Raw genomic sequence first — 62,703 nt, 5'->3', positions numbered from 1 at the left:
ATACCTGGGGCCTTTCCCCTCTAGGGGGCATTGGCTGAGATCCGGCCCTGGGCTAGGGGATTGGCTGGCTCGGGGTGGGTGGGGAACGGGACCAGGGGCCTTTCCCCCTACGGGGCGCTGGCTGTGATCCGGCCCTGGGCTAGGGGATTGGCTGGCTCGCGGGGGGTGGGGAACGGGACCTGGAGCCTTTCCCCTCTAGGGGGTGCCGGCTGTGATCGGGCCCTGGGCTAGGGGATTGGCTGGCTCAGGGGGGTGGGGAATGCCTGGGGCCTTTCCCCTCTAGGGGATGCTGGCTCCGATCTGGTCCTGGGCTAGGAGATTGGCTGGCTCAAGGGGATGGGGAATGCCTGGAGCCTTTCCCCTCTAGGGGGCGCTGGCTGTGATCCGGCTCTGGGCTAGGGGATTGGCTGGCTCGGGGGGGTGGGGAACGGGACCTGGGGCCTTTCCCCCTACGGGGCGCTGGCTGTGATCCGGCCCTGGGCTAGGGGATTGGCTGGCTCGCGGGGGGTGGGGAACGGGACCTGGAGCCTTTCCCCTCTAGGGGATGCTGGCTCCGATCTGGTCCTGGGCTAGGGGATTGGCTGGCTCAGGGGGGTGGGGAATACCTGGGGCCTTTCCCCTCTAGGGGGCATTGGCTGAGATCCGGCCCTGGGCTAGGGGATTGGCTGGCTCGGGGTGGGTGGGGAACGGGACCAGGGGCCTTTCCCCCTACGGGGCGCTGGCTGTGATCCGGCCCTGGGCTAGGGGATTGGCTGGCTCGCGGGGGGTGGGGAACGGGACCTGGAGCCTTTCCCCTCTAGGGGATGCTGGCTCCGATCTGGTCCTGGGCTAGGGGATTGGCTGGCTCAAGGGGGTGGGGAATGCCTGGAGCCTTTCCCCTCTAGGGGGCGCTGGCTGTGATCCGGCTCTGGGCTAGGGGATTGGCTGGCTCGGGGGGGTGGGGAACGGGACCTGGAGCCTTTCCCCTCTAGGGGGTGCCGGCTGTGATCGGGCCCTGGGCTAGGGGATTGGCTGGCTCAGGGGGGTGGGGAATGCCTGGGGCCTTTCCCCTCTAGGGGATGCTGGCTCCGATCTGGTCCTGGGCTAGGAGATTGGCTGGCTCAAGGGGATGGGGAATGCCTGGAGCCTTTCCCCTCTAGGGGGCGCTGGCTGTGATCCGGCTCTGGGCTAGGGGATTGGCTGGCTCGGGGGGGTGGGGAACGGGACCTGGGGCCTTTCCCCCTACGGGGCGCTGGCTGTGATCCGGCCCTGGGCTAGGGGATTGGCTGGCTCGCGGGGGGTGGGGAACGGGACCTGGAGCCTTTCCCCTCTAGGGGATGCTGGCTCCGATCTGGTCCTGGGCTAGGGGATTGGCTGGCTCAAGGGGGTGGGGAATGCCTGGAGCCTTTCCCCTCTAGGGGGCGCTGGCTGTGATCCGGCTCTGGGCTAGGGGATTGGCTGGCTCGGGGGGGTGGGGAACGGGACCTGGGGCCTTTCCCCTCTAGGGGGCGCCAGCTCCGGCACACAAAAGCAAACACTGGCTGGAGTTTCCCATTCATTTATTTGTCTATTACTTCCCCTCCACACTCTTCCCAGCCTGAGTTTCATGGGGGGGACCTGGTGGGAGGCTGGGCTGGGGGGTCGGTGAGGGGTTGGGGGCTATGCTGTCCCCCTCCCATTTCCACCCTCTTCCTGTGGTCGCAGCACTGGGTTTGGGTGGGAGGGGAGCCCCCAGGGAATACCTTGGGGGTGGGGGAAGTGGTGTACACAAGCCGCTCATTGACAGCTGAGGTGCACAGTGCCGAGGGTGGGGGGGACGATGGCATAGGGCAGAGGGGACCCCACCAAGGGAGAGGCCACATTGGACAGAGGGTGCAGTGGGGGCGGGAGAGGGGGCTACAGGAACGGGGGAAGGGAAAGAGGGTTTATTTGGCGGCAGTGGGGGGCCGAGGTGCCATGGGTTCCCCGTGGCAGAGGCAGAAGCTGCCGTGGGTTCCCTGCGGTGGGGCTCAGAGCCGGGGGGGGCTCCGCATGGCAGAGGCGGGGGTGCGGGCAGCGGCTCAGGCGTAATAGCCCCACAGGAAGAGGGCGACGGCCATCATGGCGATGGCGTTGAGGTTGACCACCCGGCTCCAGGTCGGCTGCTCCGTGATGTCCGGCAGTGTCTCCTCGGCCTCCTTGTCCGCACCCGGCTCCGGCGCCCGCTGCGCCGCGCCCCCCAGGCTGCAGAGCCAGGCCACGCAGCGCCCCACGCAGCCCTGGGGCTGACCTGCCAGGGGGCCTGGCGGAAGAAAGAGTGTGAACAGCCCCCCCTGCTGAGCCCCCCTCCCCTCCCCTGCAGCCCAGCACCCCCTGCTGAGCCCCCTGTCCGCCCCCTGCAGCCCGGCGCCCCCTGCTGAGCCCCCCTCCCCTCCCCTGCAGCCCAGCACCCCCTGCTGAGCCCCCTGTCCGCCCCCTGCAGCACAGCGCCCCCTGCTGAGCCCCCCTCCCCTCCCCTGCAGCCCAGCACCCCCTGCTGAGCCCTTGCCTGCTCCCTGCAGCCCGGCGCCCCCTGCTGAGCCCCCCGCCCGTCCCCTGCAGCCCGGCGCCCCCTGCTGAGCCCCCTGCCCGTCCCCTGCAGCCCGGCGCCCCCTGCTGAGCCCCCACCCGCCCCCCTGCAGCCCGGCGCCCCCTGCTGAGCCCCCTGCCTGTCCCCTGCAGGCCGGCGCCCCCTGCTGAGCCCCCCGCCCGCCCCCTGCAGCCCGACGCCCCCTGCTGAGTCCCCTGCCCGTCCCCTGCAGCCCAACGCCCCCTGCTGAGTCCCCTGCCCGTCCCCTGCAGGCCGGCGCCCCCTGCTGAGCCCCCGCCCGCTCCTGCAGCACAGCGCCCCCTGCTGAGCCCCCCGCCCGCCCCCTGCAGGCCGGCGCCCCCTGCTGAGCCCCCGCCCGCTCCTGCAGCACAGCGCCCCCTGCTGAGCCCCCCGCCCGCCCCCTGCAGCCCGGCGCCCCCTGCTGAGTCCCCGCCTGCCCCCTGCAGCATGACGCCCCCTGCTGAGCCCCCCGCCCGCCCCTTCAGCCCAGAGTCCTCTAGAGCCCCACCTTCCACCTCCAGCACGTGCTCCACAGCCCCGTTCGCGGCCACTCCCTGCTGCCGCCTCATTTCTTGCCTCCTCCTCCTCTCCTCCTCCTCCTCCTCCTCCACGTCCAGGTCCACGCGCTCCTCCTTGCTGTGCCGCAGGCTGAACACCAGCCGGTGTAGCTGGGGACGGGGGGTTGCAGGGTGAGCACTCTGCACTGGGGTGCCTGGGTCCCATTCCCCGTCATGCTCCCTCCCCCTAGGGGGGAGGGCCCTGTGCTGCTGTCCCGGACACCTGGGTCCCTTTTCCCCACTTTGTCTCTTCCGCTAGGGGTGAGCACCCTGTGGTCCTGTCCTGGGTTCTTCCCCACCCTGGTCTCTCCCTTCTAGGAGTGAGCACCTTGTGCAGCTGTCCCGGATGCCTGGGTCCCATCCCCCTTCCCCGCTCCCAAGGGTTACTCACGTGCTTGTCAGGGATGGGTGGGGTGCAAAGCGATACCCCCACCACCAGGGCGACGCTGGCCAGAAAGAGGATGATGGCGAAGTAGAGGTAGTGGACCCCGCAGATGAGGCGGGGGCAGGCACTGGGGAAGGTGCAGCTGCCAGTGCCATAGGCCAATTCAGGCAGCAGACGGGCCAGGCCCATCAGCAGCCCCCCGACCAGCCCCCAGAACGCGCCCTGTGTGGAGAAAGTCGGGGGTGGGGGGCGGGGGGGGGTGTCACCTGGGCTTCTGAGTCCTCGCTCCCTCATCCTCCCACGGCCGGGATGCGCATTCCCCACCCCCTCCACCCTCCCCTGGTCTCCCGCTACCCAGATGCCTGGGTCCCCCCCCACTCCCTCCTCTGTGCGCCCTGTGCCCGACACTTGGGTCCCCCACACCCTCCACGCCACTCCTCCCCCATCCTTCCACTGCCCAGACACTGGGTTCCCCCCACTCCTCCCCTCCCTCCCCACTGCCTGGACGCCTGGGTCCCTCTCTCCCTCCCTCCTTCTGCTGCCTGCTGTGGACACCGGCAGAGCAAGTGTCAGCTCGTGCCAAGGCCTCTGGAGCCCAGCTGGACACTGAGGCCCGCACACCTGGGCCCCAGCCCCTCCCCGTGTGTTAGGGTTGTTAAATAAGGTCGGAGGGGTTAGTGTGTAGACTTGCGGGAGCGTTTGTACAGTGCTCCAGGCAGCGATCTCACCTACCGCCTCTGTACCCCTGAGGGGTTGCTCTGTAAGGGCAAATCACCCGCCGGGCAAATCGCGCCCCCGGGTGTGAGATGCCAGTTTGCCACAGGACGAAAGACGGCCCCCGCGGGCTCTGTCTCCACGGCAATTGGCTGCCCACGCTGGCCCAGGCTGTGGGGCTGTTTGACGGCTGTGTAAACGTTCGGGGTCGGGCTGGAGCCCGGGCTCTGGGACCCTCTGACCCCGCAGGCTCCTAGACCCTGGCCCGCGCCCGGCCGTGTACACAGCAACGAAACAGCCCCGCAGCCCAAAGCTGAGTGGGCCAGACTCAGAGACACCAGACAGCCCAATGCGGAGCATCAGGGGGCAAATGATGCCCCCCCCACGAAGAGGAGATGCCCCCCCGCCAGCTTAAACTCTGGGGGAAGGGAATAAAAACCCCTGCCAGGAAGAATGGCCCCTTCTCGCCATCCCCGGTCACCTGGGTCCCTCGGCTCCCCCACCCTTGACCCCTCCTCCCCATCTCCAGATACCTGGGTTCCCCACTCCTCCGGCCCCTTCTCGCCATCCCCGGACACCTGGGTCCCTCCCTCCCCCTCCCCGGTCCATCTCCGGATGCCTGGGTCCCCTGGCACTCACGGGCTCGTTGACCCTCTTGACGAACAGGGCGAGGAAGAAGACGGCGGCGATGGGTGGCGCCAGGTAGCTGGCGATGGACTGGATGTAATCGAAGAGCAGCCCGCTCTGCGCTGCCTGCACCACTGGGATCCAGGCAATGCTGATGGCCACCATGCACAAGATCCACACCCTGCCCAGAGACCAGGGTGAGGGGCAGGGGCATGGCTGGGCCCGCAGCGAGCTCAGAGGCACAGCCGTCCCCGCAACACAGTGCCCCGAGCGCACCCTCACCTGCCCACAATCAGCAGCTCCTTGCTCCTGGCCCGGGGCCGCAGGCGGTTGTAGATGTCCATGGTGAATAGGGTGCTGCTGCTATTGAAGATGGAGGCCAGGGAGCTCATCAGGGCGGCCAGCATCACGGCCAGCATCAACCCCCGCAGACCTGTAGGGGGCGACAGAGAGTCAGACGGCCCCTGCCCTGCAGCCCAGCGCAGCCTGCTCAGCCCCCTCCCCGCCTCCCTGCAGCTAGCGCCCCCTGCTGAGCCCCCAACCCGCTCCCTGCAGCACGGTGCCCCCTGCCGAGCCCCCACCCGCTCCCTGCAGCCCAGCGCCCCCTGCCGAGCCCCCGCCCACTCCCTGCAGCACGGTGCCCCCTGCTCAGCCCCCTGCCCCCTCCCTGCAGCCCAGCGCCCCCTGCTGAGCCCTCTGCCCCCTCCCTGCAGCCCAGCGCCCCCTGCCGAGCCCCCGCCCACTCCCTGCAGCACGGTGCCCCCTGCTCAGCCCCCTGCCCCCTCCCTGCAGCCCAGCGCCCCCTGCCGAGCCCCCGCCCACTCCTGCAGCCCAGCGCCCCCTGCCGAGCCCCCGCCCGCTCCCTGCAGCACGGTGCCCCCTGCCGAGCCCCCGCCCCCTCCCCACAGCCCAGCACCCCCTGCTGAGCCCCCGCCCTCCCCCTGCAGCCCAGCGCCTCCTGCTGAGCTCCCGCCCTCCCCCTGCAGGCCAGCACCCCGTGCCGAGCCCCCTGCCCACTCCCTGTAGCACGGTGCCCCCTGCTGAGCCCCCTGCCCTCTTCCCTGCAGCCCAGCGCCCCCTGCCGAGCCCCCGCCCTCCCCATGCAGCCCAGCGCTCCCTGCCGAGCCCCCTTCTCCCTGCAGCCCAGCGCCCCCTGCTGAGCCCCCGACCGCTCCCTGCAGCACGGTGCCCCCTGCTCAGCCCCCTGCCCTCTTCCCTGCAGCCCAGTGCCCCCTGCCGAGCCCCCGCCCCCCCCTGCAGCCCAGCGCCCCCTGCTGAGCCCCTGCTCACCCCCTGCAGCACGGTGCCCCCTGCTGAGCCCCCCAACCCACTGCAGCACAGCACCCCGTGCTGAGTCCCACGGCCGCTCCCTGCAGAACAGCACCCCCCGAGCAATGCACTAAGGCATTGGGGGCCAGCTCCAACTGCTTACCGGCAGGCATGAGCGTCACCACCAGCTTGGGGTAGGCGATGTTGGAGCAGCCGACTTCAGTGCCACAGATCCGCTTGCAGTCCTCTGGCACCACGCAGGCCACCTCGTCTGGGGGGAAAACGGGGTCAGCAGGGGGGCCAGGCCTGGAGGCAGGGGGCTAAGACATGGGGCAGCTGGGATCCCGCCAGCAGGGGCAGCGGTACCCAACCATCACTATCTCCTGGTGAGGTGAGGAGCACCGTACCTGGGTAGAGGATGCGGCTGATCATGCCTGGCATCACCATGAGGAACATGGGCAACAGCTTCAGGTACCCACAGAGGATGCAGCCGGCTTTGACGTGGGTCAGGCTCCTGCCCGCTAGGCAACGCTGCACAATCACCTGTGAACAGGGAAGGCCCCCGTGGAAGGCCCCACACCCTGAGCCAGCCAGTCCCCCACCCTGGGGCTGGATGGGAACCGGCGCCCCCAGAGGGGAAAGGCCCCAGGCCCCGCTCCCCGCCCCCATACCTGGTCGCTGCACCAGTACCAGGTGGAGATGATGGTGAGGCCGAAGATTAGCGCTGGCCAGGGGAGGTCTCCCGTCAGGGGGTCGCGGAGGAGGTGGAAGGAGTCGGGGCGGGGCTGGTAGCAGGTGGCTGAGATGTTGTACAGGGCCGGGGCTGGAGAGAGGGTCTTGCTGGGAATGGCCTCCAGGTACTTGTCAAAGAGCCCCTGGTAGCCCCCCACCTCGTAAAATGCTGCAAAGCAACCAACAGGGGGCACTGTGACCAAGAGTGACCACGGCAGCCTGCTCCCAACATCTGGGAGAACTCGGGGCTGGAGTCACTGGGAGCCCCCCACAACCAGCACCCCTTCCCTACTCCCTACAGCACCCCCTGCTGGGACTGGAGTCACCGGGAGCCCCCCACAACTGGCCCCCCCTCCCCACTCCCTACAGCACCCCCTGCTGGGTATGGAGGCACCGGGAGCCCCCCACAACCAGCACCCCCTCCCCACTCCCTACAGCGCCCCCTGCTGGGTCTGGAGGCAGCGGCAGCTTCCTTTCAGCTGCAATTCCTGCCCCTGTCCATGGGGGAGCAGCGGGTGGGTCTCACTCACCAAAGCCCATGAGGACGAAGGCTCCCCCAATGATGACGAAGGTTTGCACTGTGTCGGTGTACATCAGGGCTGCCAGCCCCCCTGGGAGAGCAACAAGGGGTGGGGTGAAACGGTGCCCACCTGCGCTCCCCCCCCTCGCTCCCCAGGGCCCAGCTGGAGCAGCCCCTGGGCCCCCACCCCAGATGTGGCCCCATTACCTGTCACAGTGTATATGGTGGTAATTACGAGCAGGGCAATGACAGCGACATAGATATTCCAGCCCAGAGCCTGCTGGATAAAAACAGCCCCCGAGAACATGTCCACCTACGGGGGGCGATACAGGGTGGGGGTCTCAGCATTGGGCCGATGAACACAGCACCCCCTGCTGGGAGAAGCCAGGAACACCACCCACAGCCAGTGCTCCTGCCCACCCCCTGGAAGAGGATTAATTACGTACTGAGATTTTAGTGAAGATGTAGAGAAAGAGGGACAGGATGGACAGATAGATCCGGATTCGCCGGCCCCCAAATCGCTTCTTCAGATACTGGGGCATCGTGATCACCTGCAGGTAAAGGGAGAACAGAACGGAACCCAGGCGTCCTGGCTCCCAGCCCCCACTGCTCTAACCCACCAGACCCCACTGCCCTCCCCTCCCAGAGCTGAGGATAAAACCCCGGAGTCCTGGCTCCCAGACCCCGGCTCTAACCCACCAGGCCCCACTCCTCTCCCAGAGTTGGGATAGAACCCAGGAGTCCTGTCTCCCAGCCACCGTTGCTCTAACCCACCAGACCCCACTGCCTTCCCCTCCTGGAGCTGAGGATAAAACCCAGGAGTCCTGGCTCCCAGCCCCCGGCTCTAACCCACCAGACCCCACTCCTCTCCCAGGATTGGGATAGAACCCAGGAGTCCTGGCTCCCAGCCACTCCAGCCTATACCCAGTGTGATGCTCACCCCGGCAGTGAGGTAGACAGGTACGAAGAGCCATCCCAGGAGGAGAACCACGAAGAGAGCCTGGCAGGGAGAGAGGAGAGGGGTCAGGGAGGGGCAGTGGGGTCAGAGAGGGGGAGATGGGGGGGGAGGGGGTTCTGGGCACTCGAAATCACTTACATTCCACTCGAAGCCGGCCACAGCCAGGCCACTGGCGGCACCGGTGCCAGCCAGCCCCACGAAGTGCCCACTGCCGATGTTACTGGCAAAGAGAGACGCGCCCACCTGCAGCATAGCCGGAGGGAGAGGGCCTGGGCTATGGATAGGTGCACGGAGTACTGCCCCTAACGCCAACCCCCTGCCCCCGGGCACTGCCCCTAACGCCAACCCCCTGCCCCCGGACACTTCCCCTAATGCCAACCCCTGCCCCTGGGCACTGCCCCTAATGCCAACCCCCTGCCTCCGGGTACTGCCCCTAACGCCAAGCCCCTGCCCCCGGACACTTCCCCTAATGCCAACCCCTGGCCCCGGGCACTGCCCCTAACGCCAACCCCCTGCCCCTGGGCACTTCCCCTAATGCCAACCCCTGCCCCCGGGCACTGCCCCTAACGCCAACCCCCTGCCCCTGGGCTCTGCCCCTAACGCCAACCCCCTGCCCCTGGGCACTTCCCCTAACGCCACCCCCTGCCCCCGAGCACTGCCCCTAACGCCAACCCCTGCCCCCGGACACTTCCCCTTATGCCAACCCCCTGCCCCCGGGCACTGCCACTAACGCCAACCCCCTGCCCCCGGGCACTGCCCCTAACGCCAACCCCCTACCCCTGGGCACTGCCCCTAATGCCACCCCCTGCCCCCAGGCACTGCTCCTAATGCCACCCCCTGCCCCTGGGCACTGCACCTAACGCCAGCCCCCTGCCCCCGGGCACTGCCCCTAATGCCACCCCCTGCCCCTGGGCACTGCCCCTAATGCCACCCCCTGCCCCCGGGCACTGCCCCTAACGCCACCCCCTGCCCCTGGGCACTGCCCCTAACGCCAACCCCCTGCCACTCAACCTCATATCTTTGCTATGGGCCCCGTGACATCAATCCCTTGCCCCGCCCCACATTGCCCCATCCTCACCCCAGCTGCTTCTAGGGTCAAGTATTAACCCTCTTCCCTAAATCCATCTCTGAATCCGTTCCTGAGATCGACGGTTAGCCCCATACGCACCCATCTATCTAGCTGTCTGTCTGTCTGTCTATCTCCCCCGCCCCCACTGCAATACTCACCGGCCACCAGACCATGTTCCTACCAGCCAGGAAGTAACCCCCGACGGTGCTGCGGTTGGTGCGGCACATAGACTGCAGGGGCGAGAGCGGGAGGAGGGCGTTTTCCCTGGGCTGGATGCTGGGTTTCTCCACCGGCTCCAGAGATACCCCGCCAGCTCTGTCTCCCTCCACGGGGTGAGTCCCCCCAGCTCTGGCTGGAGATGCCAGGCTCCGAGAAGGGCGATGGGACGGCTCAGCGGGCTGGACCAAATCTCCTCTGGAGAGTGACTGACCTGGGGCTCAGAGATTCTCAGGCCGGCCGGGTCTGACCTCCCGGGTAGCACAGGCCAGGGAACTGCCCCAAATCGTTCCTGGCTGAACTGGGGCACCAACTTCCCAGCGATGGCGAATCAGCCACAGCCCTGGGTGAGCTGTTCCAATGGTTAATTCCCCTCACTCTTAAAAACGTACCCCTTGGTTCCAGGCCTGGAACGTACCCCTTAGTTCCAGGCTGGAATTTGCCTACTTCCAGCCACTGGGTCGTGTCAGACCTTCGTCCGCTAAAGAGCCCCGTATTAATGATTTGTTCCCTATGGAGGTACGTACAGACTGTGATCAGCCCACCCCTTAACCTGCTCTTGGTTACGCTAAGTAGATTGAGCTCCTGGAGTCAATCACAAGGAGGCAGGAAATGCACTTTCACCCGAGGCGTGATTAGCCTTCGGAACTCCCTGCCGCCAGAAGTTGTGGAGGGCCAAGATTCAAAGAGGGACTGGGTATTTCAGTGGCTGAAACTAGCCAGAGTTGGTGACACAGCTTCCTGCTGCGAGGCTTCAGGGGGGTCCCTGTTAGAGACCAGGTTGAGATGTATATTGCGGGGGTGGCGGTGTGTGTGTGTGTGTGTGAGTGACATTTTCCTTTGCTGGAGGCTGAGTTAGATGGGCCTCGGTTGTGAGCCAGCCTGGCACTGAGTGAGGAATCCCACTGCCGTGCACGTGTCTTGCCTGAGTAATTCTGGTGTGTCCCACCATTTTGGGTCTTTGCCATGTACTGCAGCAAGCTGAGGTGTCCGCGGGGAGAGGATCCAGCACTCGGGGCTGTGAGGGGATGGGGCTGGCTAGTTGGAGGGGCCGCAGTGACTTATTAAAGCCATGGGTCAACGGTCGGGGGACTTTGTGTGGTGAGGTGATGCAGGGGGCAGACGCCGTACATTTCTGCTCCCTGACTAATCTGCTAAATTTACAACACCTCATTACAGGCCTCATGAGCATTCCTGGACCATGTACTTCCCAGTAATAATTAACCTCTTCCCCTGTCCCTGCCCAATCTGGAGCTGAGATCAAAGAGCTAAGACTATGAGAAGAGCAAAAAACCAACTGTACAGCCGGGATGAGGCCCCACCAGCCCTTCCACTGTGAGATGGGACCCTCCTGGGGTGGAGTAGAGGGAGCGATAAGCGGGAGAAGGGACAGAAATATCATGGGAGTGGTGGAACAAGGACAGCCCCATCCGAGGTCCCAGTGGTTTGGGTTCTAGGTACATCAATCATGCCAGTGACTTGTGTTCTAGGCGTGTCAATCGCATGAGATTGTTGGGTTCTAAGGCCTGGCTCCACAGAGGGACTTAGGCATCATGGTGCTCGGCCCGGGAACACCTAATGTTTAGGTGCTGGGAAAAATCACTGGACCAACACTGGGATCCAGAAAGCCTGAGCTAGGCGCCAGGCTCCCTATATAATGAATGGGTGCTAGGCGTGCTAGGCAGGGAGCCAGCTGAGCCAGACAATGGGTGATGGGAGGTCCTAAGTCCCGCCCCTCTCATGGAGTTTGCCCCCTTAGTCCAGGCTGCAGAGAGGCGCCTCGCTCTGCCAGCGGCCCAGAGCCGGGAATCCCTCTCCTGGGGTTGGGCAGCTTCGGTATCTCCGTTGTTCCTGGGAGAATGAGTTGGGCGCCTGCCTCACTCCCCACAAACCAGCCACAGGAGGAGGTGCCCAGCTTACGACTTCCAGCCCAGTGCTTAGCGCACTCAGCCTGGGTTGTGGAAGCTCCTGGTTCAATTCCCCCCTCTGCCTGAAGAGAAGCCACGGAGCAATAATGGGAGAGTCGGACGTGCTAGCTCCCTTGGTCTCTCCTGGTGCAGCTTCTTCTCCGTGGTGGCTTTAAAGAACAAGAGTCCCTGGGCCAGAGAGAGAGCAGGCCAGAGCTTGAGAAAAACTCTGTGGGCCGGTGCTTGGGACATCCAGCTGGGAGGTGGGAGACTCCTGGGGCCAGTCCCCTGGCTGTACCCACTCCTTCACTGAGGCACTGTGGAACAGCTGTACCAGGAGGGACTGAGGGGGTCCCACATCAGCATAGCCCAGTGGGTAGCATGAATGCTTGTCCTCCTGGACACCCAGAGGGAGGCAGCAGCTCATGTGCCCCGAGGCAGAAAGTCCGGCGGGTACGAAACTTCGACTACAATGACTTAGGTGTTGGGTGGGAGCCGAATGAGAGTTTTGTGGATCTCAGGGGAGCCTAAAACTAGGACTTGGGCATCTAAGTCCTCTGTGGATGTGGGCCTCAGCCGCAGGCCCTTCTGAGCCCCGCTGTTCTGTGGATGGGCTTCCCGGGCCACAGTTCAGGTTCTGGGGTCAGATTTCCAGGGCCGAGCCCTGGGCTTTGGTTCTGGGATCTGCCAACAACAGAGACATGCTAGGGTTGAGATGGAAATTCAAGTTTCAGAGACTGAGTTCCTGGGTGATGATGCTTGATTCTGGGATGGATGGATGGATGGATGGATAAGTGTGGGGGGGTTCTGGAGACTGATGGATAGAGGGGTGTGTATGGAGATAGGTAGATGTGTGTGTGTATGGGGATAGACAGCTGGCTAGAGGGGTGTGTATGGGGATGGAGAGAGGGGTGAGCAGCGGGATGGATGGGTGGACAGAGGGTTGTGTAGCTGGATAAAGAGCAGGCTCTGCTTAGGGCTGGATGGATAGAAGGTTGGGTATTAGGGTGGATAGATAGGTAGGGAGGTGTGTATGGAGTCTGATAAAGGGATAGAGAGAGAGGTGTGTACGGGGAGGGATGAATGGATAGACAGAGGGGTGTGTATGGGGATGGCTAGAAAGAGGGGTGTGTTTGGGGAATGAAGGATGGATGGGGTGTGTGTATGGGGATGGATAGAGGGATAGAAAGCGAGGGGTGTATGGGAAAGGATGGATGGACAGCTAGAGAGAGGGGTGTATATGGGAACGGCTGGATGGGGCGATAGATAGCAGGGTGCATATGGGGATGGGGGATAGATAGAGAGTGTTTATGGGGATGGGTGGATAGATAGCAAGGTGTCTATGGGGATGGGTGGATAGATAGAGGGGTGTATATGGGGATGGGGGATAGATAGAGGGGTGTATATGGGGATGGGTGGATAGATGGCCGGATAGCAGGGTGTATATGGGGATGTCCTTGACTCAAGTTTTGGGTCTAATTTTGGGGTGGTCAGTTCTCGTTCTCCGCCTGGTGGTTCTGGGTCCCAGAAGAATGGCTCAGGTCTCTACCCTGTGCCATTTCTTCCCCTGGTGCCCAGTGTTGGGGGGGTGGGAGAGAGGGGACTGGGGCAAAGGGCCGTGTCCCAGGTCACCTACCCAGAGCCCTACGCAGATGACCAGGATGAAGTAGCCCACGATGACGCTGATGTCGGCAGGGTTGTTGATGACGGCCCTGGGCTGCGGCACCCCCTCCATACTGTTGCAGTCTCTCTCCCTGCACCGAAATGACACCTCCTGGAAGGGTCCGCAGGGGCCAGCGTGGATGGTTAATAGCAAACTTGGTCATGGGGCTGGATCTGTGATTAACCAACCCAGAGTCTGCGGGGAGGGGGGAAGTAGACTAGAACGAAGGAATCCTGACTCCCAGTCCCGCCCTGAGTTGGGGACAGAACGCAGGAGTCCTGACTTCCAGACCCGTTGTTGGGCCAGGCACTGGCTCTGGGTTGAGTCACCATGTGCCAGTGGCTAGTGTCAGAGCAGGGGTGTCTCTAGAGGGTAATTAGCCTTGTCCCTCCTCCTTCCCTTGCCATCTCTGTCCCACCGTTCCCTGGTAGCTGGGTGGAGCAGAGCCCATGTTCTGAGCCAGCTGAAGTGTTCTCCAAGGAGAAGGAGAGTGAGGCTGGGCTGAGCCAGGCAGAAATGTGCACTGCTGGTGAGTGCCGCCTATTACCCTGCGCTCCCTAGGGGATGGGGAGGGGGCTTCTGCCATGGGAGGGTTGTCACAGGGGAGGGGGCAAAGGGGGAGTCAGGCAAGGAGGGCTGCAGAAGATTGATTTAGCTTTCCTTCCATCCATCCTCATGCTGAGCCACCTACATGTCTATCCATCTCTACACCCTCCTCTAGGTATGTATCTATGCCCCTCATGAACCCAACTATCTGTCCATCCCTCCATCCCTCTACAGAGCCAACTACCCGTCCATCCCTCCACATCGCCAATTACCCATCCCTCCATCAATCTTCAGAGCCAACTACCCCTCCCTCCACCCCTCCATCACCCCATGGAGCCAACTATCCATCCCTCCATCAATCTTCAGAGACAACTACCCATCCCTCCATACCCCTACAGACCCAACTATCCATCCCCCTCTGGATCCAACTACCCATCCCTCCATCACCCGAGAGACCCAATTATCCATCCCTCCATCACCCTTCAGACCCAACTACCCATCCCTCCATCACCCTACAGAGCCAACTACCCATCCCGCTGTGGGACCAACTACCCATCCATGCGTCCCTCCATCCATCCTTCTATGGACCCAGCTATCCCTCCCTCCATTCTCCTGTGGATCCAACAACCTATCCTTCCCTCCCTCCCTCACCATATGGACCCATCTACCTAATTATCCTTTCCTCCACCCCCCATGGACCCAATTACCCATCTTTCCAACATCCTACAGATCAACTACCTAACCCTCCATCCCCCTATGGGCCCAACTACCCATCCCTCCATTTCCCTATGGACTCAATGATCTAACCCTCCATCCCCCTATGGACCCAACTATCTAACCCTCCATCTCCCTATGGACCCAACTACTCAAAAATCCATCCCTCCAAGCCTCTACAAACCCAGCTACCCACCCACCCACCCATCCCTATATCCCCTACCTACTCACCCACACATCCTTCCATCTCTTCATCTCTGTGATGGGGTGTTCACCCCACACCAGAGAAGATGGGGTTAATGGAGGCCTCATGGGCCCTCCTCACCCTGTCCCAGAAAAAAGCAGTGGAGGTGAGTACTCCAAGCAGCCTAGCCAGGCTGTGCAGGGAGCAGCCAATTGGAGGGAGGATGCACAGAGCGAGAGGGAGCTGCTGGCTGACTGCTGGGACTTGCTGGCTGGATACTCTGAGAAGAGGGGGAAGAAGGTGCTGGGGCGGCAGGGAAGTGGCCCAGGAAATAGAAGCAGCATGGAGCAAGGTTAAGGAGATGCTGAAGGAAGCTGTTATCTACAGGGTCCCTGGGTCAGGACCCAGAGTAGTGGGTGGACCCGGGTATCCCCCCACTTGCCACTGGGGAAGGGGCTGGACTATTGAACTGAGCTACTTCACCCCTGGAAGGGGGAAAACACGCTGATGACATGGCTGGAGGGCAAGAAGAGGACACATCCCCCCTATCAGCACCTCTCCCTCCCCCCAGTGCCTCCTGCCTGCTGGCGGGCTCCGCCGATCAGTGCTTCTCCCTCCCACCCTCCCGCCTGCCTCAATCAGCTGTTTTGCGGCGTGCAGGAGGCTGGGGGGGAGGGGGAGGAGCGAGGACGCAGGGCTCGGGGGAGCGGGTAGAACAGGGCAGGAAAAGGTGAGGCGGGGGTGTGAAGAGGTGGGGCTGGGGCGGGGCCTTGAGGGAAGGGGTGGAGCCTGGGGCAGGGCTGGGGGTCGAGCAGCCCCCCAGCACAATGGAAAGTTGGGACCTGTTCACTGCGGTACTTGGACTGAGGCGGGTCTGCAGTCAGAGACAACATCAGGAAAGGCACCACCTGGAGACGGCACACTGGTTGGTGGCGCTAATTCCTGTGGTGGCCAGCAGGAGGCGCTGCTGTGCTGAGTCGACTCTGTCATGCCTAGTTATCCAGACCTTCCAGCCCTCGAGGGGCCTACATAGCCACCCATCCTTCCTTCCATCCCCCTGTGGTCCCAGCTATTTATCTCTGCGTCCACACAGCTATATACCCATCATCCATTTATATCTATATCTATCGATCCATCTCCCTGCGTGTGCCTGTCCATTGGAGCTCGAATGATGCCGGAGTTGGTGTGGAAGGCGCTGTCAGACACTGCTGTGGCATTAGGCAGCTCCCCATCGACAACATCACGCACACGGATGTTCCCCCCCCCAGTGCCTTTGGCCCATCAGCTGGCTCTTGCACTGGGGCCAGGGGGAGGCGGCCTGGCTTGGAGCATCACATTGATGGCAAACACTTCTGTGTGTGTGTGTGTGTGTGTGTGTGCATGGAGAGGCTCAACACTGGCTCCAATGCCCCAGTGCAGCGCTAGGGGGCGCTGTGCTGCAAGGAGAAGGCAGGGCACTCAGCAGGGGGCACTATGCTACAGGGAGTGGGGGGCCCAGCAGGGGGCGCTGTGCTGCACGGAGTGGGTGGGAGCTCAGCAGGGGGCGCTGTGCTGCAGTGAGTGGGGGGCTCAGCAGAGGGCGCTGTGCTGCGGAGGGGCGGGGGGCTCAGCGGGGGGTGCTGTGCTGCAGGGAGCAGGGGGGCTCAGTAGGGGATTCTTTCCCATCTCTCTCTCTCTCTTCCTCCCCCCCCTTTAGCTCCACATCCTGGGGGGGTCTATCCCCAGCTCCGCTCATCTTAGGCTGTCAGCTATGTGGTGCAGGGGCTGAGGGTACGTCTACCTGCCAAGTAGAAACCTGCAGCAGCCAGTCTCCGAGCTGGGCCTGACAGACCCGGCCTTGCGCTCTCGCACTAAAACTCGCCGAGCGGACGGTCGGCCTCAGGCTGGAGTTCGGCTCTGAAACCCACCCCACTCCCCTGGCATCACAGCCCGAGCTCCAGCCCAAACCCATGTGGCTACGTGGCTGTTCTTAGAGCTGGAGCCAAGCCTCATGACCCTGAGTCTGTCAGCCCGGGCTCTGAGACTCACTGCTGCGGGTTTCTGCCACAGTCTCCATCTTCGCCTGCGGGCCCGTTCCTCGCTGAGGCGTCTGGGTCCTACCAGAAATAACAAAACCCCTAATGACTTGGTCAGTGTCTTGAATGAGTCCTCTGTGCTTTGCCGCCGATACTGACCCGACGGGGTCATCGCACGAGGAGGAGCAATAATTGCTCGGAAGAGCTGTGCACCCAGAAAAGTTTGGTGTAAAGATGTCGTCCAACGACAACGGTGACAGCTGGGTCTGTTGAAAAGGAGAAGATCTTCCCACCCAAATCTGAGGATGCACCAGAGTGCGCGGAGCAAGTCAGATGCCTGGGTAGTATGACCCCCCAAGGGACATAGAAATCCGACATAGAATTGGGTTCGGGACTGCGGCTCTTGTGACACTCGGCCGCTTTGAAAAAGCAGAAGTGTAACCGGGAAGTGTCCAATGAAATTGCTGCAGTTTCTGGTCTTCAGCATCTTGCTAGATGCATGTGAGACATAGATGGTAAAGACACGGGACAGCAGGCGACTGGCCCTTCAACCTGAAATGCCATTGCTGTGTGTTAGCTCTACTTCGCACATGACTAAGAGAAAGGTAATTGCCCGGATCTGTGGCATAACCGGAGTGATCCTGGATATCACTGAGGCCATCAGATGAAGAAAACTGGAGTTTGCAGGCTGAGTGGGTCGGAGGAGCGGAGGGAGATTGCTGGAGGAAGTGTAGCAGGGACTGATGCCAAGGGCAGGGGTGAGTGTGGACCGGATGTGGTATGGTGCACTGCTCAAGGCTGTGTACCACGAAACACAGAGGAAGTCTCCTGTGTATTGTGTTTACTGTCCGTGGTGACAGGGATGGGTGGTGCTTTGCACTGCGAGAGAACGGGGGTGTGTGGATGTCTTGGCACCCATCTGCCTGCCAGACCTGGCGCCTCCCGGTGCCATGGTAGCAAACAACACCCCCGCTTGAGCTGGAACCCTGCTTGAAAGGAGAGGGGCTGCTGGTGGGCTGTCCTCTGCGAAGGATCCCAGGATCATTTCAATAGGGTTCCCATATGTCCAGGTTTTCCCAGAAAGCACAGCGGCCAAAACTTTTGTGAGCCTCATCTCTACTAAAACTTGACCACAGAAGTCATAACAATGGAAGCCCTGTTTGCTCAGGCTTCTGTGCTTGCAATCCGGAAGGGATCATTCTATTTTGTTGACTGGCATTTTGGTGGTGGTGCTGTATTTTATTTTAAACTGTGGTAGTGCCTGCAATGTCCTGCCCCCTGTGATGGGTTCAGTTACAGAGACCCCCTTGGGACTGTCACCTGATGTACTGGAATTACCTCTGAGCCCGTTTTCCCTGCCAGCTTGGGACTCCAGAACCCTGCCTTGTTGAGCCAGACATGCTAGCCTGATGTAACACAGACCCAGGGCTGGTCCATGCCTCCAAAACTTCAGACTTTAACTAAAAACAGCTCAGCAGGTTATCTATCTCCAGTACCCAGATACACAAGCTCCCAATGGGATCCAAACCCCAAATAAATCCATTTTACTCTGTATAAAGCTTATACAGGGCAAACTCATAAATTGTCTGCCCTCTCTAACACTGATAGAAAGATATGCACAGCTGTTTGCTCCCCCAGGTTTTAATCACTTACTCTGGGTTCATTAATAAACAAAAGTGATTTTATTAAGTATAAGAAGTAGGATTTAACTGGTTTCAAGTAATAACAGACAGAACAAAGTAAGTCACCAAGCAAAATAAAGCAAAAACATGCAAGTCTAAGCCTAATACATTAAGAAGCTGTTTACAGGTAAAATCTCACCCTCAGAGATGTTCCAAAAAGCTTCTTTCACAGGCTAGACTCCTTCCGAGTCTGGGCCCAATCCTTTCCCCAGTACAGTCCTTGTTAGTTCCAGCAGACATCTTAGGTGGAAACTAGGGGTGTTCTCATGACTGGCAGCCCCCTTTGTTCTGTTCCACCCCCTTATATAGCTTTGGCGGGAATCTTTTGTCTCTCTGGGTCCCCACCCCTCCCTCTAAATGGAAAAGCACCAGGTTTAAGATGGATTCCAGTATCAGGTGACATGTTCACATGTCCTGTGAGACCCCAGTCTCCATTCTTCCAGGGCTGGCCTGCACGTACCCAGGAAGGTTTGCAAGTGAACAGAGCCATTCACTACCAATTGTCCTAGTCAATGGGAGCTGTAGTAAGATGAGGCCCTGAAACATAAACTCTTGCATTAGAGGCCTGGTATGACACCTAAGGCCTGAACTAAAGTAATGGTCAAGACTTTGCTAACATAAAGCAAAGTTAAGCTGTGAGCCAGAGGAAGGCCCTGCTCACAGAATCTGGCAAGAAGAGGGCTGATGTTGCAAAAATACACGTACCTAAAATGGTACTGGACACTAGTTATGGAAACACGTGCCAGGATGGTACCAGAACATGCCGGTACTTGCACATTCCCCAGATAACAGGGACAGGCTGACCTATCCTAAAGACAGGGGCAGGAAGGTAATATGGTAGAGCTGTTTTGTGAGAGGCGGCATCCTCACATGTAGAGGGGATTGCACCTCTGCATGTCAGGAGTGATCTGTAACTTGTTTGAACCTGTGTCTAAGAATGCATCCCTGAGTGGATGTCTGTCTGGCGTAGGGGGCAGTGGTAAATCCCGCCACTGACCGAGCCGGTCCATTGTCAGGGAGCACATATGTACTAGCAGAACTGCAGACATCTGATCCGGGGAGCTAGAGACTGTGTTTCGTTTGGCAATAAACCTGGCCGGGTGCCTTCATACCTTATCAGAGTCTGTGGTCATTGGGGGTTCTCTCGGGGTTGCTGTGTCAGCGATCTGCACAGAGCTGGGGCGGCACACAGAGAGCCCCCGCAACCAATTGTTATCGACATTGAACAGAGCAGAACATCACACCCGTGACTTGTGACGCCAGGAGCCATCAAGATTCTAAACCGCCATTCAGTGGCCCACACTTTGCATAATTACAATAGGACTCAGAGTTATACTTCATATTTCTAGCTTCAGATACAAGAATGATACATGGATACAAATAGGATGACCACACACAGTAGATTATAAGCTTTGTAATGATACCTTACAAGAGACCTTTTGCCTAAAGCATATTGCAGTTACATCATATTCACACTCTTAAGCATATTTCCATAAAACATATGGAGTGCTACGTCACATCCCCACTGGAGGTTTTAATCACTGGCAAAGTGTCTAGAAGCTAGGGTGGAGGCTGGGCTGCAGGGACTGGAAGGATGGGTAAAAATAAATGAAAGGTTTTTGCTCATTTGCTAATGCAAATGGACTTACCAGCATGAAGTTTGCCTCTTTAAACACAGGGATGATTTTGTTGTTTGCATTTCATTTAGGAAGTGAAGGTAGCTTCAGTGTAGGTGGCATTGACACAGTTATTTGCAATTGTGCAAAACACCAGGGATGGCCCCTAATCCTGGCAAAACAAATGGCAATTCAGTGAGCGGTGCCATGCCAGTAGTGAATCAAACAGAAGTTGTCCTGTGTCTTGCTTTAATTCAGCTCCAATTTCACACCACAAAAGGCATATTATCAAGAGTTATTCAAAGCAAATCAGTCTACAAGCGAATTGCCAATGAAGCAAGAAGGAAAACCATGCTTGCTAATGTTTCTAAAGGGAAAAATTTCCAAAAGTAATTTTTGTTGTCGATTAAATCCTGCAAATTGTAACTCCCTTTCTGGGTTATTTATCAATCAAACTGAAGGTATGACTGACCATTTGGAGATTTCCTCCATATATTTTAAAGAATGTTATTGAGCAAAGAAGCCACAGAAGTTATTCCATTATCTAACCCTGCAGCCTCCGCCAAAAAATGCTCTGGATTAGAAAGGTAGATTCATGAAAACTAGAAGAGAGGATGTCTGATGCAGAATGTGTTGAAAAATGCAAAGCCTATAACCTCTGTTCAGATTAATTTTTCCTTGGGTACTTGGGGGATTGCCAATATCCCTTTATAACAGTTACTCAGCTCAATCAGTAAAACATATTCTGAAGTTGTGTTTTAGAAACAATGATATGAATGAGTCAGTGAGTAGGTATTTAACATAGTTTTATACCAGTGTAACAGCATCCACGGAGCTGAACCGTTTTGTAAAACTCTTTTAGTTTCACTAAAATATTCACTTAACTTTCTGAAAACCCCTTTCTCCCAAAGTCTAAGCTGTGGCTTCAAAACCAGTAATAGTTTAGGTCCCAAAAGACTAATTATTAGCTAAAACAACGAGGAGTCCTTGCGGCACCTTAGAGACTAACAAATTTATTTGGGCATAAGCTTTGGTGGACTAGAACCCACTTCATCAGAGGCATATTTATACGTAGTACATGAAAAGATGGGAGTTGCCTTACTAAGTCGGGAGTCAGTCTAACGAGCCAATTCAGTTAACAGTAGAATACCAAGGGAGGAGAAATCACTTTTGTAGTGATAATGAGGGCGGCACATTTCAAACAGTTGACAAGAAGGTGTGAGTAACAGTAGGGGGAAATTAGTATGGTAAAATTAGTTTTTGTAATGACTCATCCACTCCCAGTCTTTATTCAGGCCTAATTTGATGGTGCCCAGTTTGCAAATTAATTCCACTTCTGCAGTTTCAGGTTGGAGTCTGTTTTTGAAGTTTTTTTGTTGAAGAATTGCCACTTTTAAGTCTGTTATTGAGTGTCCAGGGAGACTGAAGTGTTCCTCTACTGGTTTTTGAATGTTGTAATTCCTGATGTGAGATTTGTGTCCATTTATTCTTTTGCGTAGAGACGGTCCGGTTTGGCCAATGTACATGGCAGAGGGGCATTGCTGGCACATGATGGCATATATCACATTGGTAGATGTGCAGGTGAACGAGCCCCTGATGGCTTGGCTGATGTGATTAGGTCCTATGATGGTGTCCCTTGAAAAGATATAGGGACAGAGTTGACACCGGGGTTTGTTCCAGGGTTTGGTTCCTGAGTTAGTGTTTTTGTTGTGTGGTGTGTAGTTGCTGGTGAGTATTTGCTTCAGATTGGGGGGGCTGTCTGCAAGCGAGGACTGGCCTGTCTCCCAAGGTCTGTGAGAGTGATGGGTCATCCTTCAGGATAGGTTGTAGATCCTTGATGATGCGCTGGAGAGGTTTTAGTTGGGGGCTGTAGCTGACAGCTATTGGTGTTCTGTTACTTTCTTTGTTGGGCCTGTCTTGTAGTAGGTGACTTCTGGGTACCCTTCTGGCTCTGTCAATCTGTTTCTTCACTTCCCCAGGTGGGTATTGTAGTTTTAAGAATGCTTGATAGAGATCCTGTAGGTGTTTGTCTCTGTCTGAGGGATTGGAGCAAATGCAGTTGTATCTTAGAGCTTGGCTATAGACAATGGATCGTGTGCATCATCAAGGATCTACAGCCTATCCTGAAGGACAATCCCTTACTCTCATAGACCTTGGGAGACAAGACAGTCACTGAGGCCAAACATCAACAGACTGAGAGAACTGAAGCATTGCCAGGTGTCTGGCAAACACTAAAAACTCTCTGGCAGGCGAAGAATTGTATCAAGTTGTATGACCGTTTTATTATTTCTAAGAAAATCGAAATAAAATATAAATGTTTTCTTTTCTGAATACCATCTTCAGTGGCATTATTGGCCCACTGGGAGGATTTGAGGACTGGCCCTGGTCCCAAGGCAAATTGAGTTTGAGACCCCTGGTTTAAAGCTTATACAGGGTAAACTCATGAATTGTCCGCCCTCTATAACACTGATAGAGAGATATGCACAGCTGTTTGCTCCCCCAGATATTAATCACTTACTCTGGGTTCATTAATAAACAAACGTGATTTTATTAAGTATAAAAAGTAGGATTTAAGTATTTCAAGTAATAGGCAGAACAAAGTAAGGTATCAAGCAAAATAAAGCAAAAACACTCAAGTCTAAGCCTAATACATTAAGAAACTGATTACAGGTAATATCTCACCCTCAGACATGTTTCAATAAGCTTCTTTCACAGGCTAGACTCCTTCCGAGTCTGGGCCCAATCCTTTCCCCTGGTACAGTCCTTATTAGTTCCATCCGACATCTTAGGTTGAAAACAGGGGCTTTCTCATGACTGGCAACCTTAGGTGGTAAACAGGGGTGTTCTCATGCCTGGCCTGCTTTGTCCTGCTCCACCCCCTTTTATAGCTTTGGCAAAATGCGGGAATCTTTTGTCTGTCTGGGTCCCCGCCCCTCCTTCTAAATGGAAAAGTACCAGATTTAAGATGGATTCCAGAATCATGTGACATGGTCACATGTCCTGTAATACCTCATTCTTCATTACCCAGGGGCTGGCCCACACCCACATGTACACAGGAAGGCTTGCAGGTAAATAAACCATCTATAACCAATTGTCCTAGTCAATGGGAGCCATCAAGATTCTAAACCACCATTAATGGCCCACACTTTGCGTAATTACAATAGGAACTCAGAGTTATACTTCATATTTCTAGCTTAGATACAAGAATGATACATGCATACGAATAGGAGGAATATATTCAGTATGTTATAACCTTTGTAATGAAACCTTACAAGAGACCTTTTGCATAAAGCATATTCCAGTTACATTATATTTACATTCATAAGCATACTTTTATAAAGCATATGGAGTGCAACGTCACACCCCCTCTGCCCACTCAGTCCAAACTCCTGGCGGTGGGGGCTTGTAATCCAGTCCTCCTGAGATATGTTGCGAATTATACCTGATAGGTCATGCGCAGTTCGAGTCTAGGCTGAGGCACATGAACAAAGTCCCCAACTGCAGAGTTCCCAAAGATATTAAATTTATTATGCTTGAGCGCGGTGTCCTCCTGCTAGCCAGAAGGGGACCCCGAATGCAGGTTATACAAAGATTATATACCTTTTAGCAAAGCATGTTGCCCTCGTGCATTCGGAAACCTTAGCCAATAGACAAACCCTTTCCTTATCTGCCACCTATCCCTGCTAGGTACATTCCCTGTGCAAAACTATTACTTCAACTATGCAACATGGTCCTAAAGCAATACACCAGTAGCCTTTCTTATTAGGATAGGAGGCCCACATCACAACGCCAGGAGGCAGGGAGTTAGAAATAGACAAAGTACAGAAACCGGGAGTCGAGACAGGCTGGAAACAAGCGGGAGGGTTTTCACAGGAATGCAGTATCTAAGGAACACTCCTCCTGGTGCATGATGTTGTTGCCGGCACCCAGTGCCGAGAGGCTAAACAACAGCTGGAGTTGGTTTGCTACCCGGTGTGCTACACCCAAGAATCACAACGGGGTGGAGAAGCAGAAAAGTTTATTTGCAGCTGCAAAAAGGTACACGGAGAATAAAATCTCAAATCCTGCACACAGAGCAGGAAGTTACACAGGCTTTTATACATCCTTTTTCCCAGCATACCTATCCAATAGCAAGCTGCCCTAAGTATCCATATAGCCAGCCAATCCAGTTCCCAGCTAGTTCCCTTGTTCTCTGTATCATTTCTTAAACCATACATAAAGCTGCTTTATTCAGCATTGTTCTTCCATATCTGCCCTGTTTGGCCTTGCTTAGTTTCAGGCAGTCTGACTCTGCAGCATATTGCTGCAGATCCTCAGCATAACTGCTGCGAGTGCCTCCAGGCGGGAGGGGGGGCCAAGGACACCTGGGCCTAGTGCGAGGGGGCTTCATCGACACTCGTGGTCTTCCATCCCCTCGAGTTACCTAGTGGCCATGCCGCAGTGTCCCCAACAACTCCCTCCTTTGAGAACACTCAACAACCTTGGCTCTGAGTTTTCTCACTTAGGCTACTTAATTCTTTACAATAGGACTTTGCATAAGCACTTTGTGATAGCCCTGAAGAGAATGACTTATTAACTTTTGCAAAAGGGCCCTAACACATGATACTGCACCGCATAATACCAGTAATGCAAGCAATATAGGAAAGAGAAGTTTCAATAGCAGGCTAAATAAACCACCAAGCCAAGACGACAAACCCCAGCCTGAAAACAAGGTTTGCAACCAATCGTTCTCTGGGGCAGTATAGGCAACCTGTGCTCCGGCTCGGGCATGGCCCTCAGCCTGTACCACCTTTTCATAGATCTCATAACTGCTATCATTTACATATACACAACATCGGGACCCGACGAGGGCACAAACCCCTCCTTGGGATGCCAAGAGATAGTCCAAAGCCAGCCTGTTTTGGAGGGAAAACGTCCTGAGCTGCTGTACCTCTTTATTTAATATTTTTACTGCTGATCCTAAATCACTAACCGAGTCCTCTAACTCTAAGGCAACTTTCTCAAGTACCATTTGCAGCCTTACAGTATAGCGGCCTATGCATGCCATGGCTGGCCCGGTAAACAGTGGCGCTATTCCCAGTACAGAGCACCCTACAAGCTTCTCGGTTGTGAGGGAATTCTTCATATTGTCCTCCAATGCCGTAGTCAGTCGCTGCAGGGTCTTTTCTCGTGACTCAACAGAGGTGTCTCGGGCATTTCTAATCTTTCCTTTGGGCAGTGTGGCAGCTATTGACAGATGAGGAACTCCATGAGCTATATAACAGCTACCTGTCCAGTTGGCTGGCAGCACCTTGTAAGCCTTTCGGCCACATACAAAATAGTGACCCTGTAGGGCCCAGTAAGGACTGTTTCTTAAGGGGATTCCTGGGATATTTAAAGCTGCTTTGGCTGCTTTTCCAAACAGTTCATATGCCCCTAAGGGGGCATCCCATCCTCCTGATTGGGTACAAGTGGGGGCGTTTCTAATTGCGCCGTTCAAATTACACTCGCCATAGGGACCACTACAAACCCACCACTGGCTGGCTACGTTGGAGATGTTAACTGGATGGCAAGTTACATTTCCAAACCTTTCTTTTGTGGTAAGATTATTTGTAAGAGTTTCCCTAAAAGGGGAGGAACCATTACACCCACACTGTTGGCCTCCCCTGTTGGTCTTTACCCAATACCCATCAGCCCACTGTGTAATAACACAGGAGCTTTTTCCCACAGGACGCCCATAGTGATCAGATTGGTTTCGGGTAAAACATAACACTCCCTCAGTGAGTACTGCAACTGAATACTCCTGGCCCTGATAGGTGGCCTGCTGTAAAGAGGTCTTATTCCAGAACGGCGAGTCCGTTCTTTCCTGCTCTTTGGTGGCGGCTAATTCTGCTAGGGTCAGGGGCAGCATGTCAAGGGGCATTCCCGTTTTGGGGGACCGTGGAGTCGGAGCACATACCCAGCAATCAGTCTGGTGTGTTAAAGTAGCAACATGGTGCGCAAGCAAAACAAAGGAGTTATGCTCCCGATATGCACAGTTTGGAAATAACAATACAGAGAATAACAATGTTACCCAATTAATTATCACCAGAGTCTTCCCAACCCAGGGTCTCCAGTACCTGGGTGGGCCCATTTTAGCGTTAAAGTGCCCGCTATTTGTGTCTTTTAAACAGTAGCTTTAGCCCGAGATTGTCACTAGATGAGGAGTCAGCAGGTTGGACGGTCCACTGTTCTGCTGACTAGGGGGCGGGTACTGCCTTCAGACGAGAGTGATGGATCCAGTTCTTGTGTCCCTCGATCTTTGCCGCTGTATGGGAGACCAGCAGGACGGTATAGGGTCCTTTCCACTTTTCCTGGAGAGGCTCGTCTTTCCAGGTGCGAACAAGCACAGAGTCACCGGGCTGTAAGGAGTGGACGGGAGAGTCCAAGGGGAGAGGCTGGGAATCCTTGGTATACCTGTGAAGAGACAAAAGAACAGCAGACAGGGAACACATATACTGTGACAAAAAAACATTACCAGCTCCCATTCCCCTGACGGAACCGGGGTGCCATTCATAGGCCATGCCCTTCCAAACATAATTTCAAAGGGACTAAGCCCTAATCTACCCTTAGGGAGAACGCGGATACGGAGTAGGACGAGGGGCAAAGCATCAGGCCATCGCAGTGAGGCTTCTTGGCACACTTTTGAGAGATGCCGTCTAAGGGTCTGATTGGTACGCTCCACTAGACCACTGGCTTGCGGTCTCCAGGGCGTATGGAGTTTCCAGGGGATCTGTAAGGCATGTGAAATGCTTTGAATGATTTTTGATGTGAAATGTGACCCGTTGTCAGATTCCATCCACAGGGGGAGTCCAAAGCGAGGAAGGATCTCCTTAACAAACTTGAGGGCCACTGTTCTGGCAGTGCAATTACGGCATGGGAAGGCTTCTGGCCATCCGCTGAACCGATCCACTATGACAAGGAGATATTTGAACCTTTGGGTCCGGGGAAACTCAGTAAAGTCTATTTGCCACACTCGTCCGGGGCCCGGAGTGGGTTCTAGGGCAGCTGGTGGCACAGGATGTCCCGGTCAGGGGTTATTCTTTTGGCAGACTAAGCAGTCCGCTTGTACCTGGGCAGCCAGGGGTCGGAGTCCGGAAGTGATAAAGTATTTTCCCATTAGCTGGATAAGTGCTTCCCTGCCAGCATGAGTGGTTTGATGTAGTTTCTGCAGCACCGGCTGGATCAGGCCCTTTGGTAAGAGGACCTTCCCTTCGGGGGAATGGAGCCATCCCTCCTTTTCCCGGAGACCGAGTTTCTCAGTTAGCTGTCTCTCCTCCCCAGAGTACTGAGGGGTTGGAAGCTCCCCTACTGATGGGATAAGGGCATGCATATGGGCGTTCTCAGTCTGAGGGGACGGCAGGGTGGCAGCATGCTTAGCCTCTCTATCTGCCCGGGCGTTACCTCTGGCCACATCTTGATCCTCCCTCTGATGGGCTTTACAGTGTACCACCGCCACTTCCGAGGGAAGTTGTACGGCTTCTAGGAGCCGGAGGATTTGGGGCCCGTACTTGACTGGGGAGCCTTGGGCTGTCAGCATTCCCCTTTGCTTCCACAGGCCAGCATGAGCATGCAGCACACCAAAAGCATACTTTGAATCAGTAAAAATGTTGACCCGCTTTCCTTTTGACAGTTCAAGTGCATGGGTCAGGGCTATTAGTTCGGCAAGCTGGGCAGAGGTCCCAGCAGGCAAAACTTCAGCTTCCACAGTGTCATGGAGGGTCACAACAGCATAACCCGCCCTCCTTTGCCCATCTATTACAGTACTGCTACCATCAGTGTACCACTCATAATCTGCATTTGGGAGGGGCACATCCTTTAAATCCGGACGGCTGGAGTACTGGGCATCTATATCTCTAAACAGTCATGTTTCTGTTTCTGGCAAGAGAGTGGCTGGGTTAAGGGAGGGGCAAGGCTGTAAGGTGACTTCAGAGTTCTCTAACAGCTTAGCCTGGTACCGAGCAATCCGAGCCTGGGTGAGCCAAAGCCCTCCCTTTGCATCCAATACGGCTCGGACCATATGGGGAGTATAGATTTGCATAACCCCTCCCAATGTTAGCTTCTCGGCTTCCTCAAGCACTAGGGCAGTAGCTGCCACTGCCCGTAAACATGCCGGCCAACCCTTTGCAACCTGATCCAGTTGCTTAGAAAAATAAGCCACGGGATGTCTCCATGCTCCTAACAGCTGTGTAAGCACTCCTAGGGCCACCCCCCTTCGTTCATGTACATACAACTGAAACGGCTTAGAGAGATCCGGCAGGCCCAGAGCCGGGGCTTTCATCAATTTTCTTTTCAGGATTTTAAATGCCCCGTCAGCCTCTGGGGTCCAATAGAAGGGGTCATGATCTGCTCCTTTTACACAGTCGTACAGGGGTTTAGCCCACAGTCCAAACTCTGGGATCCAGATCCTGCAAAAGCCTGCCATACCCAGAAATGCCCTGAGCCGCTTACGATTACTTGGAGTAGGAACTTGACAGATAGCTTCCTTTCTTTCGCTTGAAAGCTGACGCTCCCCTTGCCGTATGTGAAACCCGAGGTATCGTACCTCTGGGAGGGCGATTTGAGCCTTACTCCGTGCTACCCGATATCCCCGGAGTCCAATAAAATTCAGGAGGCTCACGGTGGCTTTAAGGCGGGGGTTTGGCCCACAGTGGCAATTAACAAATCATCTACATACTGCAGAAGGAGGGTCTCCTCATTATCCCACTCCTCTAGGTCCCTGGCCAGAGCCTGGCCAAAGAGGGTGGGGGAGTTTTTAAATCCCTGGGCCAACACTGTCCAGCAAAGTTGCTTTTTAACCCTTTTTCGGTCCTCCCACTCGAAGGAGAAGATCTCCTGTGACGGGGTGGCAACTGGGATGGTAAAGAAAGCATCTTTCAGATTGAGGACTGAAAAATGGGTATACTGTCCCCCTATAGAAGCCAATAAGGTATACGGGTTAGGGACAAGAGGGTGCAGAGTCTTAACCCATTCATTGACTGCCCTTAGGTCCCGTACCAGCCGATACGTGCCATCAGGCTTCTGTACGGGTAGAATGGGAGTGTTCCAGGCTGACTGACATTCCCGGAGAATACCATACATTAGGAATCGATCTATAGTTTTCTGTAAACCTTCTCTGGCTTCCCTCTTGATTGGATACTGTTTTACTTGCACTGGGCCTTTCCCTGGTATGAGCTGAATAGTAATGGGGGTCTGGTGGGTGGCCTTTCCTGGAATCCCTGATGCCCACACGAGGGGGTACACCTGGTCTTCCCACGGGCCCCATTCTGGGGCTTGCATGGCTGAGGGCTCAACTGCAAGGGTCATGATCCATGCATTCTCAGGGGGTAAGGTAAGGGTTATTTCATCCTCAGTAAAATGCAGGGTGGCACAGAGGCGACAAAGCAGATCCCGTCCCAGCAGAGGTGTTGGACACTCAGGGAGGTATACCAGCTTGTGGGATATAGTCCTGTTTCCCAAAGCGCATTCCGCTGGGGCACGCACTGGGCACTTGGTGTCCCTGCCTGTGGCTCCCACCACAGTAAGGGAATCTGCTACTGGCAACTGAAGGGGTTGATTTACAGCAGTTCGTGCTGCTCCAGAGTCCACTAAAAATTCTATTTCTGAGCTTCCCACCCGCATCTTTACTCAGGGTTCTGGGGGTAGAGTGGTCCGTCTCCCCTGACACCCCTATTCCTGCTCCGCCATCGCCATCACAGAGGCACCCCCCTTTTCTTTCCTCTTTGGGCACTCATTTTTCCAATGTCCCTCTTGTCGACACAAGGGACACTGGTTGCGACCCAGTCGTCTCTCCTGCGGGCCCGGACGTTCATGTCCACGGCCCCTTCCTCCCCAGCCACTTCTCTTAGTGCCGGCCTGTACCGCTGTTACCATCAATCTCACTTGCTCTCTCTCCTTCTCTGTCTCTCTCCGACTATAAGCTCGGTTTGCAGTCTCTAAGATTTGTGCCATGGTCATGCCCATTAAATCCTCTTTTTTTTGTAACTTTCTCTTAATATCAGGGGCTGCTCTGCTCGTAAAAATTCCCTTAATAATTGACTCAGTTGCCTGATCATCGGGGTCTGCATTAGTGTTCTGTCGAATGGTGTCCCGAATACGCTGTAGAAAGGCCCCTGGGCTTTCTTTTAAATCCAGCATTACTTCATATGGCTTTGCCCAATTATTATGTCGGATAGCCGAGTGACAGAGTCCATTCAAAAGCAACTCCTTATAGGAAGTAAGGCGGGTCATATCCCCATGATCATTTGGATCCCACCTGGGGTCTGCTCAGGGGACTTATGCATCCGGGTCAGGGACATTAATACGACCCCGGTCGTACCGTCTCTGGGCCTCCTTCCTTGCCTTGGACACAACCTGTTGTCTTTCAACCTCAGACCATAGGGTTCGCAGGAGGATGTTACAATCATCCCAGTCCGGCTTATGACTGCTGAGGCACCCCTCAAAGACTGAAATAAACTGGCTTGGGTTCATGGAGAATTCCCCAGTCTGTGTTTTAAAAGCTGCTAAGTCTATTGGATTGAATGGCACATGGGTGTAAACTTGCATAGTGGTAGCCTGACGTCCCTCTGCCCCTGGGCAAGCCACAACGGTCTCGGTAAGCAAAGGATAGAGTCCCACCGAGGGGGCAATCTCTGTAACCCGAGGCGTCCTACCCTTATAAGGTGGGGGCATGGGGGCCGAAGGGGACACCGGCTCTGCCATTACAGTGGGGGTGGGGGTCTGGGGACTAACATTAGCTGCTACCGAACCAGTCGGAGTCAAATTACAACTCTGCAGAATTACAGCTCTATTCTATTTCTTAAAGCCATAAACGCTTGTGCATACAAATATTCATTCCATTTACCCATTCACTGACAAAACAAAACTAATTGGAGGATTGTGTTGTAATTAATTGACCCTCCTGGTGGCCACCACTCCTGGTCCTCTAGTTGATATTGAGGCCAGTCAACTGTACAGAATCGTTTTAATTGGCTCTTAGTCATCGGATCCGCACCAAATACCTTCCAGTTTGCTAGAATGCATTCTAGGGGCGTACAGCGTGCCCTAACCCCTGAGCTCTGTCCCTGTCCCATACCTACAGGGTAACTCTGGGAGTCCCCAGGTTGCAACAGAGCATACAATCCGGATTTCAAAAGGTTCCTACCTTATCCAAGGGACCGGTTCTTTACCGTCGTCCACAACTGCTCCTCCCCTATGTCCAAGGGACCGGTTCCTCACCGTCGTCCACAACAACTTCTCCACTATATGAGTGCGTTGCACCATTGTGCCCTCCGGGGTCGATCAAATCGCGTCTCCTCCGAGGCCCCGGTGAACTCACCGGTGTGCACTGGGCTTCGGTTCTTGTCACAATCCTCGACCTGCAGGAGGGGTCCGGGCAAGGCTAAATTGCAGGCTCGTCGCCCACCCAGGGACGCCAAAAGCTGCTGCCAGCACCCAGTGCCGAGAGGCTAAACAACAGCTGGAGTTGGTTTGCTACCCGGTGTGCTACACCCAAGAATCACAACGGGGTGGAGAAGCAGAAAAGTTTATTTGCAGCTGCAAAAAGGTACACGGAGAATAAAATCTCAAATCCTGCACACAGAGCAGGAAGTTACACAGGCTTTTATACATCCTTTTTCCCAGCATACCTATCCAATAGCAAGCTGCCCTAAGTATCCATATAGCCAGCCAACCCAGTTCCCAGCTAGTTCCCTTGTTCTCTGTATCATTTCTTAAACCATACATAAAGCTGCTTTATTCAGCATTGTTCTTCCATATCTGCCCTGTTTGGCCTTGCTTCGTTTCAGGCAGTCTGACTCAGCAGCATATTGTTGCAGATCCTCAGCATAACTGCTGCGAGTGCCTCCAGGCGGGGGGGCCAAGGACACTTGGGCCTAGTACGCAGAGCTGCTGCGAGTGCCTCCAGGCCGGGGGGGCCAAGGACACCTGGGCCTAGTGCGAGGGGGCTTCATCGACACTCGTGGTCTTCCATCCCCTCGAGTTACCTAGTGGCTATGCCCCAGTGTCCCCAACAACTTGCTTGCTTTTAGACAATGGTGGGCCCCAAACCAAAATGGAGTCACATATGCTAACTTTTCCTTAACAGATATATTAGCTGAAGGTTGTGTTCCCACCCAGTCTCCAAGAGGACTGCGATCAATGCTGTCTCCAGGACTGTGGAACAAAACCTATCGCTATTTTATCTATGGGGAACTGAGGCCCAGAGCGGGGATGGTGCTTGATGACGGTCACATAGGGAGTCTGTGGCTGAACCAGGAATGGAACCCAGGAGTCCTGGCTCCCAGCACCCCCTGTATCTGGCTCTGTCCCTTTATAGGTGCCAGGCAATTGCTGCGGTACTGATGAGCAGAGGGATCAAGGCTGCAGGCCGCAGGGTGGAAGAGGAGCTGGGGGCGACTCGGAGGCCCGCCGAGGCCTGCACGTGGCGATTCCCAAGGCTCTGCAGAGGCCGGTAGTTGTTCTGTAGCCGGGGCCCAGCATCTGAGTTTGTGGAGCTGAGGATGGAGGGGAACGCAGCCACCTGGGGAGAGAGAGACAGATTAGTGGGGGGGGGGGTCAAATTGAGGGGGGAGGCAAACTTGGGGTGCCCTACTGAGTGCAGAGGAGGATACCCCATCAATGGAGAGAACTGGGAAGGTTCTGATGGGGACCACTTTGGAGCAGAGAGAGTGGGGGTCTGAACAGCAGAGGGGAGGTGAGCTGGAAAAAGAGCCCAGGAGCCCTGACTCCCAGCCCCCTCTGCTCTAACCCACTAGACCCCACTCCCCTCCCAAAGCTGGGGAGAGAACCCAGGAGTCCTGACTCCCTCCCTTCCCCCCAGCCCCACACTCACCACACCAGGAGGCACCAGGATGAGGTCGGGGAAGACAGTCCAGACCACGACTTCGTCACAGTTGGGGGTGGTGAGGGAGCCCTGGTAGCGGTAATAGCGGGCTAGGTCCACCGAGCCTAGGAGCCCCCGCAGGGAGAAGGAGCCGTCCAGATCCGTTTTCTTCCCTGGAGGGGCAGAGGGAGAGTGAGGGCCCCTCCCAGAGCTGGGGATAGAACCCAGGAGTCCTAGCTCCCAGCCCCCCTGCTCTAACCCACTAGATGCCACTCTCCTCCCAGCTTTAGGGACAGAACCCAGTAGCCCGGACTCCTAGCCCCAACCCCGCTCCTCTCATCCATTAGTCTCTCTCGCCCCCTGGTGGCACAGAGCTGTACTGTCCCCAGCCCCAATGCTCTGCCAGCCGTAATCCACCTCTCACGCACCCCAGTTCAGGGGTTACTCACCCTTCAGAGCCACCTTCTTCAAGTGTTGGGTGAAGGAATCCCAGGAGTGGGAGGGGCGTGTGTGGGCTGTTGCCTGAGGGACAAGACCACATGAGTACAGCAAATAGGGAAACTGAGGCGTGGGGAGGGCTGGGAGTCATAGAGTGACTCAGGGTAAGACTCTGGTCCCTCCTCAAATCGTTAGATACCATTTCCCATCCAGAGAACCCAGGAGTCCTGCTGCCCAGCCCCCACTGGACTCCGCTGCCTGTCCAGAGCTGGGGATAGAACCCAGGAGTCCGGGCTTGTCGCCCTGCACTGCCTCACCTGGAGGAAGAAGGCCAGCACAGCGATTCCCTCGGGATCCTTGAGGGCGTCAGCCACGCTCAGGTTGTTCTTGGTATGAACAATGTGGAGCTAAAGGGGGAGAGAGAGAAAAATTGGAGACTGCCCCATATGGAGCCCCCGCATGCTCCCTGCAGCACAGAGCCCCCTGCGGAGCCCCCGCCGGCTCCCTGCAGCACAGCGCCCCCTGCTGAGCCCCCCACCTGCTCCCTGCAGCACAGCGCCCCCTGTCGAGCCCCCGCCTGCTCCCTGCAGCAGAACGCCCCCTACCGAGCCTCCTGCCTGCTCCTTGCAGCACGGTGCCCCCTGCTCTGCCCCACAGCCCACTCCAGACCGCACAGCATCCCCTAGCTCTGCACTGGGGCACTGGGGCCAGTGCTGCGCCCCCTGCCTCTCTCACCTCCATGGAGAACCCTTGGTAATTGATGAAATGCTCCGAGCCAGGCTGGGCTGCCCCCTGGCCCCAGTGCAGGTGGAAGGATTTGGCTGTGTAGATAGCTGGGAGCCCCTGGGCGCTGAGACGGAGCCCATCCGCTAAAAGCACGTCCACTGTAGGGGGTGGGGAGAGAGACCAACACAGGGAATGGGACCCAGGCGTCCGGAGTGGCAGTGCTGGGCACTCACTCCGGGGCAGGGACCAGGGTGGGGAATGGGACCCAGCAGGGCTGTAACATGGGCAGGGTGAGCAGGGCAGCCACCCAGGTGTGCCCTACTGTTTGGAAACCGTCACCTCCTACCAGGAGCCGGTGGCTCAGAAGCTGGTGGGAGTGACCTGCCCGCTTGGGCCCCTGGGTCTCTGAGCTGTGGGAGCCAGGGTGCTGGCTGGCTGCCAGGCAGCCCTCCCTGCCCTGTGCCCCGAGCCAGGCCACCTCTGCACGGCCAGGTGCTCCCCAGGCAGGGCGGGTGGCACGGCTTCTCTCCCCTTCTGTGCTAAATGGAAGGCAAAATCGGGGGCGGGGGCCCACAGGCCCCCTGCCTGCCCCCCCATGTGTCGCCTCTGGGGGGGCACAGATATGTTTGCTCACCACAGGTACTAAAATGCCTAGTTCTGGCTCTGGGACCCAGGCATCTGGCCTGGCAGTGCAGGGTGCTCGGTTTAGGGGCAGTCTGTACCTACCTGTCGTCCCCTTGTTTTCCATGGAGATAAGCTTCCTGGCATCCCCATAGCCAGCGAGGGACACAACCCCCAGGTGGGGATTGTGGACAGTATCAGGGGTGACGATGTTGATCGGGGACTGCCTGGTGCCGTTACAGTGACCCAGAGCCGCCCATGTCTCTGGACCTGCCAAGAGGGGAGAAGCCAACAGAGAGGGGGAAGGGCCACAGAAGAAAATGGGGGAGGAGTCAGAATGTTAATCAGCTGGTGTCACCCACCCCAGAGGTGGCTGCATGATGCAAATTTTAGTCCAGGAGTCAGGATTCCTGGGTTCTGTCCCTGACTCTGGCAGGGGAGTGGGCTCTGGTGGGATAAAGTGGGGGAGCTGGGAGTCAGAACTCCTGGGTTCTCTCTGCAGCTCTGGCCAGGGAATGCTGTCTAGTGAGTTAGAGCAGGGGAGGCTTCTGGGTTTTACACACGGCTCTGGGAGGGGGCTGGAGTCTTGTGGTTTAGAGCAGAGAGGTGGGGCTGGGAGTGAGGATTCGTTGGTTCTAGCCCTGGCCCTGGAACACTGACCCACCCCTTCTCTGTGCCTCAGTTTTCCCACCCACCCAAAAAGTGAGAAAACAGTAATTAATCCCACTCTGGGTGAGGTCAAAGGCTGGACGTCTGTGTCTCAGGGGATGGATGGGTTCTCTTACCGCATTTTGGGTCTTCGTAGTACCAGGAACCTGCAGGACATAGAGAGATGGGGGAGGGGGTCAGAGCCGGCAGGTGGCCAATAAATAACCACATCCTGCTGCCCCCTCCCTCTCCTGGGCTTGGCCCCAGCAGGTAGGGTCACTGTAGAGCAGGGTCGGGGCGGGATGGGGAGCAGCTTTACCTGTTGTATCGGCACCGGTGAAGCCGGCGCCCAGCAGCGTCCCCAGGACAATGAGGTGCTGGACCCAGGCAGGATTCATGTCTCCGATGTCACCTGCTGACAGCAACCTGGAGAAAGGATTGGAGAGACTGGATTCAACTCCCCTGCCCTGGTCCAGCCAGTGCCCCACCCTGGGGCCAGATTGGAGCCTGCGCCCTAGAGGGGACGGGCCCCATGCCTCATTTCCCACCCCTGGAGCTGGCGCCCCTAGAGAAGACAGGCCCCTAGGGATGCTCAGCAGCAAGCAGCTCTCACCTGCTCTGTGCCTGGTGGGGGAAGGTCACACTGCAGGGGTGAAGGGCTCCTTGCAGCTCCTTATATGCATGGGGTCACCGCCCAGCCCAGCCCAGCCCAGCCCAGCCCAGTGCAGCTGGAGGTGGAATTACAGGGAAGGGATGAGTTACATCCACGGGGTGGGGCAGAGACAGAGAGAGGTTGGGAAGGGAGGGAGAGAGAAAACCAGGGAGTGGGAAGGAAAGAGGGGGACGGTGAGAAAGAGGAGAAAGGGGCGCCAACCTGGGAGGCCGTGGGCACCCCCTGTAGGGGGAGAGCTGGTCTCAGATGCCCACGTCGGCTCTCGCTCTTCTTGGAAGGGATGTGCAGGGGAGATGGCGCAAGAAGGAAGTGACACAGGGCAGCCCGGCGTGGGGCACAGCACGTCCCCCGCTGCTGGAAGGGTACCTCACACCCACCCTGGGGTGAGCAGATGTCCCTGAACCACTGCCCCTTATTGCCCGCCGAGAGCTTGGGATGGAACCCAGGAGTCCTTGTTCCCTGCTCCCCCTGCTCTAACCCACTAGATCCCACACCCCTCTCAGAGCTGAGGGCAGAACCCAGGTGTCCTGGCTCTCAGTCCCCACGTCTAAATTATTAGACTAGATTTTTGCCACCCTCAGTTATTGGCACTCAGAGGATAGAGAGCACCCTCTATTGAGCCCCTCCCACTCCACTCCCGGCAGCACAGCACCCCCTAATGCTGCTCTGGGGCATTGGGCCAGCCCCCTCTCCTGAACTACCAGGTGTGTTCATAGCCCCCTGAGGGCGTTCGGCAGCTGGCGGGTGTACAAGGCGAAGACGCTGATGTCATCTTCTGAAACCCCATGATACCCAGATCTGTTTCCCCATCTGCTGAAACTCAAGCTGGGCGGATGGAGCAACCGTGCTTCCTGGGTTTACAGGTTCTCATTTCCAATTTAACAGGCTGGGACTGACTCACAACAGTGTCGGGCTGGTGTCTTTCATACACCCTGCTCAACATGTGGGGAATACCCACAGGTCTCCAGGAGCCGGAAGACTTCCTTGAACCCCTCAGCTGGGGCTAGAACCCGGAGTCCTCACTCACGACCTCCCATCTCACCTACTAGACCCCACTCCCCTCCCAGAGCTGGGGGGAGAACCAGGTGTCCTGGTCCCAGGATGGGGTGCAAGAAGGGTCAAAGTTGGTCTCAATCCCCCACCCCTGCCCCGACTGGTTCTCTAGCCTGGAGATGTGGAGTTGCTGGGACTCTCTGAAAACATGGCAGGAGGGTGAGGCCAGATAATTTTGGTGACATACCACGGCCCATACAAGGGTTTTAAATTCACGAGGTTGGCTGCTTCCCCACTGTGACCTGTACTGACCATGACAGTCATTAATGGCGGGCAGGGTCTAGTGGGTTAGTGTAGTGAGTGGGATGGGGGAGGGCTGGGAGTCAGAACTCCTGGGTTCTCCTCAGAGCTCTGGGAGGGGAGTGGGGTCCAATGAGTTAAACAAGGGGGGGTCTGGACTCAGGACCAGTTTGGGGTTAGGGGGCTCAGATCCCAAAGGCATGTGGGGACAGGGGACAGAGGACTCTCTCTTTGTCGGTAGCATCTACAAGTCTGACTGGGAACCAGTTTGGATAACTGGGCCAGCTTGTGGGAACTGGTCTGTGTTGTACCCAGAGGGAACTGTCTTCCTCTCCTCGCTGGGAGCCTGTAAACAGGCAGCTGCTGACAGTGTAAACTCTGCTGTGCTTCACCCCAACAACTGATCTCCCCTCAGGCCTGGGGGTTGTGCAGACAGAGGTCATGTCGTCCTTGCTTATAACCTCTGTCTCTCTCCAGGGGCCCAGCGCCCCTGAAGGGTTAGCGCTCTGCACAGCTACAGCGCGGAGAAGAGATGGTAGGGATGGAGTCTATTGTTTTGGAGGGGGCATGGGAGCCGGGACTCCTGGGTTCTATCCCAGTTCTGGCAGGGGAGTGGGGTCTATTGGGCACCTGCAGGGGGTTAGGCCAGATGACTCTTGCAGTCCCTTCTAACCCTATGAATCTATGATCAGGCCCTGGGGCGGTGGGTTCCCATCTTCTCTGCAGTTCCTCCGAACTCCCTGATGCAACGCTAGGTGAACTGGTACCAAACAGGAGCCTAGGGTGCAGCTGCCCCTGCCAACCTGTGGGCCCCCACCCAGTGCGTGTGGTGCTGATGCCTGGCTGGGCTTTCAGCCCTGCCTATGGTAAGTTTGCGCCCCACTGCAGTCGGACATGTTCTCCTGGCGTGGCATGTGGGGAAAGTGAGGCACCCGCTGGGGAAGGGAGTCAGTGAGGCAGTCAATGACAGAACCCAAGAGTCCTGGCTCCCGCGCCCCCTCGAACCCACTCCCCTGCCAGAGCCGGGGACAGGACCCGGGAGTGGGCGCCAGGGTGGGTGACAGCAGCTGTCCAACAGTCTGACCCCGCCCACTGGTTCTCTGTGGCTCCTCCCCCTCCGTGTAGACCCCTCCCCACTCGTCAGCGCCAGGGAGGTGGCAGCCTCCCGGGCAGTGTAACACCCCCGCAGCCACGCCCCCAGCGGAGGTGAGAACCGCAGCCCCCGGCAGGCATTGCTCCCCGCCCGATCAGAGCCCCCCCCGCGCTATGCCTTCTGGGAGCTGTAGTCCTTTCCCCATCAGCTCGGTGGGAGAACTACAGCCCCCACAATGCATCGCGCTCTCCCCGCGCCTCATGGGAGGTGTAGTTCTACTGGCCGCCTTTAGCGCGGACCCTGTCGGGGCCCGAACTACAACTCCCACAAACCCCCGGGGCCCGGACCCCTTTCAAGGGCCCCCCCTTCCCCCGTTGCTCTTGCCCTTGGGCCAGTCCCGCGATGGCCGCCGCAGCCGGGGGGAGCTGCCCCGCCGAGTCGCTGGGCTACTGCCTGGCCCAGCTGCGGGGCGGGGCCGAGCCCGGGCTGGGCCGGGCTCTGTTGGCCCTGCGGACCCGGCACATCAAGCAGCCCGGCGGGATCGAGCGGTTCCGGGCCCGCGGGGGGCTGGGGCCCCTGCTGGGGCTCCTGGCTGGGGCCCTCCGGCCCCGCCGCACCCTCGACCTGGCCCTCAGCATCCTGGGCAACTGCTGCACCGAGGGGGGGAGCCGGGCCCAGGTGCGGGAGCTGGGGGGGATCCCCTCGCTGGGTGAGTGACGCGGCGGGGAATCCCCGACGCGAAATGGTACGGTCCGGGGCCACCTGCCAGGCCTGGGGGTGCAGCCTGGGTGTCGTTCCCCCCCCCCCCCCCCCGAGCCAGAGTGGTACAGTCCAGGGTTACCCTAGTCCTGCCAGGCCTGGGGGTGGAGCCTGGGTACTTCCCCCGCCCCGAGCCAGGGTGGCACAGTCTGGGGTTACCCTGCTCTGGGTCGTCCCCCCCCCCCCCCCCGAGCCAAAATGGTTCTGTCTGTGGTCCCCTTGAGATGTAATGGTATGGTCTGGGGTTACCCTGCAATGGCCAGGCCAAATTGGTACAGCCTGCGGTCTCCTTGCACCTGTTAGCCTGGAGGTGCAGCTTAAATCCCACCGAGCTGAAATGGTACTGTCCAGGGCGCCCCCCAGCCGAAGTGGCATGTTTCTGGATTCTCACGGTCCAGGGTTGCCCTGCACCCACCCGCCCGCCCTGGGAGGTTGCATCTGGGGCCCCTGTGCTCTCACATTGTGGAACTTGGGCTCCCCCATTGGTGCCGCAATAGTGCTGTGCCTTGATTTCTCTCTCTCTTCCCTGGGTACGGTGTGGCTTGGCGTTCCCCCCGTGCAATTTGGGGGGAACGCCAAGCCACAATGGTACAATTTGGGGTCCCCACTGGTGGTACAGGCCTGTGCCCGCTCCATCTCTCCTTGGGGTGGAACTACCTTGTGTCTCATGTCCACCCCAGAGGCGGCTACATCTCCCCACTGGACAAGGGATCCCTGTATAAACAGTCCCCGTGCCCCACCCCGGAGGTGGCTGCACCTCAGCACTGGATGAGAAATCCCTGGATAAACAGCCCCTTTGACCCCCCCAGAGATGGCTGCATCTCAGCTCTGTGCAAGGGATAATGCACTCACCATGGTTCACAGATGATTTCTCTCTCTCTCTCCCCCCAGTGATGATCCTGAAATCGCTTGGAGTCGAAAGTATCCACAACCGGACAGCACGGGCCCTGGGCAACCTGGCCATTGATGTAGAGAACTTGCAGGCTATCCATGATGCTGGTGAGTGGGGTCATGCCCCCCCCCCTTGCCAACCTGCGAATGGAGGATGGGGGAAGACTAGGAACTGGGATTCTTGCCCCATATTGGGGAGCCCCTCGGATCCTGCTAGCCGAAGTGTAGTACTGAGGCTCACCCCATACTGGGCATCCCCTGCTGACCTGGGCTGGGGTAATGGGAATTGTTCCATACAGGGAACCCCTCTCTGCTTGCTTGTGTGGGAGTAATAGGGGGGCTCACCCCCATACCGGGGAGCGCCCTGCTGACCTGGGGGATAATGGGATTCACTCCTATATTGGGGAGCCCGCTCTCTGATCCCTTGTGGGGGTAATATTGGTGTTCACCCCGTACCGGAGAGGAGCCATGTTGGGGTTCACCTGCATACTGAGGAGTCCCCTGCTGACCTGGGAGGGGGTAATTGGGGTTCATTCTCTGGATCTGGGGCTCACTAACCCCCTTTCTCTCTCCGCCCCCTCCCAGGCGCGGTGCCACCCCTGGTTCAAGTCCTTGCCAGCTCCCAGGACAGCGAGTGCCTACAGAGCATCATTCGGGCCCTGCGCAACCTGGGCGCCACCCCAGCGCACCGCCTGGCGCTGGCCCAGCAGGGCGCAGTGCGGGCCATCTCCGAGCGCCTGGCTGCCAGCCCCGACGACCCCGCCCTGGCTGCTGCAGCTGCCCGGGCCCTGCTAGAGCTCACCAAGGGCTGCAGCCGGGACTGCGCTGAGCAGCTGAGCCTGGGGGGCGGGGTGGCCCCCCTGGTGGCATTAGCCGGGCACAGCAAGCGGGCAGTGCGGGAGGCGGCCGTCTCGGCGCTGTCCAATCTCTGCCTGCAAGGGATGCTGCGGCCGGCCGTGGGCAACGCTGGAGGCGTGGCGGTGCTGGTGGGGGAGATCCGGCGCCGGCACGGGGCGGGAGCCGCCGGTGCCGTCCTGCAGCCCCTGGTCAGGGCGCTGTGCCTGCTGTGCCGGGAGGCCATGAACCGCAGCCGGGTCCGGGAGGCTGGCGGGCTGGAGCTGCTGCTGGCGCTGCTGCAGGATGGGCGCCAGCGAGGCTGCCACGCCCGTGTGGTCGTGGCCTTCGTGGCCTTCTTCTACGACCAGGAGGCGCTGGAGGTTCTGCAGGCTGGCGGGCTGGTGGCCCTGCTGGTGGGGCGGCTGGTGGCCCAGGGCCAGTGGGCTGCGCGCTGCGAGGAGGAGGACAAGGAAGAGGAGGGAGAAAGCGAGGATGAGCGGGACGCTGCCTCCTTTGACTTCCCCCCCGAGGGGCGACGGGAGAGCGGGGCACCGGAAGGGGAGTCACCCAGCTTCCAGAGACTCAGGTGAGCGTCTCTCCTGGTGTGCTTGGGGCTCGCTTGAGGGGTTCTCCTCCCCACTCCCTAGTGCTCCCCCCCCCCCCCCCAGCCCTCCTGGTTTCCCCGCCCCCTGCTTGCTCCAGTGCTCCTGACTAACTAGCTTGTCTCCCTTCCCTGTTCCTGCTCGCTTGCTCTGGGCTCCCTTGGTTCCCCCTTCCTCTCTGCACTCGGGGCTTCCTTGACCCCCACCCCAGCTCTCACTCCTTCCCTCTTGCCACAGGTCCTGGCTGCTCTCTGAGGGTTACATTGCCAGTCCCGGCGACCTCTCCCCACAGTGGTCCCCCGACGGCTCCTTCAGCCCCACCCTCGAGCTGCAGGACGACACGCCGGGGCCTGGCCGGCTGCCTGTGGGGCTGGGCTCGCCCACCTGCTTAGCTCCTCCGTCGCTGGAGCCGGCTGCCAGGGTGCAGTGCTTGGCACCCGGGGCAGAGCTGGACTCAACTGTGGTTGATGGGAGCCATCAGGCAGAGACGCCAGGTGCTGAGGCACCGGTCCTGGCACGTTTGGCTACAGCCGGAGCTGCCGGGCACCATCCAGCAGAGTTACTGCCAGCTGCGGCACCGGATTTAGCTGCCAGGCACCATACAGCATTGCCTAATCCAGCCAGGACGGGTGAGCACAGCGCAGCCCCCATGGTGCTGCTGGCTACACCAAAGTCCACTGGGACCAAGAGAGAGAATCTGGCACAGATTGCCCCGGACGCTGCCAGCACCGCCCGGAACCTGCAGGCTCAGTTGCCGCGGTCAGCGACCCCGAATGAGGAGCTCTCGCCAAACTGCGCTCGGACTGACTTGCAAAATCCAGCATGGTTCCCGGATGTGGCAGCCACTGAAGAGTTGTGTCCAGGCACCCTGGTGTCAGCCAGGCCTGGCTGGCACGTCACGGCACCATCAGACGAGCCAGGTCCAGCGCTGGTGTCGCCAATTCCCAACGGGGCCAGCCGGTCCAATCGGGCACCAAGCCCCGTTCCCGAGCGTCTGCGTCCAGCATCGCCAATTCCCACCAGGGCCAGCCGGTCCGATCGGGCACCAAGCCCCGTTCCCGAGCATCTGCGTCCGGTGTCGCCAATTCCCGCTGGGGCCAGCCGGTCCGATCCAGCACCGAGCCCAATTCCCAAGGATATACGTCTGATTTCTCCGATTCCTACCGGGACTGAGCAGCGCCTCCTTGCCGATGACTTCCTGGAGCCCCAGCCCGCTGCTTTCTCCTCGCGGCGCCGTGGCAAATCACGTCCCCATCCAGACGTGGCCCCTTCTACGCCGGCTCTCTTCCATCCCCCAGGCAAGGCCCTGGCCCCACAGTTCTTGTTGTGGGGTGGGGAGGAGGAGCTATCGGCCCCCGAGGCGCCTGCCCTGCTGCTGCTGTCCCGGTTCTCCCAGGCTGAGGACCCCAGCCGCAGCCTGGTGACGGGCCCGGTGCTGCGGGGGCTGCTGACCTATGTCACCGGAGCCCCTGCCCCTTTACCCCGTTGCCTGCGGCTGCTGCATCGGCTCACGTGCAACCCCATCTGCCTGGAGGCCTTTGTGCGCTGCTACGCCCCCTCCCTGCTGCGGGCCTGGCTGGTGCTGGGCGTTCCCCCAGAGGAGGCTGCCGCCGTGGGACATGAGACCCCCAGAAGCCCAGGCAGCAGGCACCAGGCTGGCAGGAGGTTCAAGGAGTTGGGTGAGTCCTCTCCCCCGCTGAGCCCCGGTCCCAGGGCACGGGGATCCCCCCCGCTGTGCCCCAGGGGTAGGTGAGCGCCCCAGTCCTGGGCAATGGGGGTCACCCTGCTGCATTATGGGGCTCCCAGCATCCCAGTGTGAGAGCACTCTGTCCCCGAAGAACTTGGGTCCTCTCTCCAGTAGCCCCCCACTGAGGGAATTGGGGTTTGCTCTAGGTTAATGGGGGTCTCCTGCTCCCCAGCTCAGGGTGAGCCTCCTACTTCCACTGTCAGGTTCACAGTGCCCCGGCGTGGCACTAGGGGGAGCTGTGTGGCAGGGCACGGGGCTGGGCAGGGAATGCTGCGCGGTGGGGGCTGGGCACCCTGCTGGGGCGGGGGGCGGGATTTGGAAGGATGCTGTGTCACAGGAGCTGTCCTGCTGTGGGGCGTTGGGGGCGGGGGGCTCATGCTGCAGGGGCAGGGCAGGGGGATGGGAGATCTGCGCCGTGGGGTGTTGGGGGAGGGGCTCTGACATGCTGCCCCCCTCCCCAGGCGAGGCCCTGCTGTGCAATCTGTGTGTCCAGGCTGAGTCGGCCTTCGGGGCGGGCGTCCTCACCCACATGCTGCTCTCGGGCACCGAGGCCGACCAAGTGGCCTGTGCCGTGGCCCTGCCCCTCATCTGCAGGTGGGTGGCACCGGGGGGGGGAGGCGGTGCATGGGTGGGCAGGGGGCTGGTCATTGAGGGGGCTGGGCCCAGCTGGTGGAAGGAGGCCGTTCTGGGGGAGGTGGTGGGAATGGAGGCTGCGGGGGAGGTTGTGGGGCTGATCCAGGGAGATCCTGGGCCCATCTGGTGGGGGGAGGGGAGGGGGAGGCTGGGGGCCGATCCGGGGACTGATCTATACCCCCTCCCCCCCCCCCCCCCGCCCCACAGGAAGAAGTCCCTCTGCCGGAGGCTGCTCCTGGAGCACTCGGGCCTGCGCCTCCTGCTGGCTGCATTGACAAGTGGCGCCGACCCGCCCTTCACCTTCTATGCCGTGGACTCGCTCTCCCTGCTGCTGGGGGCTGCCGCCCCCCTCCCCGCCCCGCCCGCCCCCAAGCGCTCCCGGCTGGCAGCCTCCCCGCCGTGCCCCTACGAGCGGCTGGTGAGGGCGGGCGGGGCGGACCTGCAGTTCCGGCTGGACTCGGGCGCCCTGGTGCCGGCCTCGCGCCCGGCCGCGTGCGCCGGCTCCGACGTCCTGCGGGCCATGCTGGCGGGCGGGTTTGCTGAGGCCCGCCAGGCCCTGGTGCCCATCCGCGGGGCGGCGCCCGCCCCCTTCCTGGTGCTGACCCACTTCCTGCACGGCTGCCGGGGCGAGCCCTGCCCGGCCCTCGGGGGCCTGTTCCCACCCGGCGAGGGGGAGCTGGCGGAGCAGACGCTGGCGGTGGCCGAGCAGTTCCTGCTGCCCGAGCTGCAGGAGCTGGTGGAGGAGGCGTTGTGCCGGCAGCACCTGCGCCCCGGCGCCGGCCCGGCCCGGCTGTACCGGCTTGCGGAGCGGCTGGGCCGGGGGCAGCTGCTGCGCCGCTGTGCCCGCTACGTCCTGCTGGGGGCGTCGGAGGAGCCCGCCGGCCGGGCGGCCGCGCTGGGGCGGATCCTCCGAGTCACCGGAGACCCCAAGGGCCTGGCCCAGGAGCTGCTGGAGGTTGCCATGGAGACGCCATGGGGAATGGGCACTGATGGGACCTAGGCTAGGGGGCTGGCTGAGAGCACCGCCCATGCCCCTCTGGGTGGGGGGGGGGCTGGGCTTAGGGCACTCTCTGTACCCCTCTGGATGGGGGGCTTTGGGAATAGAGGAGGTTGGGGGTCAGGGAGCTGTGGGGAGGTTGATAGTGGGGGGGAACTGAGGGGGAGAAATGGGGTAATGGCAAGGTGAGGAATGGGGATATGGGACCCATGCAGCGAGAGGTATCGGGGCAGTGGGGACGAGCCGCTGACCCCCAGGAAAATTTGGGATCCCTTCTCTGGAGTGAGTCATCTCCCCTTCCCCCGGGCTATGGCACAGGGTGGGAGCCTGCCTGCAACCTTCCCCGAGGAAGGGATTGTGGCGTGTTTTGGGGGGGCGTGTCCCTACTTTTGCAGCACAGGGCACCCCAATTCCCCACTTGAGGCCACAGCGAGTGGCTGGGGGGAGGGGGGGCCCTTGACTGGAGGCTGGCCCAGGGCAGTGTGTGGGCTTTGTCTGCACAGAGATCTGCCCCCACCTTGTTTCCTACGTCCCGGGTAGGGTAGGCCCGGGGGGCGCTCAGCGGTACCCCCCCCCCATGCTGCAGGGAACGGTGAGGGGCAGCCGGGGTTGCTGCTCTGTGCTGGCGAGGGGATGGGTGTGTACGACGGGAGTGTATTGAATAAGCTACTGTACGTGGAGAAATACAGGGTGGGCTTCGCTACGCACATGTGTCTGTCTCTCTTCATTCTGCTGCGCCCCCTCCCCTCCCCCCCCCCCCAAACTGGGGAGAGAATCCAGGAGTCCTGACTCCCAGCATCATCATCTTCCCCCTCCACCCCCCCGAATGGGGGAGAGAACTGAGGAGTCCTGGCTCCTACTCCCCAGCCTGCTAGACGTGATCCTGGCCCCCTAGAGCTGGAGAGAGAACCCAGGAGTCCTGGCTCCTCGCCCCTGCTACTGTCTATCCCCGTCCACCCCAGCTGAGGCTAATCTCCCATCTCTGCACCTGGCTGGGGTGTGGTGGGGGCAGTGGCAGCGTGGGATCTGCCCCCGGCCTGGGGGGGGCGGTGCCTGAGCCTGGAAGGGGCTGGGGCAGCACCAGTCCGAGGGGGCTGGGGACAAGGATGGGGGTGGTGGATTGGGGGTGGGGGGGAACCAGGCTGTGGACTCCCTGCTTGGTGCTGGCTGCTCTTCCAGCTGGGCCCCCCCTCCTCCCCTCCCTGTGTCACAGGAAAGGCCTGCTGCTCAACTGCTTCCAGATGGGCTGGGGGGGAAGGGAGGGCTGCTTCCTGAGTGCGGGGCCTGGGATGTGTCATCCCCCCCGCCTCTCCTTCCCCCCCCCCCCCAGCCTCTCCTCTGTCCCCTGCCACTGGGAGCCACCGTCAGCCTGCCCTCCATCCTCTGCCACTGGGAGCCCCCCCAGCTTCTCTTCCTGCCCCACCCAGTCTCTCCTCTATCCTCTGCCACTGGGAGCCCCCTAAGCCTGCCCTCCATCCCCCACCACTAGGAGCCCCTCCAGCCTCTCCTCTGTCCTCTGCCACTGGGAGACCCCCCAGACTCTCTTCCTCCCCCTCAGCTTCTCCTCTTCTCCCCCCCCCCCGTCTCTCCTCTGTCCTCTGCCACTGGGAGCCCCCCAGCCTTTCCTCCATCCCCTGCCCCTGGGAGCCCTCCCCCAGCCTGCCCTGCCCCCACTATCACTGCCAGGGGTCCTGCCTGGCTCCCTCTGTTCCCTCCCCCCCCATCACCCACCTCCCTCGCTCCTGGGATCTGCCCTTCGCTCCCCCCTCTGGTTCTCCTGGCTGGGGGACCTCTCTTCCCCCTTTCTTGGCTCCGGCCCCGGCCCCTCTCCCCACATCCTGTGAACAGTCAGCCAATTCTCTCATTTGGTGACAGTTTTTTCCCAACGTCCCAGCCAGAAAAGCCCGAGCCGGAACCCCCCCGGCCCTGCGGCCTCCCCACTTCCCTTAGCGTCAGCAGCAAGAGGGGAATGGCACAAGAGAGAACCCAGGAGTCCGGGCTCCCAGCCCCTGCTCTAACCCACAAGCCGCACTCCCCTCCCAGCGCAGCGCTGGCCCACTGGGGGCCCTCAGCAGGAGTAGTTTTGGGCCCCCCCCCACAAAAGGAAGAGGGCCCCTAAGCAATGGCTTAGCCTGTTTATGCCTAGCTTGGGGGGGGGAGGGAGGGAGGGAAAGAGAAGAGGGGTCCAGGCTCCCAGCCCCACCAGTTGCTGGTCCCAGCTCCCCAACCCATGGGGTGGAACCCAGGAGTCTGGGCTCCCCGCCCCTGCCCCAGCCCGCTAATCGCCACTCCCCTTCCTTGGGGGGTGGAACCCAGGAGTCCGGGCTCCCCATCTAGCCACCACCCACTCGTCCCCGCTCCCCTCCCGTGGGGGACGGAACCCAGGAGTCCGGGCTCCCCATACAGCCACCAGCGTCTCGTCTCCACTCCCGTCCGTTGGGGGATGGAACCCAGGAGTCCGAGCTCCCCATCTAGCCACCACCCACTCGTCTCCACTCCCCTCCCTTGGGGGATGGAACCCAGGAGTCCGGGCTCCCCATACAGTCACCACCCACTCGTCCCCACTCCCCTTCCTTGGGGAATTGAACCCAGGAGTCCGAGCTCCCCATCCAGCCACCACCGTCTCGTCTCCACTCCCCTCCGTTGGGGGATTGAACCCAGGAGTCCGAGCTCCCCATCCAGCCACCACCCACTCGTCTCCACTCCCCTCCCTTGGGGGATGGAACCCAGGAGTCCGGGCTCCCCGTCCCTGTCCTGACCCGCTGGCCCCTGGCCCCTCCCTCAGGGCTGGAACCCAGGAGTCCGGGCTCCCAGCCCCGCGCGCCGAGCGATGCCCCGTTGCCATACATGGTCAGCGCGCAGGGGCCGGAGCCGGGCTCCCTGGCTCTCCGGGAAGACGCGTCACGGGGCGGGAGGGGATCGGGGGGGGGGCTCTGCCTCCATCCGCCGCTGGGGCCGGGCCGCCATGGACGACCTGGGTAAGGGACCCGCTGCCAGGCTGGGACCCGCCGCGCCCAGCCCGGCCCCAGCCCCAGCCCCTCGCCCTGCGCCCGCTGCCCCGCTCACTGTTTCCCCTCCTTCCCTCCCTTCCTTCTCTCCTTCCCTGCCTTCCTTCTCTCTTTCCCTCTTTTTCTCTCCCTTTTCCTCTCTCCTTCTTTCTTTTTTTCTTTCACTCCCTTCCTTTTCTCTCTCCCCCTTTTCCTCATTCGCTCCCTTCTTTTTCTCTCCCCTTCTCTCTTTTTCTCTCCCTTTTCCTCTCTTTCTCTCTCTTCTTTCTCTCTCTCTCTCTTTTCTCTCTCTCATTCACTCCCTTCTTTTTCTCTCTCCTCTTTTCTCTCTCTCATTCGCTCCCTTCTTTTTCTCTCTCCTTCTCTCTTTTTCTCTCCCTTTTCCTCTCTTTCTCTCCTTTCTCTCTCTCCCTCTTTTCTCTCTCTCATTCGCTCCCTTCTTTCCCTCTCTTTCTCTCTCTTCTCTCCTTTTCACTCCTGTCTTTCTCTCTCTCTTTCTCTCCCCCCCAACTTTTCCTCTCTCGCGGGCTGCTTTTTGCTCCCATCCATCCTTCTCCCCCCCCCCCCCGCCATTCCCCAGAGCGGTCAGGGCATGGGGAAGGAGGATTTTTTTGAGGGGGGGTTGCGTCCCCCCTCCCCAGCCTGTCCCCATCTGGAGGAGAAGGAATTTCTCACCACATTCCTGTGGCTTTGTGGGGCCTGGGGTGGGGCCCAACCTGCAGGGGGCGCTAATAACCAGGGACCTCCCCCCCACCCCCCGCCAGCACCCTCCCTGCTGCCCCCCTCAGAAAGTTATACCCATGTGCCGCAGGGTCCCTTCTCTTCAACCCTTAACACGTGTGTGTGTGGGGGGGGCAGTGCTGAGGTGGGAAGAGATGGGGGGCTGTGTCCCGGGAAGGTGTCCCAGGAATAGGGGTGGGGGCAGGCTGTGGGTGGGCTGTGTTATTGGGCGATGGGTGGGTGTTTCACGCTGCGGGGAGGCTGTGTCCTAGGAAGGGTGTTTGGGGGCTGCACTCCAGGAAGGAGCCGGGGGGGGGGGCAGGGCTGTGGGAGGGGGGTCCCAGAATATAGGATCTGGGTTGGGGGGGGTCTGAGTCCTAAGAGCAGGGGCTGGATCCCAGGGGAGGGAGCTAAACTGGGGGGATAGGGTGCTGAGTTGTGGGGTGCCGAGGTTGTCCATCCCCAACCCAGGTAAGAGCCCCAGTGAGTCCTGCCGTGAAGACATGTCTGTGCTGGGGTACGGGTGTGGGGGGTTCACTGAGCCCCCCACCCCAGGATTCACCCCCCCTTGCCAGATTTCCCCAGCACCCCCTCCCAGCAGGAGTGTTGCTGCCCTCTCTTCCTGGCCCCAAACCAGCAGGGTGGGGCGGGCAGCCCACAGCAGGTGTGACCAGGACTGGGGGAACCACTGGGTGAGGAGGGGTTCTGGCTGCGGGGGGAGCCATGGAGGCTGGATGGTCAACCCTCACCCTGGGCTCACTAAACCTGAATCTCACTTTCCCCCTCTGTCCCCTGGTCTGGTTTGTTATTGTAGGGTCTCCTGTGACTGACAGAGGGACTGTATTCATTGTGGTTTGTTGTTGTAGGGTCTCCTGTGAGGGCTGTGACCACAAGCAGTGGTTTGCTAGTGTAGGGTCACTTGGGAGGGCTATCCATGCTGGGTTATTATTGTAGGGTTTCTTCCGGACCTCCAGGGCTGCTGACACTCCTTTGTTATTGTAGGGTTGTCCACAAGGACTCCTTTATTTTTATATGGTTGCTTATGGGCCTTGAGGCTGAACACCTGCAATTGTTTGCTGCAGGGACATTTACGAGATTGCTTTGTTATCGTAGGGTCTCTTGTGAGCACAAGGCTCTATACACTGGGTTGTTATTGTAGGGTGGCTCGTGAGCAGCAGGAGCTGTTTGGTTGGGTGGGGCCTCATGTGAGATATGGGTGGCATGTGCTGTTTTGTTATTGTAGGGTCTCGTATTTACACATGTTGGTTTGTCATTGTAGGGACTTGGATTTACGCGTGATAGTTTGTTGTAGGGAGGTGAATTTACACACAATGGTTTGTTGTTGCAGAGTGCTTGGAAGCACTGGGGTTACAAGCTCTGGTTTATTTTTGTAGGGTCTCCCATAAGCAGTTGCTGAAAATACTGCTTTGTTGTTGTAGGGTGCCCATTATTGTAGGGCCTCCTGTGCATGCTGTGCAGGTTTGTTATGGTAGGGGGATAATGGGCACTCTGTGTTATTGTAGGGTCTCCTGTGAGCACAGCAATGTGTTGTTATGGTCGGAGGGACAGTGGACACTCTGTGTTATCGTAGGGTCTCCTGTGAGCACTGCAATGGGTTGTTATGGAAGGGGGGCAGTGGGCACTCTGTGTTATCGTAGGGTCTCCTGTGAGCACAGCAATGGGTTGTTATGGTCGGAGGTGCAGTGGGCACTCTGTGTTATTGTAGGGTCTCCTGTGAGCACAGCAATGGGTTGTTATGGTTGGAGGGGCAGTGGACACTCTGTGTTATTGTAGGGTCTCCTGTGAGCACAGCAATGGGTTGTTATGGAAGGGGGGCAGTGGGCACTCTGTGTTATCGTAGGGTCTCCTGTGAGCACAGCAATGGGTTGTTATGGTTGGAGGGGCAGTGGGCACTCTGTGTTATCGTAGGGTCTCCTGTGAGCACAGCAATGGGTTGTTATGGTTGGAGGGGCAGTGGACACTCTGTGTTATTGTAGGGTCTCCTGTGAGCACAGCAATGGGTTGTTATGGTCGGAGGGACAGTGGGCACTCTGTGTTATCGTAGGGTCTCCTGTGAGCACAGCAATGGGTTGTTATGGTCGGAGGTGCAGTGGGCACTCTGTGTTATCGTAGGGTCTCCTGTGAGCACAGCAATGGGTTGTTATGGTCGGAGGTGCAGTGGGCACTCTGTGTTATCGTAGGGTCTCCTGTGAGCACAGCAATGGGTTGTTATGGTCGGAGGTGCAGTGGGCACTCTGTGTTATCGTAGGGTCTCCTGTGAGCACAGCAATGGGTTGTTATGGTCGGAGGTGCAGTGGGCACTCTGTGTTATCGTAGGGTCTCCTGTGAGCACAGCAATGGGTTGTTATGGTTGGAGGGACAGTGGACACTCTGTGTTATCGTAGGGTCTCCTGTGAGCACAGCAATGGGTTGTTATGGTCGGAGGGACAGTGGGCACTCTGTGTTATCGTAGGGTCTTCTTTGACTGCGGTGCTGGGTTGCTTGCCCAGGGTGCTGGTGAGGGCTGAGTCAGGCTGGTGTGTGATCCATGGTCTTGCCCCTCCCTGGCTTGGCTGCTCCTGGCTGCTGGGGAATGAAAAGGCCTCTGTGGGGCTCAGTCTGTGGTGGAAAATGTTCCCACAAAGGAGTGATTGTATGAGAGGGGGGAGTTGGCTGGGGTGGGAAAGGGGCAGGGGCGCTCTCCCCGCATAGTCAATGGTGGCCCCCCTGTGGTGCTAGGAGGTGCAGGGAGTGGATGGGGGGCTCAGCAGGGGGTGCCGTGCTGCAGGGAGAGGATGGGGGGCTCAGTGGGGGGTGCTGTGCTGCGGGGAGTGGATGGGGGGGCTCAGCAGGGGGCGCTGTGCTGCAGGGAGTGTGGCGGGGAACTATCCCTTCACAGATTGTGCTAATCCCAATGCCCCTCTGTCCCTCCTCCCCATCTGCCCCCCCATCTCCTTCTGTCCCGTCTCCTTTTCCAGGGGACTCTGGCTCCCCTTCTTTCCTGCTTGGCCCCCGTATAGTGGTGTTTGGTATGTACTGTATGAGCTCCCCATGTTCACAGCACATGTGGCTACTCCTAGGGCACTGCCTCGGGGAATCATTTGTATTGCTAAAGGTTGAATCTATTCTTGGGAGAGGAGTGGGGTCTAATGGTCAGAGCATGGGGCTGGGAGTCAGGACTACTGGGTTCTATCCCAGATCTGAGAGGGCAGTGGAGTCTTTTGGTAAGAGGTGGGGGGGCTGGGAGTCAGGACTCCTGGGTTCTATCCCAGCTCCGGGAGGGTAGTGGGGTCTAGTGGGGGATAGAGGATCAGGACTCCAGGAGCCTTCCCCCAGCTTTGGGAAACTACAGATCTTGATGCTAATTCCACAGCCCCGGACCTGGGCATCCTCTCTTCCTTTTCTTGTCCCTTGTCTCTGCTTCCCCAAGCCCCTGCTCCCTCTCTGTGCCCCCTCCCCCCCAGCAGTCCACCCCAGATCCATCCTAGCCTCTCCCCGACCCCCCACCTCTCTCTGCTCCCCCGACAGATGCCCTGCTGGCTGATCTGGAGACCACCACCTCTCACATTTCCAAGCGCCCAGTACTGCTCACGGACTCTGGGGCAGCCCATGCTAATGGGCTGGGGCAGGATGGGACGCCTGAGGCCAGGCCCCCTCCTCCACCCTACAATCCTCAGCAGCAGGTAACACTAGGGGGGTACTGCAGGGAGTGGGGCGAGGGCTCAGTAGGGGGCGCTCTTCTCTGTCAGTGCTGGCCTGGCCCCAATCTGCCAGTGTGGTGCTAGGGGGCGCTGAGCTGCAGGGAGCAGGGACGATCAATCCCTGTGCAGCTGTTCATCAGGCTCTGCACCCCACCCCAGAGGTGGCTGCATCTCCCTGGTTAGTCTGAGACCCAGCAATCTCATGTCACTGGTGAATAGAGGCCCATTCAGTGACTCCTTGCACCCCCTCATGTCTCTCTCTTTGCAGGCCATGTCCATGGACCCTCTGCCTGTCTCTGCCCTGCCTAGCGGGGGCGATAAAGAGCATCTCTACAGGTGGGTCCCGAGCACGGCAGGGTTAGGTCTACAGGGGGCGGTACTGGGAGGGAGTGAAGGGTATGAGTGTGGGTAAGGAGCTGGGGGGGGAGCTCACTGGGGGAAGGGAGGGAGAGACTGGCAGGGGTGGGGTGTGTAGGGCGGGGGAGAAGTGGGTGGGAGTGGAGGGGTGGGGGCAGGGGAGAAGAAGCGGGCGGGGTGGGGTTTCTGGGGCAGGGGAGGAGAAGTGTGCGGTGGGGAGTGTGGGGTGGGGAAGGAGAAGCGAGCGGGGATGGGGCAGGGGTGGCAGCAGGCAGGCCTCCCCTTGGCTTTGGCCCAGTCCCTGCTGGCCATGGTCCAGCTGCTCCATTAAGAGGCTCCCTATAAATAGCGTCTCCATCCCGCCCTGCCTCCCCACTGCTCCCTGGGCTGGGTGGGAGCTGGCTCCTCCCTGCGAGGTGGCTGGGGGAGGGGGGCTGCTCCCCGCACTCTGCTCACCCTCTGCTCCCCCCCAGCACTGTCTGCAAGCCCCGCTCGCCCCGGCCCAAGGAGCCAGCCGCGCCACCCTTCTCCTCGTCCAGCGGGGTGCTGGGTGCCGGCCTCTGTGAGCTGGACCGGCTGCTGCAGGAGCTCAACGCCACACAGTTCAACATCACAGGTAGGGCGCTGCCACCCTCACCCGCGGCACTGCTGCTTTGGCGCACCGCCGCCCCCTGCTGGTCCGGGATCCAGGCTCCCCTCCGGGGCACCGCCACCCCCTGGGCCGGGCTCCCCTCCGGAATACCGCCGCCCCCTGCTGGTCCGGGATCCAGGCTCCCCTCTGGGGCACCGCCGCCCCCTGCTGGTCCGGGATCCGGGCTCCCCTCCGGGGCACCGCCACCCCCTGGGCCGGGCTCCCCTCCGGAATACTGCCTCCCCCTGCTGGTCCGGGTTCTAGGCTCCCCTCCGGGGCACCGCCGCCCCCTGCTGGTCCGGGATCCGGTCTCTCCTCTGGGGCATCGCCACCCCCTGGGCCGGGATCCGGGCTCCCCTCCGGGGCACCGCCGCCCCCAGCTGGGCCAGGATACGGCCTCCCCTCCATGGCACTGGCATGCTCTATTGGCCTGGGATTGGGGCCACTCTAGGCCTTAGCATCTCTCCCTATGGTTGTGAAATATTTTCCCCTGGTGGATACGCTTGGTCACTGCAGGCAACTAATGGAAATACTGTGTATGTATGTGTGCGTTTGTCTGTCTGTCTGTCTTTTCCCCAGACGAAATCATGTCCCAGTTCCCATCCAACAAGGGCCCTGATGGGGAGAAGCGGAAGGAGAAACCAGAGGATGCTGGGGAAGGGGGGTCCCCAAGCCAGTGAGTGACCCTCCCATTTCTGGCGGTTGGTCCATGGGGTTAAATATCCCACTGGTTGGGACTCCAGACTCAGTACTGAATGGGCAACACCCCAGAGGTGGCTGCATCTCAGTGCCAGGTGAAGGATCCCTGTATAATCAGCCACTGCACGCTCCCCCTTCCCCCCCCCCCCCCGAAGCATATGCATTTCAGGCGGGGTGAGGGATTCCTGTACAAACAGCGCTGGGAGCCTTTGGTGGGAAGTTGGGGGGCCCAATGACCATGCTGTCGTTTCCCTCCTAGCTCGGCTGGCTCCACCCCCCCTCCTGTGAAGCCATCAGCCACATCTGCTACCCTGGAGCTGGACAAACTCATGGCCTCATTGTCGGACTTCAGAGTCCAGAGCAACGTGAGTCTGGTACAGAGGCACTATGGGGGACAAGGCTCAGTCTGGGGGTGGGGGCTAATGGGATTCGGACTCTTCCTGTCCCCCGATGGGATCCAGTAAGTGTGGGAGTAAAAGAAGCAATGGGGGGAGGGGGCACGTGTGTGCAAGAGGAGGGACTTGTGTGTGTGTGTGTGAGAGAGTGAGAGCGAGCAAAGGCTGGTATGTGGACAAGGGAGAATGTGTGTGCAAATGTGTGTGCAGAAATGGGAGTAGAAAAGCATGTGTGAGAAGTGGTGTATGCAAATGTATGCACAAATGAGGGTTCAATGGCGTGTCTGAGTGAGCCTCTAAATGATCATGGAAGAGCAAGTGTGCTAATGAGCAAATGCACATGAATGTGCAAGATGCAGTGCATGCAAATGAGCATGGGAGAGTGTGTGCGCAAGGGGCAGTATGTGCAAATGAGTGAGCAAGGGGCAGTGTGTGCACATAAGTGTGCACAATAATTAGTGTGAGAGTCAGTGTGCAAGGGACCCTGGGTCTGTGTGGATGTGGAAATGAACATGCAAGAAAGAATGTGTGGGAATAAGTTCATGAGCCCACAGGCATGCACGCAGTATGTGTGTTCAAGCAAGTGCAAAGGTCGGTTTGTGTGTGTGCAAATGGGGGTGCAAGAAAGAGCGACCCAGCAGGTGGGCAAGCGAGTGTGGAAGTGGCTGTGGCAAGTATCTGGGCATGGGTGAGAAACCACAGGTGTTGGTGCCAACATGGGTGACGGGGGCTGTGATCGTGAGTGTGAAAAAGGACACGGTGGTGCACAAGCGCGTGCCCTCTTACAGGGGAGCCAGGAGGGGTGAGTCTGGGGGACAGCTGGCAGCTGCCTGGGATCAGACGTGGCCTGGTGAGATCACCCGTGTGGCGGGCAGCTGACTCTGCCTGTCCCCTGCCTACAGCTGCCCTGCGGGAGCCCAGGCACCGGGCACATTCCTGCCCTGGCACCAGCCTTCTGACAGCCCACACTCTGGTATGTGGCTCAGCCTGGCCTGCTGCTGTGTGCCGTGTGGTGCTGTTTGGCACTGGACAGTGCTGGGGCGGCGAGCTGCCGCCGTGGGGCAGGGCAGGGTGGCATCCTTCTGGGTGTGGTGATGCACAGCGCAGCATCAGGCTCTGTAGCTTGCTGGGATGGTACTGCATGGCATTGGGTATTGTATAGCATGGCATGGTGCAGCCCGGTGCTGCTGGTTTGGCCTGGTGGACAGGTGAACACAGCGAGTGCCTGGTGTGGGATTCTCTGTCTAACTGGAATGGGTGTGGCACCGAATGCCAAGGTAGGTAACAGATGACTTGGCGTGGTGCCCCATATCCCAGCAGCAGGGTACAGCGTAGTGCAGAAACCAGTCTGGCATGGCACTGTGACGTTCCCCTGGTGTTATCTGGACTGGTGATCTGCTAGGTCACTCCAATCCTCAACTCTGGGAGCCAGCCTTACCCTGCTCTGCTGTGAGAACCCCCACTCCTGGGCTGGTCACGCACAGCCTCTGGCATGTCAGCTGCTCCCTGCTACGTGAGTGAGCACTTTTGGCCAGCTGCTGCTTGGATTGTGCAACCGAGTGACACTAGCCAATAGCTCCGGTCCCAGACACAACCCTAGGAACCTCCATCTGGCAGTGTCCAGTTATGCCCACTGGACTCTGCAAGCTCATATGAGTTTGTCAATTTAACAAAGCAATTGCTATGTACCAGGCTTGTTATCCCAAGGGGAGACTCTGACACACTGCAAACCAAACGCACTGCTTCAGGTAGAATAAACAAAAAGATTTATTAACTACAAAATATAGATTTAAGTTATTGTAAGTCAAAGCACAACAAGTCAGATTTGGTCAAATGAAATAAAAGCAAAACGCATTCTAAGCTGATCTTAACACTTTCAGTGTCCTTACCAACTTAGATGCTTCTCACCACAGGCTGGCTGGTTGCCCTTCAACCAGGCTCTCCCCTTTGATCAGCGCTTCAGTCACTTGGTGGTGATGGTGTCTGTAGATGGAGGTGGAAGAGAGAGAGCATGGCAAAATGTCTCTCCCTTTTATCATGTCCTTTCCTCCCTCTTGGCTTTGCCCCCCACACCCCTTCAGAGTCAGGTGAGCATTACCTCATCGTAGTCCCTGGCTGACCAAGGGAAGGGGGGTGACTCACTCGAGAGCCCAGCAGATCCTTTGTTGCTGCCTAGGCCAGTGTCCTTTGTTCCTGTGAGGCTGGGCTGGGTTTGTCCCATACATGCCCTGATGAGGTGTGAACTGCCCCTCAGCTCCTGGAGAGTTTTTGCCTGGGCTTGTTTTAAGCTGTGAGGACACCTTTTCAGCCTCATAACTACATACATGAAATCACACACCTATTACAACATGTTTACAACATCACTATAACAACAATGCTCAGTTCCATCATGAGTCTTCTGAAGACACCCGACATGACAAACTTTGCATTGGCTACCACACAATCAAGATAAGGATGAAGATGGGGATGCAGGGTGTTCCCCCGAGGTACAGAGCATCACCTGGCGTGGAATGGTGGCTGGCATGGCCTGTGGCATGAAATGGATTGGGGTGGCATGCTCTGATCTGCCCTGGCATGGGTAAGGGGGTGCTGTGGTACAGACTGGCCAGCACCCACCATGGCTGGGTGGCAGAGGCTGTGGCCAGGTTTGGGGTGGCTGGTTGGCGTAACGCCTGGCACAGTGAGTTGGGGGCAGGGAGTTAGGGTGCTGTTTGTGGCCATGGGGCACGGGGTGTTGTGGTGCTTCAGAGGCTGTGTGGCAGGGACGGGCACAATTTGGTGTCCTGTGTCATTCCTTGGAGGGGTGGGGGGGGGAAGATGGGGGCAATGAATGGGATGCGACCGGTGCTTTGTGGAACAGTTTGGTGTCATTTGTGGTTACGGCTCCTGCAGGGCCATACAGCCCTGCCTGGTGCCAATACGGGCAGCTTGGTTTGGCGCTGCGTGGCGCGCCCTGCATTGCTCTCCGTTGGGACACAGCGTGGTGCTGTATCGCCCAGGCGCCTTTTGGTGCATGTCTCAGCACCTCATATCACAGCCGGTTCCCTTCCAGCTCCCAGGGGTCTCGGCCGCGCCACCCCCGGCCCCCGCCCGAGTCTCCCTGGCGCAGCAGCCGGTGATGTCATCCGTCTGCCCCAGCCCCTCGGGGCCGCCCCCCCCAGGAGCGCCGGCCCCGCAGGGTGGCAACTTGGACAGCATGCTGGTGATGCTGCAGTCGGACCTGAGCCGCCAGGGGATCTCCACCAGCACCAAGGGGCTGTGTGCCTCCTGCCAGAAACCCATCGCTGGGCAGGTGCGGGGAGGACTGGGGGCACCTGGGGGGGAAGGGGGAGGGGAAATCAGGGAGGTGGGTACAGGACTCAGGGGCTGGGGGCGCGCAGAGGAGCAGGGCACTTGGGAGCAATCAGGGGTAGGACTGGGAAGTGGATTAGGGGAGGACAGATTGGGGAGGGGGCGGGGTCAGTTTTGGAAGGGGAGGGACAGGTTGGAAGAGCGGGTGGGAGATGCGGAGGATGTGGTAGGGCACAGAGTGGACGGGGGGTGGGACCGTGCAGCACTGGGGAGGGGGAGGGTGGGGGAAAAGGAGGAGCACCAGGTGGGGTGTGAGGGGGAGGGCAGGCAGGTCAGGGGAGGGGCTATCTGGCGGACGAGGAGGGGTTGGGGGAAATGGGGGGAGGGAGGAAGAGGCCTGTGGAGGTGGGAGTCCAGGACTAGTGAGGGGAAAGGGAGGGGCCAGTGTGGGAAGTGGGAGAAGGGAGGAGCTGAGTCTTTTCTCCTCTTGGTAATGGGTGTGCATCCATCTATCTATCTGTCTGTCTGTCTGCCCTCCCACCCGCCCTTGCCCAGGTGGTGACGGCGCTGGGCAACACCTGGCACCCCGAGCACTTCGTCTGCACCCACTGCCAGAAGGAGATGGGGGGCAGCAACTTCTTCGAGAAGGATGGCGCCCCCTACTGTGAGAGGGACTACTTCCAGCTTTTCTCGCCCCGCTGCGGCCTCTGCAATGAGCCCATCCTGGATGTGAGTTGGCCACGCAGCACCCTGCTGGTGCCATTCCCTCAGAGCTCAGTGCAGTGCAGGAGGATGCAGTGCTGCACAGTGCTGTGTGAGAGAGTGCAGTGCCATGCAGTGTTATGAAGGGTGAGAGCACAGTGCCAATGAATGCAGTGCAGTGTGAGAGTGCAGTGCCATGCACTGTTATGAAGGGTGAGAGCACAGTGCCAGACAATGCAGTGCAGTGTGAGAGTGCTGTGCAGTACCTTGTAGTGTGACAGTGTTAGAGCATGCAGTGACATTCGGTGTGAGAGCACAGTTCAACACAATTCAGTGCAGTGTTAGTGTAGTGCCACACGGGGCAGCACATTGCAAAAAGTGTACCCTCAATGTGAGACAGCACAGTGCCACACAGTGTAGTGCATGCAGTGATACACAGTGTGACAGAGCAGTGTGCCACACGGTGCAATGCAGCACTGTAGAATGCAGTGCTATATACTTTGGTATAGTGCTATAGCGTGTAGTGTGAGCAATGCAGTGGCTGAGTGCAGTTAAACACAATGCAGTGCAGTACTGTATGGAGTGACTGCATGCAGTGAGACCCAACAGCATGTGTGGTGAGGCTATAGAATGCAGTGCACTGACTGCACTGTTATGACATGGAATGTAGGGCTGCAGATTGCAGTGTGATAGAATACAGTGCACTGACATAAAACAGTCCAGTACAGATTGCCAGTGCAGTGCTAGAGAAGGCAGGGTAATGCCTCAGAAAGCAGTGAGAATCTATGGGATGCAGTGTGCTATGATGCAGAGTGACACAACAGTACATGGAACATTGCAGGGCAATGCAGTGTAACATAAGGCAGTGGGTGTGGGTGGGGAATTGGCCATGCAGCGCCAGAGTGTAGCGTGGTGCAGTGGAATCTAGGGTGGTAGCTCCCCCTTCAGGCAAGTGGGGTCATCTCACCCTGTGTGATGAGACCGCCCCCCCCCCCCCCGGGGAACAACCTGAAACTGTGAGACCACTGTGCCTCCTTAACTCTCCAGCCTGGGCTGTCTCTCACAAAGCTATGCCAGTGACAAGCAGCAAACCCCTCCAGGTGCTGTGATCACTCAGCCATCAGCATGGGGAGCCCCACACCCAGCGAAATTGCATGAAGGCTCTCTCAGCCAGGCATGAATTATAAAGAGAGAGGCACCAGCCAATCACCCCAGTCCCCAGCCTTGCACCCCAGAAATATACCGTCTTACACTGCTCAAGACTCTCTTGGACAGTGAAAGCTCATTAATTAGTTCGCCACGCCAACAAAGGGTAGTGGACATGCGATGGCCCTTGTTAACCTGAGCCGAGATTCCCCAAGCACTTCAACCAAAACTGCACTGTTTTAGGTGAAATTTAAACAGATTTATTAACTACAGAAAGATCGATTTTAAGTGATTATAAGTAGCTGGCATAGAGCTCAAAGTTGGTTACAGAAGAAATAAAAATAAATTTGCACTCTAAAGTCTACAGACTAAGCAAGATTTGAGTCAAGCAGTTTCTCACCCTAATAGATGGTACCGGCAGCTCACAGTTCTCAATACACAGGCTGGATTCCCTTCCCAGCCTGGGACCAATCTCCCTAGTTCAAAGTCTTTGTCTTCCAGATGCTCTTGCAGGTGTTGAGATGGGGGAGAAGAGAGGCCAAGTGATGATGTCACTCTCCCTCTTTTATACTTTCCTCCAGCTGCCAGAATGATCCTTGCTGTGATGTGGGTTAGGCGGCTTTCACTGGGTATGTGCCCTCTCTGAGGAGTCTCTGGGATGACCACTGGAAGAGTCGATTCCCCTTAATGGGCCATCAACACATATCTGGCTGGTCCTGTTGTAAATCTGTCTTACTAGGCGCTCCTTTGTTGCCTCTCAAAGGCTGGCTGTGGGCGATTCCCAATCTCACCACCTATTCCAGTAACACACACATAGCAAAATTTCATAATGTCAGATACAACGATCACATGTCCAATCCAACAGGATAGCAATGTTCAATGGCTCAAGACTTCTGAAATGATACCTCACAAGGCATACGTTGTACAAAACACTTCATAATCATACTGCAGTGGTGAATGTGGGGGGGCCCAGGGTGCTATTTTGAGGCACAGAGTGTCACACCCTGACTCTGTCCCTTCCAGAAAATGGTGACAGCTCTGGACAAGAACTGGCACCCGGAGCATTTCTGCTGTGTGAAGTGCGGGAGGCCCTTCGGGGAGGAAGGTGAGTGAGCACCCCTGCCCCACTGTATCCCACATCTCAGGGGACCTAGGCTGCGCCCCAGTAACCCCTCCATGAGACACACCAGTCCCCCAACTAGCATTGCCCCCATTGCTTGACAGAGAACAGCACCCCCAACTAGCACTGCCCCCCACTGCACCCTCTCTGTGGGAGCACCCAGACCCCTCACTTGCAGTGACCCTCCCCAGCCTGCTGCAGTGCGGCCGGTCACTGAGGAGCCCACTGGACCCTGCTCTCTGTCTCCCCCCACAGGCTTCCATGAGAAGGACGGCCAGCAGTACTGCCGCCAGGACTTCTACGAGCTCTTCTCCACGCGCTGCCAGGGCTGTGGCCAGGCCATCCTGGAGAACTACATCTCGGCCCTCAGCGCCCTCTGGCACCCTGAGTGCTTTGTCTGCAGGGTGAGGCCCCCCCTCACCGCCCGGGCACAGCGCTGTGGGGCTGGAGGGGAGGGGGCAGTGGGGGAGGAGGTGGGGGAAGAGGGCAGTGCAATGTTGGGGTAGGAGGGACCATGGAGGGAATAGGGGAGGGGCACTCTGGGGGATGGGGGAGTGCTGGGAGTATGGGGAATGTGCAGTGCTGGGGGGGAGGAGATGGGGAAGCGCAGAGGAAGTGGGGGGATGGGGCAGTGCAGAGGGAAGGTGCAGTGCAGGGGGAGGTGGGGGGAATGGGGAGGGGGCAGTGTGGGTGGAGGCAGGGGATGGAGTGCAGGGGGATGGGGAGTGGGAGGGGAAGATGCAGTGCGAGCAGTGGTGGGGGAGGGGGCAATGTGGGGGATGAGGGGACGGGGCAGTGCAGGGGGCTGTGGGAGTGTGGAGAAGGTGGGGGAGGGGCTGTGGGGGATAGGGCAGTGAAGAGGGAAGGTGAAATGAGGGGGAGGTGGGGGAGGGAGTGCAGGGGGATGGGGAGTGGGAGGGGAAGATGCAGTGCGAGCAGTGGTGGGGGAGGGGGCAATGTGGGGGATGAGGGGACGGGGCAGTGCAGGGGGCTGTGGGAGTGTGGGGAAGGTGGGGGAGGGGCTGTGGGGGATAGGGCAGTGCAGAGGGAAGGTGAAATGAGGGGGAGGTGGGGGAGGGAGTGCAGGGGGATGGGGAGTGGGAGGGGAAGATGCAGTGTGAGCAGTGGTGGGGGAGGGGGCAATGTGGGGGATGAGGGGATGGGGCAGTGCAGGGAGCTGTGGGAGTGTGGGGAAGGTGGGGAGGGGCTGTGGGGGATGGGGCAGTGCAGAGGGAAGGTGAAATGTGGGGGGGAGGTGGGGGGAATGGGGAGGGGGCAGGGTGGGAGGAGGCAGGGGAGGGAGTGCAGGGGGATGGGGAGTGGGAGGGGAAGATGCAGTGTGAGCAGTGGCGGGGGAGGGGGCAATGTGGGGGATGAGGGGACGGGGCAGTGCAGGGGGCTGTGGGAGTCTGGGGAAGGTGGGGGAGGGGGCAGTGCGGGGGGGAGGCGGGGGGCCGGGAAGGGGGCCATGCAGGGAGAGGTGAGGGGAGGGAAGCCGGGGCAGCGTGTGGGAGGGGCGGTGCGTGCACTCACCCCTCCTGCCCCTTCCCCCCCCAGGAGTGCTACGCGCCGTTCCTGCAGGGCAGTTTTTTCGAGCATGACGGGCGGCCCTTCTGCGAGACGCACTACCACAAACAGCGGGGCTCGCTGTGCTGGGGCTGCGAGAAGCCCATCGCCGGGCGCTGCATCACCGCCATGGCCCGCAAGTTCCACCCCGAGCACTTCGTCTGCGCCTTCTGCCTCAAGCAGCTCAACAAGGGCACCTTCAAGGAGCAGAACGACAAGCCCTACTGCCACCCCTGCTTCCTCAAGCTCTTCGGCTGAGCCCCGCCCTTCTCCAGGCAGGCCCCGCCCCCGGGCCCAGCCACACCCCAACAGGCCCCGCCCCCTGCCCTAGCCACACCCCCAACAGGCCCCGCCCCCTGGCCCAGCCACATCCCATCATACCCCGCCTCCTGGCCCAGCAGGCCCCGCCCCTGGCCCAGCCATGTTGGGCAAGCCACGCCCCACCCCACAGCCGTGCTTCAGCAGGCCATGCCCTGGGCACATTCACCCCCCAGCAGGGGGCACCCCACAGAAAGGCCACGCCCCGGCAGGCCCCTTAGCTGGCATAGCCACGCCCACCGTCTCTGAGTGGGGGATGGAAAGGCCATGGTCCCCAGCACAGGCATGTCAATCATTGCCAAAGGCGGGGTAAGCCATGCCTCCCAAG

The 62,703-nt window shown here is 59.0% G+C and overlaps 3 protein-coding genes and 1 pseudogene across 4 annotated transcripts; 2 read left to right on the top strand and 2 right to left on the bottom strand.

Moving 5' to 3' along the window:
- Positions 1-1,604: 1,604 nt before the first annotated feature.
- Positions 1,605-13,278, bottom strand: SLC5A2 (solute carrier family 5 member 2). The gene is made up of 15 exons (XM_074954333.1): positions 13,139-13,278; positions 9,538-9,609; positions 8,449-8,553; positions 8,293-8,352; positions 7,799-7,903; positions 7,560-7,665; positions 7,363-7,443; positions 6,772-7,001; positions 6,508-6,643; positions 6,264-6,371; positions 5,114-5,264; positions 4,844-5,012; positions 3,497-3,712; positions 3,057-3,216; positions 1,605-2,260 (listed from the first exon to the last, which is right to left on the bottom strand). Exons 1-15 carry the CDS (start codon positions 13,235-13,237, stop codon positions 2,040-2,042), a joined length of 2,019 nt encoding a protein of 672 aa, XP_074810434.1. The 5' UTR covers positions 13,238-13,278; the 3' UTR covers positions 1,605-2,039.
- An 18,972-nt stretch (positions 13,279-32,250) lies between these two features.
- On the bottom strand, positions 32,251-35,730 carry LOC141988567 (carbonic anhydrase 4-like; annotated as a pseudogene).
- Positions 35,731-38,657: 2,927 nt separating this feature from the next.
- Positions 38,658-44,734, top strand: ARMC5 (armadillo repeat containing 5). 2 transcript variants are annotated; one of them, XM_074954317.1, is made up of 6 exons: positions 38,658-38,964; positions 39,906-40,013; positions 40,491-41,328; positions 41,582-43,023; positions 43,553-43,685; positions 43,932-44,734. In XM_074954317.1, exons 1-6 carry the CDS (start codon positions 38,658-38,660, stop codon positions 44,722-44,724), a joined length of 3,621 nt encoding a protein of 1,206 aa, XP_074810418.1. In that variant the 3' UTR covers positions 44,725-44,734. The 2 variants fall into 2 exon arrangements, with proteins under 2 accessions (XP_074810418.1, XP_074810419.1); XM_074954318.1 differs by having other exon boundaries at positions 38,799-38,933.
- A 2,909-nt stretch (positions 44,735-47,643) lies between these two features.
- Positions 47,644-62,414, top strand: TGFB1I1 (transforming growth factor beta 1 induced transcript 1). The gene is made up of 11 exons (XM_074954354.1): positions 47,644-47,699; positions 51,978-52,132; positions 52,419-52,486; positions 52,981-53,123; positions 53,718-53,814; positions 54,097-54,202; positions 57,285-57,524; positions 58,079-58,252; positions 60,395-60,476; positions 60,747-60,895; positions 62,049-62,414. Exons 1-11 carry the CDS (start codon positions 47,687-47,689, stop codon positions 62,313-62,315), a joined length of 1,494 nt encoding a protein of 497 aa, XP_074810455.1. The 5' UTR covers positions 47,644-47,686; the 3' UTR covers positions 62,316-62,414.
- Positions 62,415-62,703: the final 289 nt, after the last annotated feature.

Source organism: Natator depressus, chromosome 6 (genome assembly GCF_965152275.1).
Source record: "Natator depressus isolate rNatDep1 chromosome 6, rNatDep2.hap1, whole genome shotgun sequence".
Lineage (NCBI taxonomy): Eukaryota > Metazoa > Chordata > Testudines > Cheloniidae > Natator > Natator depressus.
Note: the sequence above shows the minus strand (reverse complement) of the source record. Positions and strands in the feature narration are given on the sequence as shown.

Bases quoted from the DNA above. Each gene is read 5' to 3' on its own strand.
- SLC5A2 (XM_074954333.1), bottom strand. From the start codon at position 13,237: ATGGAGGGGGTGCCGCAGCCCAGGGCCGTCATCAACAACCCTGCCGAC. The intron at 8,554-9,537 runs GTGAGTATTGCA...GCTATGCTGCAG, and splicing joins GGAACATGGTCTGGTGGCCG to GTGGGCGCGTCTCTCTTTGC. The intron at 7,666-7,798 runs GTACGTAATTAA...CGCCCCCCGTAG, and splicing joins ACATCTTCACTAAAATCTCA to GTGGACATGTTCTCGGGGGC.
- TGFB1I1 (XM_074954354.1), top strand. The intron at 53,124-53,717 runs GTAGGGCGCTGC...TCTTTTCCCCAG, and splicing joins CACACAGTTCAACATCACAG to ACGAAATCATGTCCCAGTTC. The intron at 54,203-57,284 runs GTGAGTCTGGTA...GTTCCCTTCCAG, and splicing joins ACTTCAGAGTCCAGAGCAAC to CTCCCAGGGGTCTCGGCCGC.
- ARMC5 (XM_074954317.1), top strand. From the start codon at position 38,658: ATGGCCGCCGCAGCCGGGGGGAGCTGCCCCGCCGAGTCGCTGGGCTAC. The intron at 40,014-40,490 runs GTGAGTGGGGTC...GCCCCCTCCCAG, and splicing joins GCAGGCTATCCATGATGCTG to GCGCGGTGCCACCCCTGGTT. The intron at 43,024-43,552 runs GTGAGTCCTCTC...CCCCCTCCCCAG, and splicing joins CAGGAGGTTCAAGGAGTTGG to GCGAGGCCCTGCTGTGCAAT.